Source organism: Protomyctophum parallelum (genome assembly GCF_964188405.1).
Source record: "Protomyctophum parallelum genome assembly, chromosome: 1".
NCBI classification, from domain to species: domain Eukaryota; kingdom Metazoa; phylum Chordata; class Actinopteri; order Myctophiformes; family Myctophidae; genus Protomyctophum; species Protomyctophum parallelum.
Genome location: NC_139697.1, coordinates 16871354 through 16943442, shown reverse-complemented (window position 1 = coordinate 16943442; position 72089 = coordinate 16871354).

Sequence of the window (72089 nt, the reverse complement as noted above, 5' to 3'; positions counted from 1 at the left end):
CATGTTCCACTAGAAATTGTTAAGTGGAATCTTACCTTTGAACAAAAAAATCCATTGTATTGCAACAAACCACAGCTATACATACTTGTGACCTTAAAATGACACAATATTAGTACAAATTGGAAATAATCTAGCATCATTTGTAGGACTCAATGCTTGTGAAGGCTATTTTGAATTAAATTGAGACAAGGCATTGCAATGGTAAATGACAACTTGGAGAATGTGGGTATCGATCCCACCGCCTCTCGCATGCTAAGCGAGCACTCTACCATCTGAGCTAATTCCCCTTAAGTGCAAGTGTATCAGAAGCTCAATCAACAGTAGACCAAATGTCAGAATAATGGTGTGACCCATCAGTTGCACCGTTTGTGGTCAAAAGGATGTGGACTACAAATCATAAAAAGGGACACACGAGGAGTCATACATAGGAAAAACCCTTCAATTGTCCTGTGCATGTTTGTAATCCAAATGTGGCTACTAATAAGATTGCTTGAGTATCCAAGCAGAGCCTGGATAGCTCAGTCGGTAGAGCATCAGACTTTTAATCTGAGGGTCCAGGGTTCAAGTCCCTGTTCAGGCTCTTCCATGCATGCTTGCAGTGAAAATGTTGGAGCCACAAGTTGACCTGATGTACTGCAAAAATGGGTCAACTGGCAGAAATAACATTAGTCCCTGCTTGAATACAATGCTTATCATTTAAGATTTGCTGCCTTTGAGTAAAGCTTCTTAATGCCTATATCTTTGCATAGTGACCCAGTGTTTGACTGACTCCACTGAAAAGAGAAACCAGACTTTTGCATAGAACATTCTGGTTTGGAGAATGCAGGCATCGGTGCCACCACCTCTCGCATGCAAAGCGAGCGCTCTAGAATCTGAGCTAATAAGCCTACATGTTCCACTAGAAAATGTTAAGTGGAATCTTACCTTTGAACAAAAAAATCCATTGTATTGCAACAAACCACAGCTATACATACTTGTGACCTTAAAATGACACAATATTAGTACAAATTGGAAATAATCTAGCATAATTTGTAGGACTCAATGCTTGTGAAGGCTATTTTGAATTAAATTGAGACAAGGCATTGCAATGGTAAATGACAACTTGGAGAATGTGGGTATCGATCCCACCGCCTCTCGCATTGCTAAGCGAGCACTCTGCCATCTGAGCTAATTCCCCTTAAGTGCAAGTGTATCAGAAGCTCAATCAACAGTAGACCAAACGTCAGAATAATGGTGTGACCCATCAGTTGCACCGTTTGTGGTCAAAAGGATGTGGACTACAAATCATAAAAAGGGACACATGAGGAGTCATACATAGGAAAAACCCTTCAATTGTCCTGTGCATGTTTGTAATCCAAATGTGGCTCCTAATAAGATTGCTTGGGTATCCAAGCAGAGCCTGGATAGCTCAGTCGGTAGAGCATCAGACTTTTAATCTGAGGGTCCAGGGTTCAAGTCCCTGTTCAGGCTCTTCCATGCATGCTTGCAGTGAAAATGTTGGAGCCACAAGTTGACCTGATGTACTGCAAAAATGGGTCAACTGGCAGAAATAACATTAGTCCCTGCTTGAATACAATGCTTATCATTTAAGATTTGCTGCCTTTGAGTAAAGCTTCTTAATGCCTATATCTTTGCATAGTGACCCAGTGTTTGACTGACTCCACTGAAAAGAGAAACCAGACTTTTGCATAGAACATTCTGGTTTGGAGAATGCAGGCATCGGTGCCACCACCTCTCGCATGCAAAGCGAGCGCTCTAGAATCTGAGCTAATAAGCCTACATGTTCCACTAGAAAATGTTAAGTGGAATCTTACCTTTGAACAAAAAAATCCATTGTATTGCAACAAACCACAGCTATACATACTTGTGACCTTAAAATGACACAATATTAGTACAAATTGGAAATAATCTAGCATCATTTGTAGGACTCAATGCTTGTGAAGGCTATTTTGAATTAAATTGAGACAAGGCATTGCAATAGTAAATGACAACTTGGAGAATGTGGGTATCGATCCCACCGCCTCTCGCATTGCTAAGCGAGCACTCTGCCATCTGAGCTAATTCCCCTTAAGTGCAAGTGTATCAGAAGTTCAATCAACAGTAGACCAAACGTCAGAATAATGGTGTGACCCATCAGTTGCACCGTTTGTGGTCAAAAGGATGTGGACTAGAAATCATAAAAAGGGACACATGAGGAGTCATACATAGGAAAAACCCTTCAATTGTCCTGTGCATGTTTGTAATCCAAATGTGGCTCCTAATAAGATTGCTTGGGTATCCAAGCAGAGCCTGGATAGCTCAGTCGGTAGAGCATCAGACTTTTAATCTGAGGGTCCAGGGTTCAAGTCCCTGTTCAGGCTCTTCCATGCATGCTTGCAGTGAAAATGTTGGAGCCACAAGTTGACCTGATGTACTGCAAAAATGGGTCAACTGGCAGAAATAACATTAGTCCCTGCTTGAATACAATGCTTATCATTTAAGATTTGCTGCCTTTGAGTAAAGCTTCTTAATGCCTATATCTTTGCATAGTGACCCAGTGTTTGACTGACTCCACTGAAAAGAGAAACCAGACTTTTGCATAGAACATTCTGGTTTGGAGAATGCAGGCATCGGTGCCACCACCTCTCGCATGCAAAGCGAGCGCTCTAGAATCTGAGCTAATAAGCCTACATGTTCCACTAGAAAATGTTAAGTGGAATCTTACCTTTGAACAAAAAAATCCATTGTATTGCAACAAACCACAGCTATACATACTTGTGACCTTAAAATGACACAATATTAGTACAAATTGGAAATAATCTAGCATCATTTGTAGGACTCAATGCTTGTGAAGGCTATTTTGAATTAAATTGAGACAAGGCATTGCAATGGTAAATGACAACTTGGAGAATGTGGGTATCGATCCCACCGCCTCTCGCATTGCTAAGCGAGCACTCTGCCATCTGAGCTAATTCCCCTTAAGTGCAAGTGTATCAGAAGTTCAATCAACAGTAGACCAAACGTCAGAATAATGGTGTGACCCATCAGTTGCACCGTTTGTGGTCAAAAGGATGTGGACTAGAAATCATAAAAAGGGACACATGAGGAGTCATACATAGGAAAAACCCTTCAATTGTCCTGTGCATGTTTGTAATCCAAATGTGGCTCCTAATAAGATTGCTTGGGTATCCAAGCAGAGCCTGGATAGCTCAGTCGGTAGAGCATCAGACTTTTAATCTGAGGGTCCAGGGTTCAAGTCCCTGTTCAGGCTCTTCCATGCATGCTTGCAGTGAAAATGTTGGAGCCACAAGTTGACCTGATGTACTGCAAAAATGGGTCAACTGGCAGAAATAACATTAGTCCCTGCTTGAATACAATGCTTATCATTTAAGATTTGCTGCCTTTGAGTAAAGCTTCTTAATGCCTATATCTTTGCATAGTGACCCAGTGTTTGACTGACTCCACTGAAAAGAGAAACCAGACTTTTGCATAGAACATTCTGGTTTGGAGAATGCAGGCATCGGTGCCACCACCTCTCGCATGCAAAGCGAGCGCTCTAGAATCTGAGCTAATAAGCCTACATGTTCCACTAGAAAATGTTAAGTGGAATCTTACCTTTGAACAAAAAAATCCATTGTATTGCAACAAACCACAGCTATACATACTTGTGACCTTAAAATGACACAATATTAGTACAAATTGGAAATAATCTAGCATCATTTGTAGGACTCAATGCTTGTGAAGGCTATTTTGAATTAAATTGAGACAAGGCATTGCAATAGTAAATGACAACTTGGAGAATGTGGGTATCGATCCCACCGCCTCTCGCATTGCTAAGCGAGCACTCTGCCATCTGAGCTAATTCCCCTTAAGTGCAAGTGTATCAGAAGTTCAATCAACAGTAGACCAAACGTCAGAATAATGGTGTGACCCATCAGTTGCACCGTTTGTGGTCAAAAGGATGTGGACTAGAAATCATAAAAAGGGACACATGAGGAGTCATACATAGGAAAAACCCTTCAATTGTCCTGTGCATGTTTGTAATCCAAATGTGGCTCCTAATAAGATTGCTTGGGTATCCAAGCAGAGCCTGGATAGCTCAGTCGGTAGAGCATCAGACTTTTAATCTGAGGGTCCAGGGTTCAAGTCCCTGTTCAGGCTCTTCCATGCATGCTTGCAGTGAAAATGTTGGAGCCACAAGTTGACCTGATGTACTGCAAAAATGGGTCAACTGGCAGAAATAACATTAGTCCCTGCTTGAATACAATGCTTATCATTTAAGATTTGCTGCCTTTGAGTAAAGCTTCTTAATGCCTATATCTTTGCATAGTGACCCAGTGTTTGACTGACTCCACTGAAAAGAGAAACCAGACTTTTGCATAGAACATTCTGGTTTGGAGAATGCAGGCATCGGTGCCACCACCTCTCGCATGCAAAGCGAGCGCTCTAGAATCTGAGCTAATAAGCCTACATGTTCCACTAGAAAATGTTAAGTGGAATCTTACCTTTGAACAAAAAAATCCATTGTATTGCAACAAACCACAGCTATACATACTTGTGACCTTAAAATGACACAATATTAGTACAAATTGGAAATAATCTAGCATCATTTGTAGGACTCAATGCTTGTGAAGGCTATTTTGAATTAAATTGAGACAAGGCATTGCAATGGTAAATGACAACTTGGAGAATGTGGGTATCGATCCCACCGCCTCTCGCATTGCTAAGCGAGCACTCTGCCATCTGAGCTAATTCCCCTTAAGTGCAAGTGTATCAGAAGTTCAATCAACAGTAGACCAAACGTCAGAATAATGGTGTGACCCATCAGTTGCACCGTTTGTGGTCAAAAGGATGTGGACTAGAAATCATAAAAAGGGACACATGAGGAGTCATACATAGGAAAAACCCTTCAATTGTCCTGTGCATGTTTGTAATCCAAATGTGGCTCCTAATAAGATTGCTTGGGTATCCAAGCAGAGCCTGGATAGCTCAGTCGGTAGAGCATCAGACTTTTAATCTGAGGGTCCAGGGTTCAAGTCCCTGTTCAGGCTCTTCCATGCATGCTTGCAGTGAAAATGTTGGAGCCACAAGTTGACCTGATGTACTGCAAAAATGGGTCAACTGGCAGAAATAACATTAGTCCCTGCTTGAATACAATGCTTATCATTTAAGATTTGCTGCCTTTGAGTAAAGCTTCTTAATGCCTATATCTTTGCATAGTGACCCAGTGTTTGACTGACTCCACTGAAAAGAGAAACCAGACTTTTGCATAGAACATTCTGGTTTGGAGAATGCAGGCATCGGTGCCACCACCTCTCGCATGCAAAGCGAGCGCTCTAGAATCTGAGCTAATAAGCCTACATGTTCCACTAGAAAATGTTAAGTGGAATCTTACCTTTGAACAAAAAAATCCATTGTATTGCAACAAACCACAGCTATACATACTTGTGACCTTAAAATGACACAATATTAGTACAAATTGGAAATAATCTAGCATAATTTGTAGGACTCAATGCTTGTGAAGGCTATTTTGAATTAAATTGAGACAAGGCATTGCAATGGTAAATGACAACTTGGAGAATGTGGGTATCGATCCCACCGCCTCTCGCATTGCTAAGCGAGCACTCTGCCATCTGAGCTAATTCCCCTTAAGTGCAAGTGTATCAGAAGCTCAATCAACAGTAGACCAAACGTCAGAATAATGGTGTGACCCATCAGTTGCACCGTTTGTGGTCAAAAGGATGTGGACTACAAATCATAAAAAGGGACACATGAGGAGTCATACATAGGAAAAACCCTTCAATTGTCCTGTGCATGTTTGTAATCCAAATGTGGCTCCTAATAAGATTGCTTGGGTATCCAAGCAGAGCCTGGATAGCTCAGTCGGTAGAGCATCAGACTTTTAATCTGAGGGTCCAGGGTTCAAGTCCCTGTTCAGGCTCTTCCATGCATGCTTGCAGTGAAAATGTTGGAGCCACAAGTTGACCTGATGTACTGCAAAAATGGGTCAACTGGCAGAAATAACATTAGTCCCTGCTTGAATACAATGCTTATCATTTAAGATTTGCTGCCTTTGAGTAAAGCTTCTTAATGCCTATATCTTTGCATAGTGACCCAGTGTTTGACTGACTCCACTGAAAAGAGAAACCAGACTTTTGCATAGAACATTCTGGTTTGGAGAATGCAGGCATCGGTGCCACCACCTCTCGCATGCAAAGCGAGCGCTCTAGAATCTGAGCTAATAAGCCTACATGTTCCACTAGAAAATGTTAAGTGGAATCTTACCTTTGAACAAAAAAATCCATTGTATTGCAACAAACCACAGCTATACATACTTGTGACCTTAAAATGACACAATATTAGTACAAATTGGAAATAATCTAGCATCATTTGTAGGACTCAATGCTTGTGAAGGCTATTTTGAATTAAATTGAGACAAGGCATTGCAATAGTAAATGACAACTTGGAGAATGTGGGTATCGATCCCACCGCCTCTCGCATTGCTAAGCGAGCACTCTGCCATCTGAGCTAATTCCCCTTAAGTGCAAGTGTATCAGAAGTTCAATCAACAGTAGACCAAACGTCAGAATAATGGTGTGACCCATCAGTTGCACCGTTTGTGGTCAAAAGGATGTGGACTAGAAATCATAAAAAGGGACACATGAGGAGTCATACATAGGAAAAACCCTTCAATTGTCCTGTGCATGTTTGTAATCCAAATGTGGCTCCTAATAAGATTGCTTGGGTATCCAAGCAGAGCCTGGATAGCTCAGTCGGTAGAGCATCAGACTTTTAATCTGAGGGTCCAGGGTTCAAGTCCCTGTTCAGGCTCTTCCATGCATGCTTGCAGTGAAAATGTTGGAGCCACAAGTTGACCTGATGTACTGCAAAAATGGGTCAACTGGCAGAAATAACATTAGTCCCTGCTTGAATACAATGCTTATCATTTAAGATTTGCTGCCTTTGAGTAAAGCTTCTTAATGCCTATATCTTTGCATAGTGACCCAGTGTTTGACTGACTCCACTGAAAAGAGAAACCAGACTTTTGCATAGAACATTCTGGTTTGGAGAATGCAGGCATCGGTGCCACCACCTCTCGCATGCAAAGCGAGCGCTCTAGAATCTGAGCTAATAAGCCTACATGTTCCACTAGAAAATGTTAAGTGGAATCTTACCTTTGAACAAAAAAATCCATTGTATTGCAACAAACCACAGCTATACATACTTGTGACCTTAAAATGACACAATATTAGTACAAATTGGAAATAATCTAGCATCATTTGTAGGACTCAATGCTTGTGAAGGCTATTTTGAATTAAATTGAGACAAGGCATTGCAATGGTAAATGACAACTTGGAGAATGTGGGTATCGATCCCACCGCCTCTCGCATTGCTAAGCGAGCACTCTGCCATCTGAGCTAATTCCCCTTAAGTGCAAGTGTATCAGAAGTTCAATCAACAGTAGACCAAACGTCAGAATAATGGTGTGACCCATCAGTTGCACCGTTTGTGGTCAAAAGGATGTGGACTAGAAATCATAAAAAGGGACACATGAGGAGTCATACATAGGAAAAACCCTTCAATTGTCCTGTGCATGTTTGTAATCCAAATGTGGCTCCTAATAAGATTGCTTGGGTATCCAAGCAGAGCCTGGATAGCTCAGTCGGTAGAGCATCAGACTTTTAATCTGAGGGTCCAGGGTTCAAGTCCCTGTTCAGGCTCTTCCATGCATGCTTGCAGTGAAAATGTTGGAGCCACAAGTTGACCTGATGTACTGCAAAAATGGGTCAACTGGCAGAAATAACATTAGTCCCTGCTTGAATACAATGCTTATCATTTAAGATTTGCTGCCTTTGAGTAAAGCTTCTTAATGCCTATATCTTTGCATAGTGACCCAGTGTTTGACTGACTCCACTGAAAAGAGAAACCAGACTTTTGCATAGAACATTCTGGTTTGGAGAATGCAGGCATCGGTGCCACCACCTCTCGCATGCAAAGCGAGCGCTCTAGAATCTGAGCTAATAAGCCTACATGTTCCACTAGAAAATGTTAAGTGGAATCTTACCTTTGAACAAAAAAATCCATTGTATTGCAACAAACCACAGCTATACATACTTGTGACCTTAAAATGACACAACATTAGTACAAATTGGAAATAATCTAGCATCATTTGTAGGACTCAATGCTTGTGAAGGCTATTTTGAATTAAATTGAGACAAGGCATTGCAATGGTAAATGACAACTTGGAGAATGTGGGTATCGATCCCACCGCCTCTCGCATTGCTAAGCGAGCACTCTGCCATCTGAGCTAATTCCCCTTAAGTGCAAGTGTATCAGAAGTTCAATCAACAGTAGACCAAACGTCAGAATAATGGTGTGACCCATCAGTTGCACCGTTTGTGGTCAAAAGGATGTGGACTAGAAATCATAAAAAGGGACACATGAGGAGTCATACATAGGAAAAACCCTTCAATTGTCCTGTGCATGTTTGTAATCCAAATGTGGCTCCTAATAAGATTGCTTGGGTATCCAAGCAGAGCCTGGATAGCTCAGTCGGTAGAGCATCAGACTTTTAATCTGAGGGTCCAGGGTTCAAGTCCCTGTTCAGGCTCTTCCATGCATGCTTGCAGTGAAAATGTTGGAGCCACAAGTTGACCTGATGTACTGCAAAAATGGGTCAACTGGCAGAAATAACATTAGTCCCTGCTTGAATACAATGCTTATCATTTAAGATTTGCTGCCTTTGAGTAAAGCTTCTTAATGCCTATATCTTTGCATAGTGACCCAGTGTTTGACTGACTCCACTGAAAAGAGAAACCAGACTTTTGCATAGAACATTCTGGTTTGGAGAATGCAGGCATCGGTGCCACCACCTCTCGCATGCAAAGCGAGCGCTCTAGAATCTGAGCTAATAAGCCTACATGTTCCACTAGAAAATGTTAAGTGGAATCTTACCTTTGAACAAAAAAATCCATTGTATTGCAACAAACCACAGCTATACATACTTGTGACCTTAAAATGACACAATATTAGTACAAATTGGAAATAATCTAGCATCATTTGTAGGACTCAATGCTTGTGAAGGCTAATTTGAATTAAATTGAGACAAGGCATTGCAATGGTAAATGACAACTTGGAGAATGTGGGTATCGATCCCACCGCCTCTCGCATTGCTAAGCAAGCACTCTGCCATCTGAGCTAATTCCCCTTAAGTGCAAGTGTATCAGAAGTTCAATCAACAGTAGACCAAACGTCAGAATAATTGTGTGACCCATCAGTTGCACCGTTTGTGGTCAAAAGGATGTGGACTAGAAATCATAAAAAGGGACACATGAGGAGTCATACATAGGAAAAACCCTTCAATTGTCCTGTGCATGTTTGTAATCCAAATGTGGCTCCTAATAAGATTGCTTGGGTATCCAAGCAGAGCCTGGATAGCTCAGTCGGTAGAGCATCAGACTTTTAATCTGAGGGTCCAGGGTTCAAGTCCCTGTTCAGGCTCTTCCATGCATGCTTGCAGTGAAAATGTTGGAGCCACAAGTTGACCTGATGTACTGCAAAAATGGGTCAACTGGCAGAAATAACATTAGTCCCTGCTTGAATACAATGCTTATCATTTAAGATTTGCTGCCTTTGAGTAAAGCTTCTTAATGCCTATATCTTTGCATAGTGACCCAGTGTTTGACTGACTCCACTGAAAAGAGAAACCAGACTTTTGCATAGAACATTCTGGTTTGGAGAATGCAGGCATCGGTGCCACCACCTCTCGCATGCAAAGCGAGCGCTCTAGAATCTGAGCTAATAAGCCTACATGTTCCACTAGAAAATGTTAAGTGGAATCTTACCTTTGAACAAAAAAATCCATTGTATTGCAACAAACCACAGCTATACATACTTGTGACCTTAAAATGACACAACATTAGTACAAATTGGAAATAATCTAGCATCATTTGTAGGACTCAATGCTTGTGAAGGCTATTTTGAATTAAATTGAGACAAGGCATTGCAATGGTAAATGACAACTTGGAGAATGTGGGTATCGATCCCACCGCCTCTCGCATTGCTAAGCGAGCACTCTGCCATCTGAGCTAATTCCCCTTAAGTGCAAGTGTATCAGAAGTTCAATCAACAGTAGACCAAACGTCAGAATAATGGTGTGACCCATCAGTTGCACCGTTTGTGGTCAAAAGGATGTGGACTAGAAATCATAAAAAGGGACACATGAGGAGTCATACATAGGAAAAACCCTTCAATTGTCCTGTGCATGTTTGTAATCCAAATGTGGCTCCTAATAAGATTGCTTGGGTATCCAAGCAGAGCCTGGATAGCTCAGTCGGTAGAGCATCAGACTTTTAATCTGAGGGTCCAGGGTTCAAGTCCCTGTTCAGGCTCTTCCATGCATGCTTGCAGTGAAAATGTTGGAGCCACAAGTTGACCTGATGTACTGCAAAAATGGGTCAACTGGCAGAAATAACATTAGTCCCTGCTTGAATACAATGCTTATCATTTAAGATTTGCTGCCTTTGAGTAAAGCTTCTTAATGCCTATATCTTTGCATAGTGACCCAGTGTTTGACTGACTCCACTGAAAAGAGAAACCAGACTTTTGCATAGAACATTCTGGTTTGGAGAATGCAGGCATCGGTGCCACCACCTCTCGCATGCAAAGCGAGCGCTCTAGAATCTGAGCTAATAAGCCTACATGTTCCACTAGAAAATGTTAAGTGGAATCTTACCTTTGAACAAAAAAATCCATTGTATTGCAACAAACCACAGCTATACATACTTGTGACCTTAAAATGACACAATATTAGTACAAATTGGAAATAATCTAGCATCATTTGTAGGACTCAATGCTTGTGAAGGCTAATTTGAATTAAATTGAGACAAGGCATTGCAATGGTAAATGACAACTTGGAGAATGTGGGTATCGATCCCACCGCCTCTCGCATTGCTAAGCAAGCACTCTGCCATCTGAGCTAATTCCCCTTAAGTGCAAGTGTATCAGAAGTTCAATCAACAGTAGACCAAACGTCAGAATAATTGTGTGACCCATCAGTTGCACCGTTTGTGGTCAAAAGGATGTGGACTAGAAATCATAAAAAGGGACACATGAGGAGTCATACATAGGAAAAACCCTTCAATTGTCCTGTGCATGTTTGTAATCCAAATGTGGCTCCTAATAAGATTGCTTGGGTATCCAAGCAGAGCCTGGATAGCTCAGTCGGTAGAGCATCAGACTTTTAATCTGAGGGTCCAGGGTTCAAGTCCCTGTTCAGGCTCTTCCATGCATGCTTGCAGTGAAAATGTTGGAGCCACAAGTTGACCTGATGTACTGCAAAAATGGGTCAACTGGCAGAAATAACATTAGTCCCTGCTTGAATACAATGCTTATCATTTAAGATTTGCTGCCTTTGAGTAAAGCTTCTTAATGCCTATATCTTTGCATAGTGACCCAGTGTTTGACTGACTCCACTGAAAAGAGAAACCAGACTTTTGCATAGAACATTCTGGTTTGGAGAATGCAGGCATCGGTGCCACCACCTCTCGCATGCAAAGCGAGCGCTCTAGAATCTGAGCTAATAAGCCTACATGTTCCACTAGAAAATGTTAAGTGGAATCTTACCTTTGAACAAAAAAATCCATTGTATTGCAACAAACCACAGCTATACATACTTGTGACCTTAAAATGACACAATATTAGTACAAATTGGAAATAATCTAGCATCATTTGTAGGACTCAATGCTTGTGAAGGCTAATTTGAATTAAATTGAGACAAGGCATTGCAATGGTAAATGACAACTTGGAGAATGTGGGTATCGATCCCACCGCCTCTCGCATTGCTAAGCAAGCACTCTGCCATCTGAGCTAATTCCCCTTAAGTGCAAGTGTAACAGAAGTTCAATCAACAGTAGACCAAACGTCAGAATAATTGTGTGACCCATCAGTTGCACCGTTTGTGGTCAAAAGGATGTGGACTACAAATCATAAAAAGGGACACATGAGGAGTCATACATAGGAAAAACCCTTCAATTGTCCTGTGCATGTTTGTAATCCAAATGTGGCTCCTAATAAGATTGCTTGGGTATCCAAGCAGAGCCTGGATAGCTCAGTCGGTAGAGCATCAGACTTTTAATCTGAGGGTCCAGGGTTCAAGTCCCTGTTCAGGCTCTTCCATGCATGCTTGCAGTGAAAATGTTGGAGCCACAAGTTGACCTGATGTACTGCAAAAATGGGTCAACTGGCAGAAATAACATTAGTCCCTGCTTGAATACAATGCTTATCATTTAAGATTTGCTGCCTTTGAGTAAAGCTTCTTAATGCCTATATCTTTGCATAGTGACCCAGTGTTTGACTGACTCCACTGAAAAGAGAAACCAGACTTTTGCATAGAACATTCTGGTTTGGAGAATGCAGGCATCGGTGCCACCACCTCTCGCATGCAAAGCGAGCGCTCTAGAATCTGAGCTAATAAGCCTACATGTTCCACTAGAAAATGTTAAGTGGAATCTTACCTTTGAACAAAAAAATCCATTGTATTGCAACAAACCACAGCTATACATACTTGTGACCTTAAAATGACACAATATTAGTACAAATTGGAAATAATCTAGCATCATTTGTAGGACTCAATGCTTGTGAAGGCTAATTTGAATTAAATTGAGACAAGGCATTGCAATGGTAAATGACAACTTGGAGAATGTGGGTATCGATCCCACCGCCTCTCGCATTGCTAAGCAAGCACTCTGCCATCTGAGCTAATTCCCCTTAAGTGCAAGTGTATCAGAAGTTCAATCAACAGTAGACCAAACGTCAGAATAATTGTGTGACCCATCAGTTGCACCGTTTGTGGTCAAAAGGATGTGGACTACAAATCATAAAAAGGGACACATGAGGAGTCATACATAGGAAAAACCCTTCAATTGTCCTGTGCATGTTTGTAATCCAAATGTGGCTCCTAATAAGATTGCTTGGGTATCCAAGCAGAGCCTGGATAGCTCAGTCGGTAGAGCATCAGACTTTTAATCTGAGGGTCCAGGGTTCAAGTCCCTGTTCAGGCTCTTCCATGCATGCTTGCAGTGAAAATGTTGGAGCCACAAGTTGACCTGATGTACTGCAAAAATGGGTCAACTGGCAGAAATAACATTAGTCCCTGCTTGAATACAATGCTTATCATTTAAGATTTGCTGCCTTTGAGTAAAGCTTCTTAATGCCTATATCTTTGCATAGTGACCCAGTGTTTGACTGACTCCACTGAAAAGAGAAACCAGACTTTTGCATAGAACATTCTGGTTTGGAGAATGCAGGCATCGGTGCCACCACCTCTCGCATGCAAAGCGAGCGCTCTAGAATCTGAGCTAATAAGCCTACATGTTCCACTAGAAAATGTTAAGTGGAATCTTACCTTTGAACAAAAAAATCCATTGTATTGCAACAAACCACAGCTATACATACTTGTGACCTTAAAATGACACAATATTAGTACAAATTGGAAATAATCTAGCATCATTTGTAGGACTCAATGCTTGTGAAGGCTATTTTGAATTAAATTGAGACAAGGCATTGCAATGGTAAATGACAACTTGGAGAATGTGGGTATCGATCCCACCGCCTCTCGCATTGCTAAGCGAGCACTCTGCCATCTGAGCTAATTACCCTTAAGTGCAAGTGTATCAGAAGCTCAATCAACAGTAGACCAAACGTCAGAATAATGGTGTGACCCATCAGTTGCACCGTTTGTGGTCAAAAGGATGTGGACTACAAATCATAAAAAGGGACACATGAGGAGTCATACATAGGAAAAACCCTTCAATTGTCCTGTGCATGTTTGTAATCCAAATGTGGCTCCTAATAAGATTGCTTGGGTATCCAAGCAGAGCCTGGATAGCTCAGTCGGTAGAGCATCAGACTTTTAATCTGAGGGTCCAGGGTTCAAGTCCCTGTTCAGGCTCTTCCATGCATGCTTGCAGTGAAAATGTTGGAGCCACAAGTTGACCTGATGTACTGCAAAAATGGGTCAACTGGCAGAAATAACATTAGTCCCTGCTTGAATACAATGCTTATCATTTAAGATTTGCTGCCTTTGAGTAAAGCTTCTTAATGCCTATATCTTTGCATAGTGACCCAGTGTTTGACTGACTCCACTGAAAAGAGAAACCAGACTTTTGCATAGAACATTCTGGTTTGGAGAATGCAGGCATCGGTGCCACCACCTCTCGCATGCAAAGCGAGCGCTCTAGAATCTGAGCTAATAAGCCTACATGTTCCACTAGAAAATGTTAAGTGGAATCTTACCTTTGAACAAAAAAATCCATTGTATTGCAACAAACCACAGCTATACATACTTGTGACCTTAAAATGACACAATATTAGTACAAATTGGAAATAATCTAGCATCATTTGTAGGACTCAATGCTTGTGAAGGCTATTTTGAATTAAATTGAGACAAGGCATTGCAATGGTAAATGACAACTTGGAGAATGTGGGTATCGATCCCACCGCCTCTCGCATTGCTAAGCAAGCACTCTGCCATCTGAGCTAATTCCCCTTAAGTGCAAGTGTATCAGAAGTTCAATCAACAGTAGACCAAACGTCAGAATAATGGTGTGACCCATCAGTTGCACCGTTTGTGGTCAAAAGGATGTGGACTACAAATCATAAAAAGGGACACATGAGGAGTCATACATAGGAAAAACCCTTCAATTGTCCTGTGCATGTTTGTAATCCAAATGTGGCTCCTAATAAGATTGCTTGGGTATCCAAGCAGAGCCTGGATAGCTCAGTCGGTAGAGCATCAGACTTTTAATCTGAGGGTCCAGGGTTCAAGTCCCTGTTCAGGCTCTTCCATGCATGCTTGCAGTGAAAATGTTGGAGCCACAAGTTGACCTGATGTACTGCAAAAATGGGTCAACTGGCAGAAATAACATTAGTCCCTGCTTGAATACAATGCTTATCATTTAAGATTTGCTGCCTTTGAGTAAAGCTTCTTAATGCCTATATCTTTGCATAGTGACCCAGTGTTTGACTGACTCCACTGAAAAGAGAAACCAGACTTTTGCATAGAACATTCTGGTTTGGAGAATGCAGGCATCGGTGCCACCACCTCTCGCATGCAAAGCGAGCGCTCTAGAATCTGAGCTAATAAGCCTACATGTTCCACTAGAAAATGTTAAGTGGAATCTTACCTTTGAACAAAAAAATCCATTGTATTGCAACAAACCACAGCTATACATACTTGTGACCTTAAAATGACACAATATTAGTACAAATTGGAAATAATCTAGCATCATTTGTAGGACTCAATGCTTGTGAAGGCTATTTTGAATTAAATTGAGACAAGGCATTGCAATGGTAAATGACAACTTGGAGAATGTGGGTATCGATCCCACCGCCTCTCGCATTGCTAAGCGAGCACTCTGCCATCTGAGCTAATTCCCCTTAAGTGCAAGTGTATCAGAAGCTCAATCAACAGTAGACCAAACGTCAGAATAATGGTGTGACCCATCAGTTGCACCGTTTGTGGTCAAAAGGATGTGGACTACAAATCATAAAAAGGGACACATGAGGAGTCATACATAGGAAAAACCCTTCAATTGTCCTGTGCATGTTTGTAATCCAAATGTGGCTCCTAATAAGATTGCTTGGGTATCCAAGCAGAGCCTGGATAGCTCAGTCGGTAGAGCATCAGACTTTTAATCTGAGGGTCCAGGGTTCAAGTCCCTGTTCAGGCTCTTCCATGCATGCTTGCAGTGAAAATGTTGGAGCCACAAGTTGACCTGATGTACTGCAAAAATGGGTCAACTGGCAGAAATAACATTAGTCCCTGCTTGAATACAATGCTTATCATTTAAGATTTGCTGCCTTTGAGTAAAGCTTCTTAATGCCTATATCTTTGCATAGTGACCCAGTGTTTGACTGACTCCACTGAAAAGAGAAACCAGACTTTTGCATAGAACATTCTGGTTTGGAGAATGCAGGCAACGGTGCCACCACCTCTCGCATGCAAAGCGAGCGCTCTAGAATCTGAGCTAATAAGCCTACATGTTCCACTAGAAAATGTTAAGTGGAATCTTACCTTTGAACAAAATAATCCATTGTATTGCAACAAACCACAGCTATACATACTTGTGACCTTAAAATGACACACTATTAGTACAAATTGGAAATAATCTAGCATCATTTGTAGGACTCAATGCTTGTGAAGGCTATTTTGAATTAAATTGAGACAAGGCATTGCAATGGTAAATGACAACTTGGAGAATGTGGGTATCGATCCCACCGCCTCTCGCATGCTAAGCGAGCACTCTACCATCTGAGCTAATTCCCCTTAAGTGCAAGTGTATCAGAAGCTCAATCAACAGTAGACCAAACGTCAGAATAATGGTGTGACCCATCAGTTGCACCGTTTGTGGTCAAAAGGATGTGGACTACAAATCATAAAAAAGGGACACATGAGGAGTCATACATAGGAAAAACCCTTCAATTGTCCTGTGCATGTTTGTAATCCAAATGTGGCTCCTAATAAGATTGCTTGGGTATCCAAGCAGAGCCTGGATAGCTCAGTCGGTAGAGCATCAGACTTTTAATCTGAGGGTCCAGGGTTCAAGTCCCTGTTCAGGCTCTTTCATGCATGCTTGCAGTGAAAATGTTGGAGCCACAAGTTGACCTGATGTACTGCAAAAATGGGTCAACTGGCAGAAATAACATTAGTCCCTGCTTGAATACATTGCTTATCATTTAAGATTTGCTGCCTTTGAGTAAAGCTTCTTAATGCCTATATCTTTGCATAGTGAACCAGTGTTTGACTGACTCCACTGAAAAGAGAAACCAGACTTTTGCATAGAACATTCTGGTTTGGAGAATGCAGGCATCGGTGCCACCACCTCTCGCATGCAAAGCGAGCGCTCTAGAATCTGAGCTAATAAGCCTACATGTTCCACTAGAAAATGTTAAGTGGAATCTTACCTTTGAACAAAAAAATCCATTGTATTGCAACAAACCACAGCTATACATACTTGTGACCTTAAAATGACACAATATTAGTACAAATTGGAAATAATCTAGCATCATTTGTAGGACTCAATGCTTGTGAAGGCTATTTTGAATTAAATTGAGACAAGGCATTGCAATGGTAAATGACAACTTGGAGAATGTGGGTATCGATCCCACCGCCTCTCGCATTGCTAAGCGAGCACTCTGCCATCTGAGCTAATTCCCCTTAAGTGCAAGTGTATCAGAAGCTCAATCAACAGTAGACCAAACGTCAGAATAATGGTGTGACCCATCAGTTGCACCGTTTGTGGTCAAAAGGATGTGGACTACAAATCATAAAAAGGGACACATGAGGAGTCATACATAGGAAAAACCCTTCAATTGTCCTGTGCATGTTTGTAATCCAAATGTGGCTCCTAATAAGATTGCTTGGGTATCCAAGCAGAGCCTGGATAGCTCAGTCGGTAGAGCATCAGACTTTTAATCTGAGGGTCCAGGGTTCAAGTCCCTGTTCAGGCTCTTCCATGCATGCTTGCAGTGAAAATGTTGGAGCCACAAGTTGACCTGATGTACTGCAAAAATGGGTCAACTGGCAGAAATAACATTAGTCCCTGCTTGAATACAATGCTTATCATTTAAGATTTGCTGCCTTTGAGTAAAGCTTCTTAATGCCTATATCTTTGCATAGTGACCCAGTGTTTGACTGACTCCACTGAAAAGAGAAACCAGACTTTTGCATAGAACATTCTGGTTTGGAGAATGCAGGCATCGGTGCCACCACCTCTCGCATGCAAAGCGAGCGCTCTAGAATCTGAGCTAATAAGCCTACATGTTCCACTAGAAAATGTTAAGTGGAATCTTACCTTTGAACAAAAAAATCCATTGTATTGCAACAAACCACAGCTATACATACTTGTGACCTTAAAATGACACAATATTAGTACAAATTGGAAATAATCTAGCATCATTTGTAGGACTCAATGCTTGTGAAGGCTATTTTGAATTAAATTGAGACAAGGCATTGCAATAGTAAATGACAACTTGGAGAATGTGGGTATCGATCCCACCGCCTCTCGCATTGCTAAGCGAGCACTCTGCCATCTGAGCTAATTCCCCTTAAGTGCAAGTGTATCAGAAGTTCAATCAACAGTAGACCAAACGTCAGAATAATGGTGTGACCCATCAGTTGCACCGTTTGTGGTCAAAAGGATGTGGACTAGAAATCATAAAAAGGGACACATGAGGAGTCATACATAGGAAAAACCCTTCAATTGTCCTGTGCATGTTTGTAATCCAAATGTGGCTCCTAATAAGATTGCTTGGGTATCCAAGCAGAGCCTGGATAGCTCAGTCGGTAGAGCATCAGACTTTTAATCTGAGGGTCCAGGGTTCAAGTCCCTGTTCAGGCTCTTCCATGCATGCTTGCAGTGAAAATGTTGGAGCCACAAGTTGACCTGATGTACTGCAAAAATGGGTCAACTGGCAGAAATAACATTAGTCCCTGCTTGAATACAATGCTTATCATTTAAGATTTGCTGCCTTTGAGTAAAGCTTCTTAATGCCTATATCTTTGCATAGTGACCCAGTGTTTGACTGACTCCACTGAAAAGAGAAACCAGACTTTTGCATAGAACATTCTGGTTTGGAGAATGCAGGCATCGGTGCCACCACCTCTCGCATGCAAAGCGAGCGCTCTAGAATCTGAGCTAATAAGCCTACATGTTCCACTAGAAAATGTTAAGTGGAATCTTACCTTTGAACAAAAAAATCCATTGTATTGCAACAAACCACAGCTATACATACTTGTGACCTTAAAATGACACAATATTAGTACAAATTGGAAATAATCTAGCATCATTTGTAGGACTCAATGCTTGTGAAGGCTATTTTGAATTAAATTGAGACAAGGCATTGCAATGGTAAATGACAACTTGGAGAATGTGGGTATCGATCCCACCGCCTCTCGCATTGCTAAGCGAGCACTCTGCCATCTGAGCTAATTCCCCTTAAGTGCAAGTGTATCAGAAGTTCAATCAACAGTAGACCAAACGTCAGAATAATGGTGTGACCCATCAGTTGCACCGTTTGTGGTCAAAAGGATGTGGACTAGAAATCATAAAAAGGGACACATGAGGAGTCATACATAGGAAAAACCCTTCAATTGTCCTGTGCATGTTTGTAATCCAAATGTGGCTCCTAATAAGATTGCTTGGGTATCCAAGCAGAGCCTGGATAGCTCAGTCGGTAGAGCATCAGACTTTTAATCTGAGGGTCCAGGGTTCAAGTCCCTGTTCAGGCTCTTCCATGCATGCTTGCAGTGAAAATGTTGGAGCCACAAGTTGACCTGATGTACTGCAAAAATGGGTCAACTGGCAGAAATAACATTAGTCCCTGCTTGAATACAATGCTTATCATTTAAGATTTGCTGCCTTTGAGTAAAGCTTCTTAATGCCTATATCTTTGCATAGTGACCCAGTGTTTGACTGACTCCACTGAAAAGAGAAACCAGACTTTTGCATAGAACATTCTGGTTTGGAGAATGCAGGCATCGGTGCCACCACCTCTCGCATGCAAAGCGAGCGCTCTAGAATCTGAGCTAATAAGCCTACATGTTCCACTAGAAAATGTTAAGTGGAATCTTACCTTTGAACAAAAAAATCCATTGTATTGCAACAAACCACAGCTATACATACTTGTGACCTTAAAATGACACAACATTAGTACAAATTGGAAATAATCTAGCATCATTTGTAGGACTCAATGCTTGTGAAGGCTATTTTGAATTAAATTGAGACAAGGCATTGCAATGGTAAATGACAACTTGGAGAATGTGGGTATCGATCCCACCGCCTCTCGCATTGCTAAGCGAGCACTCTGCCATCTGAGCTAATTCCCCTTAAGTGCAAGTGTATCAGAAGTTCAATCAACAGTAGACCAAACGTCAGAATAATGGTGTGACCCATCAGTTGCACCGTTTGTGGTCAAAAGGATGTGGACTAGAAATCATAAAAAGGGACACATGAGGAGTCATACATAGGAAAAACCCTTCAATTGTCCTGTGCATGTTTGTAATCCAAATGTGGCTCCTAATAAGATTGCTTGGGTATCCAAGCAGAGCCTGGATAGCTCAGTCGGTAGAGCATCAGACTTTTAATCTGAGGGTCCAGGGTTCAAGTCCCTGTTCAGGCTCTTCCATGCATGCTTGCAGTGAAAATGTTGGAGCCACAAGTTGACCTGATGTACTGCAAAAATGGGTCAACTGGCAGAAATAACATTAGTCCCTGCTTGAATACAATGCTTATCATTTAAGATTTGCTGCCTTTGAGTAAAGCTTCTTAATGCCTATATCTTTGCATAGTGACCCAGTGTTTGACTGACTCCACTGAAAAGAGAAACCAGACTTTTGCATAGAACATTCTGGTTTGGAGAATGCAGGCATCGGTGCCACCACCTCTCGCATGCAAAGCGAGCGCTCTAGAATCTGAGCTAATAAGCCTACATGTTCCACTAGAAAATGTTAAGTGGAATCTTACCTTTGAACAAAAAAATCCATTGTATTGCAACAAACCACAGCTATACATACTTGTGACCTTAAAATGACACAATATTAGTACAAATTGGAAATAATCTAGCATCATTTGTAGGACTCAATGCTTGTGAAGGCTAATTTGAATTAAATTGAGACAAGGCATTGCAATGGTAAATGACAACTTGGAGAATGTGGGTATCGATCCCACCGCCTCTCGCATTGCTAAGCAAGCACTCTGCCATCTGAGCTAATTCCCCTTAAGTGCAAGTGTATCAGAAGTTCAATCAACAGTAGACCAAACGTCAGAATAATTGTGTGACCCATCAGTTGCACCGTTTGTGGTCAAAAGGATGTGGACTAGAAATCATAAAAAGGGACACATGAGGAGTCATACATAGGAAAAACCCTTCAATTGTCCTGTGCATGTTTGTAATCCAAATGTGGCTCCTAATAAGATTGCTTGGGTATCCAAGCAGAGCCTGGATAGCTCAGTCGGTAGAGCATCAGACTTTTAATCTGAGGGTCCAGGGTTCAAGTCCCTGTTCAGGCTCTTCCATGCATGCTTGCAGTGAAAATGTTGGAGCCACAAGTTGACCTGATGTACTGCAAAAATGGGTCAACTGGCAGAAATAACATTAGTCCCTGCTTGAATACAATGCTTATCATTTAAGATTTGCTGCCTTTGAGTAAAGCTTCTTAATGCCTATATCTTTGCATAGTGACCCAGTGTTTGACTGACTCCACTGAAAAGAGAAACCAGACTTTTGCATAGAACATTCTGGTTTGGAGAATGCAGGCATCGGTGCCACCACCTCTCGCATGCAAAGCGAGCGCTCTAGAATCTGAGCTAATAAGCCTACATGTTCCACTAGAAAATGTTAAGTGGAATCTTACCTTTGAACAAAAAAATCCATTGTATTGCAACAAACCACAGCTATACATACTTGTGACCTTAAAATGACACAATATTAGTACAAATTGGAAATAATCTAGCATCATTTGTAGGACTCAATGCTTGTGAAGGCTAATTTGAATTAAATTGAGACAAGGCATTGCAATGGTAAATGACAACTTGGAGAATGTGGGTATCGATCCCACCGCCTCTCGCATTGCTAAGCAAGCACTCTGCCATCTGAGCTAATTCCCCTTAAGTGCAAGTGTAACAGAAGTTCAATCAACAGTAGACCAAACGTCAGAATAATTGTGTGACCCATCAGTTGCACCGTTTGTGGTCAAAAGGATGTGGACTACAAATCATAAAAAGGGACACATGAGGAGTCATACATAGGAAAAACCCTTCAATTGTCCTGTGCATGTTTGTAATCCAAATGTGGCTCCTAATAAGATTGCTTGGGTATCCAAGCAGAGCCTGGATAGCTCAGTCGGTAGAGCATCAGACTTTTAATCTGAGGGTCCAGGGTTCAAGTCCCTGTTCAGGCTCTTCCATGCATGCTTGCAGTGAAAATGTTGGAGCCACAAGTTGACCTGATGTACTGCAAAAATGGGTCAACTGGCAGAAATAACATTAGTCCCTGCTTGAATACAATGCTTATCATTTAAGATTTGCTGCCTTTGAGTAAAGCTTCTTAATGCCTATATCTTTGCATAGTGACCCAGTGTTTGACTGACTCCACTGAAAAGAGAAACCAGACTTTTGCATAGAACATTCTGGTTTGGAGAATGCAGGCATCGGTGCCACCACCTCTCGCATGCAAAGCGAGCGCTCTAGAATCTGAGCTAATAAGCCTACATGTTCCACTAGAAAATGTTAAGTGGAATCTTACCTTTGAACAAAAAAATCCATTGTATTGCAACAAACCACAGCTATACATACTTGTGACCTTAAAATGACACAATATTAGTACAAATTGGAAATAATCTAGCATCATTTGTAGGACTCAATGCTTGTGAAGGCTAATTTGAATTAAATTGAGACAAGGCATTGCAATGGTAAATGACAACTTGGAGAATGTGGGTATCGATCCCACCGCCTCTCGCATTGCTAAGCAAGCACTCTGCCATCTGAGCTAATTCCCCTTAAGTGCAAGTGTATCAGAAGTTCAATCAACAGTAGACCAAACGTCAGAATAATTGTGTGACCCATCAGTTGCACCGTTTGTGGTCAAAAGGATGTGGACTACAAATCATAAAAAGGGACACATGAGGAGTCATACATAGGAAAAACCCTTCAATTGTCCTGTGCATGTTTGTAATCCAAATGTGGCTCCTAATAAGATTGCTTGGGTATCCAAGCAGAGCCTGGATAGCTCAGTCGGTAGAGCATCAGACTTTTAATCTGAGGGTCCAGGGTTCAAGTCCCTGTTCAGGCTCTTCCATGCATGCTTGCAGTGAAAATGTTGGAGCCACAAGTTGACCTGATGTACTGCAAAAATGGGTCAACTGGCAGAAATAACATTAGTCCCTGCTTGAATACAATGCTTATCATTTAAGATTTGCTGCCTTTGAGTAAAGCTTCTTAATGCCTATATCTTTGCATAGTGACCCAGTGTTTGACTGACTCCACTGAAAAGAGAAACCAGACTTTTGCATAGAACATTCTGGTTTGGAGAATGCAGGCATCGGTGCCACCACCTCTCGCATGCAAAGCGAGCGCTCTAGAATCTGAGCTAATAAGCCTACATGTTCCACTAGAAAATGTTAAGTGGAATCTTACCTTTGAACAAAAAAATCCATTGTATTGCAACAAACCACAGCTATACATACTTGTGACCTTAAAATGACACAATATTAGTACAAATTGGAAATAATCTAGCATCATTTGTAGGACTCAATGCTTGTGAAGGCTATTTTGAATTAAATTGAGACAAGGCATTGCAATGGTAAATGACAACTTGGAGAATGTGGGTATCGATCCCACCGCCTCTCGCATTGCTAAGCGAGCACTCTGCCATCTGAGCTAATTACCCTTAAGTGCAAGTGTATCAGAAGCTCAATCAACAGTAGACCAAACGTCAGAATAATGGTGTGACCCATCAGTTGCACCGTTTGTGGTCAAAAGGATGTGGACTACAAATCATAAAAAGGGACACATGAGGAGTCATACATAGGAAAAACCCTTCAATTGTCCTGTGCATGTTTGTAATCCAAATGTGGCTCCTAATAAGATTGCTTGGGTATCCAAGCAGAGCCTGGATAGCTCAGTCGGTAGAGCATCAGACTTTTAATCTGAGGGTCCAGGGTTCAAGTCCCTGTTCAGGCTCTTCCATGCATGCTTGCAGTGAAAATGTTGGAGCCACAAGTTGACCTGATGTACTGCAAAAATGGGTCAACTGGCAGAAATAACATTAGTCCCTGCTTGAATACAATGCTTATCATTTAAGATTTGCTGCCTTTGAGTAAAGCTTCTTAATGCCTATATCTTTGCATAGTGACCCAGTGTTTGACTGACTCCACTGAAAAGAGAAACCAGACTTTTGCATAGAACATTCTGGTTTGGAGAATGCAGGCATCGGTGCCACCACCTCTCGCATGCAAAGCGAGCGCTCTAGAATCTGAGCTAATAAGCCTACATGTTCCACTAGAAAATGTTAAGTGGAATCTTACCTTTGAACAAAAAAATCCATTGTATTGCAACAAACCACAGCTATACATACTTGTGACCTTAAAATGACACAATATTAGTACAAATTGGAAATAATCTAGCATCATTTGTAGGACTCAATGCTTGTGAAGGCTATTTTGAATTAAATTGAGACAAGGCATTGCAATGGTAAATGACAACTTGGAGAATGTGGGTATCGATCCCACCGCCTCTCGCATTGCTAAGCAAGCACTCTGCCATCTGAGCTAATTCCCCTTAAGTGCAAGTGTATCAGAAGTTCAATCAACAGTAGACCAAACGTCAGAATAATGGTGTGACCCATCAGTTGCACCGTTTGTGGTCAAAAGGATGTGGACTACAAATCATAAAAAGGGACACATGAGGAGTCATACATAGGAAAAACCCTTCAATTGTCCTGTGCATGTTTGTAATCCAAATGTGGCTCCTAATAAGATTGCTTGGGTATCCAAGCAGAGCCTGGATAGCTCAGTCGGTAGAGCATCAGACTTTTAATCTGAGGGTCCAGGGTTCAAGTCCCTGTTCAGGCTCTTCCATGCATGCTTGCAGTGAAAATGTTGGAGCCACAAGTTGACCTGATGTACTGCAAAAATGGGTCAACTGGCAGAAATAACATTAGTCCCTGCTTGAATACAATGCTTATCATTTAAGATTTGCTGCCTTTGAGTAAAGCTTCTTAATGCCTATATCTTTGCATAGTGACCCAGTGTTTGACTGACTCCACTGAAAAGAGAAACCAGACTTTTGCATAGAACATTCTGGTTTGGAGAATGCAGGCATCGGTGCCACCACCTCTCGCATGCAAAGCGAGCGCTCTAGAATCTGAGCTAATAAGCCTACATGTTCCACTAGAAAATGTTAAGTGGAATCTTACCTTTGAACAAAAAAATCCATTGTATTGCAACAAACCACAGCTATACATACTTGTGACCTTAAAATGACACAATATTAGTACAAATTGGAAATAATCTAGCATCATTTGTAGGACTCAATGCTTGTGAAGGCTATTTTGAATTAAATTGAGACAAGGCATTGCAATGGTAAATGACAACTTGGAGAATGTGGGTATCGATCCCACCGCCTCTCGCATTGCTAAGCGAGCACTCTGCCATCTGAGCTAATTCCCCTTAAGTGCAAGTGTATCAGAAGCTCAATCAACAGTAGACCAAACGTCAGAATAATGGTGTGACCCATCAGTTGCACCGTTTGTGGTCAAAAGGATGTGGACTACAAATCATAAAAAGGGACACATGAGGAGTCATACATAGGAAAAACCCTTCAATTGTCCTGTGCATGTTTGTAATCCAAATGTGGCTCCTAATAAGATTGCTTGGGTATCCAAGCAGAGCCTGGATAGCTCAGTCGGTAGAGCATCAGACTTTTAATCTGAGGGTCCAGGGTTCAAGTCCCTGTTCAGGCTCTTCCATGCATGCTTGCAGTGAAAATGTTGGAGCCACAAGTTGACCTGATGTACTGCAAAAATGGGTCAACTGGCAGAAATAACATTAGTCCCTGCTTGAATACAATGCTTATCATTTAAGATTTGCTGCCTTTGAGTAAAGCTTCTTAATGCCTATATCTTTGCATAGTGACCCAGTGTTTGACTGACTCCACTGAAAAGAGAAACCAGACTTTTGCATAGAACATTCTGGTTTGGAGAATGCAGGCAACGGTGCCACCACCTCTCGCATGCAAAGCGAGCGCTCTAGAATCTGAGCTAATAAGCCTACATGTTCCACTAGAAAATGTTAAGTGGAATCTTACCTTTGAACAAAATAATCCATTGTATTGCAACAAACCACAGCTATACATACTTGTGACCTTAAAATGACACACTATTAGTACAAATTGGAAATAATCTAGCATCATTTGTAGGACTCAATGCTTGTGAAGGATATTTTGAATTAAATTGAGACAAGGCATTGCAATGGTAAATGACAACTTGGAGAATGTGGGTATCGATCCCACCGCCTCTCGCATGCTAAGCGAGCACTCTACCATCTGAGCTAATTCCCCTTAAGTGCAAGTGTATCAGAAGCTCAATCAACAGTAGACCAAACGTCAGAATAATGGTGTGACCCATCAGTTGCACCGTTTGTGGTCAAAAGGATGTGGACTACAAATCATAAAAAAGGGACACATGAGGAGTCATACATAGGAAAAACCCTTCAATTGTCCTGTGCATGTTTGTAATCCAAATGTGGCTCCTAATAAGATTGCTTGGGTATCCAAGCAGAGCCTGGATAGCTCAGTCGGTAGAGCATCAGACTTTTAATCTGAGGGTCCAGGGTTCAAGTCCCTGTTCAGGCTCTTTCATGCATGCTTGCAGTGAAAATGTTGGAGCCACAAGTTGACCTGATGTACTGCAAAAATGGGTCAACTGGCAGAAATAACATTAGTCCCTGCTTGAATACATTGCTTATCATTTAAGATTTGCTGCCTTTGAGTAAAGCTTCTTAATGCCTATATCTTTGCATAGTGAACCAGTGTTTGACTGACTCCACTGAAAAGAGAAACCAGACTTTTGCATAGAACATTCTGGTTTGGAGAATGCAGGCATCGGTGCCACCACCTCTCGCATGCAAAGCGAGCGCTCTAGAATCTGAGCTAATAAGCCTACATGTTCCACTAGAAAATGTTAAGTGGAATCTTACCTTTGAACAAAAAAATCCATTGTATTGCAACAAACCACAGCTATACATACTTGTGACCTTAAAATGACACAATATTAGTACAAATTGGAAATAATCTAGCATCATTTGTAGGACTCAATGCTTGTGAAGGCTATTTTGAATTAAATTGAGACAAGGCATTGCAATGGTAAATGACAACTTGGAGAATGTGGGTATCGATCCCACCGCCTCTCGCATGCTAAGCGAGCACTCTGCCATCTGAGCTAATTCCCCTTAAGTGCAAGTGTATCAGAAGCTCAATCAACAGTAGACCAAACGTCAGAATAATGGTGTGACCCATCAGTTGCACCGTTTGTGGTCAAAAGGATGTGGACTACAAATCATAAAAAGGGACACATGAGGAGTCATACATAGGAAAAACCCTTCAATTGTCCTGTGCATGTTTGTAATCCAAATGTGGCTCCTAATAAGATTGCTTGGGTATCCAAGCAGAGCCTGGATAGCTCAGTCGGTAGAGCATCAGACTTTTAATCTGAGGGTCCAGGGTTCAAGTCCCTGTTCAGGCTCTTCCATGCATGCTTGCAGTGAAAATGTTGGAGCCACAAGTTGACCTGATGTACTGCAAAAATGGGTCAACTGGCAGAAATAACATTAGTCCCTGCTTGAATACAATGCTTATCATTTAAGATTTGCTGCCTTTGAGTAAAGCTTCTTAATGCCTATATCTTTGCATAGTGACCCAGTGTTTGACTGACTCCACTGAAAAGAGAAACCAGACTTTTGCATAGAACATTCTGGTTTGGAGAATGCAGGCATCGGTGCCACCACCTCTCGCATGCAAAGCGAGCGCTCTAGAATCTGAGCTAATAAGCCTACATGTTCCACTAGAAAATGTTAAGTGGAATCTTACCTTTGAACAAAAAAATCCATTGTATTGCAACAAACCACAGCTATACATACTTGTGACCTTAAAATGACACAATATTAGTACAAATTTGAAATAATCTAGCATCATTTGTAGGACTCAATGCTTGTGAAGGCTATTTTGAATTAAATTGAGACAAGGCATTGCAATGGTAAATGACAACTTGGAGAATGTGGGTATCGATCCCACCGCCTCTCGCATGCTAAGCGAGCACTCTACCATCTGAGCTAATTCCCCTTAAGTGCAAGTGTATCAGAAGCTCAATCAACAGTAGACCAAACGTCAGAATAATGGTGTGACCCATCAGTTGCACCGTTTGTGGTCAAAAGGATGTGGACTAGAAATCATAAAAAAGGGACACATGAGGAGTCATACATAGGAAAAACCCTTCAATTGTCCTGTGCATGTTTGTAATCCAAATGTGGCTCCTAATAAGATTGCTTGGGTTTCCAAGCAGAGCCTGGATAGCTCAGTCGGTAGAGCATCAGACTTTTAATCTGAGGGTCCAGGGTTCAAGTCCCTGTTCAGGCTCTTTCATGCATGCTTGCAGTGAAAATGTTGGAGCCACAAGTTGACCTGATGTACTGCAAAAATGGGTCAACTGGCAGAAATAACATTAGTCCCTGCTTGAATACAATGCTTATCATTTAAGATTTGCTGCCTTTGAGTAAAGCTTCTTAATGCCTATATCTTTGCATAGTGACCCAGTGTTTGACTGACTCCACTGAAAAGAGAAACCAGACTTTTGCATAGAACATTCTGGTTTGGAGAATGCAGGCAACGGTGCCACCACCTCTCGCATGCAAAGCGAGCGCTCTAGAATCTGAGCTAATAAGCCTACATGTTCCACTAGAAAATGTTAAGTGGAATCTTACCTTTGAACAAAATAATCCATTGTATTGCAACAAACCACAGCTATACATACTTGTGACCTTAAAATGACACACTATTAGTACAAATTGGAAATAATCTAGCATCATTTGTAGGACTCAATGCTTGTGAAGGCTATTTTGAATTAAATTGAGACAAGGCATTGCAATGGTAAATGACAACTTGGAGAATGTGGGTATCGATCCCACCGCCTCTCGCATGCTAAGCGAGCACTCTACCATCTGAGCTAATTCCCCTTAAGTGCAAGTGTATCAGAAGCTCAATCAACAGTAGACCAAACGTCAGAATAATGGTGTGACCCATCAGTTGCACCGTTTGTGGTCAAAAGGATGTGGACTACAAATCATAAAAAAGGGACACATGAGGAGTCATACATAGGAAAAACCCTTCAATTGTCCTGTGCATGTTTGTAATCCAAATGTGGCTCCTAATAAGATTGCTTGGGTATCCAAGCAGAGCCTGGATAGCTCAGTCGGTAGAGCATCAGACTTTTAATCTGAGGGTCCAGGGTTCAAGTCCCTGTTCAGGCTCTTTCATGCATGCTTGCAGTGAAAATGTTGGAGCCACAAGTTGACCTGATGTACTGCAAAAATGGGTCAACTGGCAGAAATAACATTAGTCCCTGCTTGAATACATTGCTTATCATTTAAGATTTGCTGCCTTTGAGTAAAGCTTCTTAATGCCTATATCTTTGCATAGTGAACCAGTGTTTGACTGACTCCACTGAAAAGAGAAACCAGACTTTTGCATAGAACATTCTGGTTTGGAGAATGCAGGCATCGGTGCCACCACCTCTCGCATGCAAAGCGAGCGCTCTAGAATCTGAGCTAATAAGCCTACATGTTCCACTAGAAAATGTTAAGTGGAATCTTACCTTTGAACAAAAAAATCCATTGTATTGCAACAAACCACAGCTATACATACTTGTGACCTTAAAATGACACAATATTAGTACACATTGGAAATAATCTAGCATCATTTGTAGGACTCAATGCTTGTGAAGGCTATTTTGAATTAAATTGAGACAAGGCATTGCAATGGTAAATGACAACTTGGAGAATGTGGGTATCGATCCCACCGCCTCTCGCATGCTAAGCGAGCACTCTGCCATCTGAGCTAATTCCCCTTAAGTGCAAGTGTATCAGAAGCTCAATCAACAGTAGACCAAACGTCAGAATAATGGTGTGACCCATCAGTTGCACCGTTTGTGGTCAAAAGGATGTGGACTACAAATCATAAAAAGGGACACATGAGGAGTCATACATAGGAAAAACCCTTCAATTGTCCTGTGCATGTTTGTAATCCAAATGTGGCTCCTAATAAGATTGCTTGGGTATCCAAGCAGAGCCTGGATAGCTCAGTCGGTAGAGCATCAGACTTTTAATCTGAGTGTCCAGGGTTCAAGTCCCTGTTCAGGCTCTTTCATGCATGCTTGCAGTGAAAATGTTGGAGCCACAAGTTGACCTGATGTACTGCAAAAATCGGTCAACTGGCAGAAATAACATTAGTCCCTGCTTGAATACATTGCTTATCATTTAAGATTTGCTGCCTTTGAGTAAAGCTTCTTAATGCCTATATCTTTGCATAGTGACCCAGTGTTTGACTGACTCCACTGAAAAGAGAAACCAGACTTTTGCATAGAACATTCTGGTTTGGAGAATGCAGGCATCGGTGCCACCACCTCTCGCATGCAAAGCGAGCGCTCTAGAATCTGAGCTAATAAGCCTACATGTTCCACTAGAAAATGTTAAGTGGAATCTTACCTTTGAACAAAAAAATCCATTGTATTGCAACAAACCACAGCTATACATACTTGTGACCTTAAAATGACACAATATTAGTACAAATTGGAAATAATCTAGCATCATTTGTAGGACTCAATGCTTGTGAAGGCTATTTTGAATTAAATTGAGACAAGGCATTGCAATGGTAAATGACAACTTGGAGAATGTGGGTATCGATCCCACCGCCTCTCGCATGCTAAGCGAGCACTCTGCCATCTGAGCTAATTCCCCTTAAGTGCAAGTGTATCAGAAGCTCAATCAACAGTAGACCAAACGTCAGAATAATGGTGTGACCCATCAGTTGCACCGTTTGTGGTCAAAAGGTTGTGGACTACAAATCATAAAAAGGGACACATGAGGAGTCATACATAGGAAAAACCCTTCAATTGTCCTGTGCATGTTTGTAATCCAAATGTGGCTCCTAAAAAGATTGCTTGGGTATCCAAGCAGAGCCTGGATAGCTCAGTCGGTAGAGCATCAGACTTTTAATCTGAGTGTCCAGGGTTCAAGTCCCTGTTCAGGCTCTTTCATGCATGCTTGCAGTGAAAATGTTGGAGCCACAAGTTGACCTGATGTACTGCAAAAATCAGTCAACTGGCAGAAATAACATTAGTCCCTGCTTGAATACAATGCTTATCATTTAAGATTTGCTGCCTTTGAGTAAAGCTTCTTAATGCCTATATCTTTGCATAGTGACCCAGTGTTTGACTGACTCCACTGAAAAGAGAAACCAGACTTTTGCATAGAACATTCTGGTTTGGAGAATGCAGGCATCGGTGCCACCACCTCTCGCATGCAAAGTGAGCGCTCTAGAATCTGAGCTAATAAGCCTACATGTTCCAGTAGAAAATGTTAAGTGGAATCTTACCTTTGAACAAACAAATCCATTGTATTGCAACAAACCTCAGCTATACATACTTGTGACCTTAAAATGACACAATATTAGTACAAATTGGAAATAATCTAGCATCATTTGTATGACTCAATGCTTGTGAAGGCTATTTTGAATTAAATTGAGACAAGGCATTGCAATGGTAAATGACAACTTGGAGAATGTGGGTATCGATCCCACCGCCTCTCGCATTGCTAAGCGAGCACTCTGCCATCTGAGCTAATTCCCCTTAAGTGCAAGTGTATCAGAAGCTCAATCAACAGTAGACCAAACGTCAGAATAATGGTGTGACCCATCAGTTGCACCGTTTGTGGTCAAAAGGATGTGGACTACAAATCATAAAAAGGGACACATGAGGAGTCATACATAGGAAAAACCCTTCAATTGTCCTGTGCATGTTTGTAATCCAAATGTGGCTCCTAATAAGATTGCTTGGGTATCCAAGCAGAGCCTGGATAGCTCAGTCGGTAGAGCATCAGACTTTTAATCTGAGGGTCCAGGGTTCAAGTCCCTGTTCAGGCTCTTCCATGCATGCTTGCAGTGAAAATGTTGGAGCCACAAGTTGACCTGATGTACTGCAAAAATGGGTCAACTGGCAGAAATAACATTAGTCCCTGCTTGAATACAATGCTTATCATTTAAGATTTGCTGCCTTTGAGTAAAGCTTCTTAATGCCTATATCTTTGCATAGTGACCCAGTGTTTGACTGACTCCACTGAAAAGAGAAACCAGACTTTTGCATAGAACATTCTGGTTTGGAGAATGCAGGCATCGGTGCCACCACCTCTCGCATGCAAAGCGAGCGCTCTAGAATCTGAGCTAATAAGCCTACATGTTCCACTAGAAAATGTTAAGTGGAATCTTACCTTTGAACAAAAAAATCCATTGTATTGCAACAAACCACAGCTATACATACTTGTGACCTTAAAATGACACAATATTAGTACAAATTGGAAATAATCTAGCATCATTTGTAGGACTCAATGCTTGTGAAGGCTATTTTGAATTAAATTGAGACAAGGCATTGCAATGGTAAATGACAACTTGGAGAATGTGGGTATCGATCCCACCGCCTCTCGCATTGCTAAGCAAGCACTCTGCCATCTGAGCTAATTCCCCTTAAGTGCAAGTGTATCAGAAGTTCAATCAACAGTAGACCAAACGTCAGAATAATGGTGTGACCCATCAGTTGCACCGTTTGTGGTCAAAAGGATGTGGACTACAAATCATAAAAAGGGACACATGAGGAGTCATACATAGGAAAAACCCTTCAATTGTCCTGTGCATGTTTGTAATCCAAATGTGGCTCCTAATAAGATTGCTTGGGTATCCAAGCAGAGCCTGGATAGCTCAGTCGGTAGAGCATCAGACTTTTAATCTGAGGGTCCAGGGTTCAAGTCCCTGTTCAGGCTCTTCCATGCATGCTTGCAGTGAAAATGTTGGAGCCACAAGTTGACCTGATGTACTGCAAAAATGGGTCAACTGGCAGAAATAACATTAGTCCCTGCTTGAATACAATGCTTATCATTTAAGATTTGCTGCCTTTGAGTAAAGCTTCTTAATGCCTATATCTTTGCATAGTGACCCAGTGTTTGACTGACTCCACTGAAAAGAGAAACCAGACTTTTGCATAGAACATTCTGGTTTGGAGAATGCAGGCATCGGTGCCACCACCTCTCGCATGCAAAGCGAGCGCTCTAGAATCTGAGCTAATAAGCCTACATGTTCCACTAGAAAATGTTAAGTGGAATCTTACCTTTGAACAAAAAAATCCATTGTATTGCAACAAACCACAGCTATACATACTTGTGACCTTAAAATGACACAATATTAGTACAAATTGGAAATAATCTAGCATCATTTGTAGGACTCAATGCTTGTGAAGGCTATTTTGAATTAAATTGAGACAAGGCATTGCAATGGTAAATGACAACTTGGAGAATGTGGGTATCGATCCCACCGCCTCTCGCATTGCTAAGCGAGCACTCTGCCATCTGAGCTAATTCCCCTTAAGTGCAAGTGTATCAGAAGCTCAATCAACAGTAGACCAAACGTCAGAATAATGGTGTGACCCATCAGTTGCACCGTTTGTGGTCAAAAGGATGTGGACTACAAATCATAAAAAGGGACACATGAGGAGTCATACATAGGAAAAACCCTTCAATTGTCCTGTGCATGTTTGTAATCCAAATGTGGCTCCTAATAAGATTGCTTGGGTATCCAAGCAGAGCCTGGATAGCTCAGTCGGTAGAGCATCAGACTTTTAATCTGAGGGTCCAGGGTTCAAGTCCCTGTTCAGGCTCTTCCATGCATGCTTGCAGTGAAAATGTTGGAGCCACAAGTTGACCTGATGTACTGCAAAAATGGGTCAACTGGCAGAAATAACATTAGTCCCTGCTTGAATACAATGCTTATCATTTAAGATTTGCTGCCTTTGAGTAAAGCTTCTTAATGCCTATATCTTTGCATAGTGACCCAGTGTTTGACTGACTCCACTGAAAAGAGAAACCAGACTTTTGCATAGAACATTCTGGTTTGGAGAATGCAGGCAACGGTGCCACCACCTCTCGCATGCAAAGCGAGCGCTCTAGAATCTGAGCTAATAAGCCTACATGTTCCACTAGAAAATGTTAAGTGGAATCTTACCTTTGAACAAAATAATCCATTGTATTGCAACAAACCACAGCTATACATACTTGTGACCTTAAAATGACACACTATTAGTACAAATTGGAAATAATCTAGCATCATTTGTAGGACTCAATGCTTGTGAAGGATATTTTGAATTAAATTGAGACAAGGCATTGCAATGGTAAATGACAACTTGGAGAATGTGGGTATCGATCCCACCGCCTCTCGCATGCTAAGCGAGCACTCTACCATCTGAGCTAATTCCCCTTAAGTGCAAGTGTATCAGAAGCTCAATCAACAGTAGACCAAACGTCAGAATAATGGTGTGACCCATCAGTTGCACCGTTTGTGGTCAAAAGGATGTGGACTAGAAATCATAAAAAAGGGACACATGAGGAGTCATACATAGGAAAAACCCTTCAATTGTCCTGTGCATGTTTGTAATCCAAATGTGGCTCCTAATAAGATTGCTTGGGTTTCCAAGCAGAGCCTGGATAGCTCAGTCGGTAGAGCATCAGACTTTTAATCTGAGGGTCCAGGGTTCAAGTCCCTGTTCAGGCTCTTTCATGCATGCTTGCAGTGAAAATGTTGGAGCCACAAGTTGACCTGATGTACTGCAAAAATGGGTCAACTGGCAGAAATAACATTAGTCCCTGCTTGAATACAATGCTTATCATTTAAGATTTGCTGCCTTTGAGTAAAGCTTCTTAATGCCTATATCTTTGCATAGTGACCCAGTGTTTGACTGACTCCACTGAAAAGAGAAACCAGACTTTTGCATAGAACATTCTGGTTTGGAGAATGCAGGCAACGGTGCCACCACCTCTCGCATGCAAAGCGAGCGCTCTAGAATCTGAGCTAATAAGCCTACATGTTCCACTAGAAAATGTTAAGTGGAATCTTACCTTTGAACAAAATAATCCATTGTATTGCAACAAACCACAGCTATACATACTTGTGACCTTAAAATGACACACTATTAGTACAAATTGGAAATAATCTAGCATCATTTGTAGGACTCAATGCTTGTGAAGGCTATTTTGAATTAAATTGAGACAAGGCATTGCAATGGTAAATGACAACTTGGAGAATGTGGGTATCGATCCCACCGCCTCTCGCATGCTAAGCGAGCACTCTACCATCTGAGCTAATTCCCCTTAAGTGCAAGTGTATCAGAAGCTCAATCAACAGTAGACCAAACGTCAGAATAATGGTGTGACCCATCAGTTGCACCGTTTGTGGTCAAAAGGATGTGGACTACAAATCATAAAAAAGGGACACATGAGGAGTCATACATAGGAAAAACCCTTCAATTGTCCTGTGCATGTTTGTAATCCAAATGTGGCTCCTAATAAGATTGCTTGGGTATCCAAGCAGAGCCTGGATAGCTCAGTCGGTAGAGCATCAGACTTTTAATCTGAGGGTCCAGGGTTCAAGTCCCTGTTCAGGCTCTTTCATGCATGCTTGCAGTGAAAATGTTGGAGCCACAAGTTGACCTGATGTACTGCAAAAATGGGTCAACTGGCAGAAATAACATTAGTCCCTGCTTGAATACATTGCTTATCATTTAAGATTTGCTGCCTTTGAGTAAAGCTTCTTAATGCCTATATCTTTGCATAGTGAACCAGTGTTTGACTGACTCCACTGAAAAGAGAAACCAGACTTTTGCATAGAACATTCTGGTTTGGAGAATGCAGGCATCGGTGCCACCACCTCTCGCATGCAAAGCGAGCGCTCTAGAATCTGAGCTAATAAGCCTACATGTTCCACTAGAAAATGTTAAGTGGAATCTTACCTTTGAACAAAAAAATCCATTGTATTGCAACAAACCACAGCTATACATACTTGTGACCTTAAAATGACACAATATTAGTACAAATTGGAAATAATCTAGCATCATTTGTAGGACTCAATGCTTGTGAAGGCTATTTTGAATTAAATTGAGACAAGGCATTGCAATGGTAAATGACAACTTGGAGAATGTGGGTATCGATCCCACCGCCTCTCGCATGCTAAGCGAGCACTCTGCCATCTGAGCTAATTCCCCTTAAGTGCAAGTGTATCAGAAGCTCAATCAACAGTAGACCAAACGTCAGAATAATGGTGTGACCCATCAGTTGCACCGTTTGTGGTCAAAAGGATGTGGACTACAAATCATAAAAAGGGACACATGAGGAGTCATACATAGGAAAAACCCTTCAATTGTCCTGTGCATGTTTGTAATCCAAATGTGGCTCCTAATAAGATTGCTTGGGTATCCAAGCAGAGCCTGGATAGCTCAGTCGGTAGAGCATCAGACTTTTAATCTGAGTGTCCAGGGTTCAAGTCCCTGTTCAGGCTCTTTCATGCATGCTTGCAGTGAAAATGTTGGAGCCACAAGTTGACCTGATGTACTGCAAAAATCGGTCAACTGGCAGAAATAACATTAGTCCCTGCTTGAATACATTGCTTATCATTTAAGATTTGCTGCCTTTGAGTAAAGCTTCTTAATGCCTATATCTTTGCATAGTGACCCAGTGTTTGACTGACTCCACTGAAAAGAGAAACCAGACTTTTGCATAGAACATTCTGGTTTGGAGAATGCAGGCATCGGTGCCACCACCTCTCGCATGCAAAGCGAGCGCTCTAGAATCTGAGCTAATAAGCCTACATGTTCCACTAGAAAATGTTAAGTGGAATCTTACCTTTGAACAAAAAAATCCATTGTATTGCAACAAACCACAGCTATACATACTTGTGACCTTAAAATGACACAATATTAGTACAAATTGGAAATAATCTAGCATCATTTGTAGGACTCAATGCTTGTGAAGGCTATTTTGAATTAAATTGAGACAAGGCATTGCAATGGTAAATGACAACTTGGAGAATGTGGGTATCGATCCCACCGCCTCTCGCATGCTAAGCGAGCACTCTGCCATCTGAGCTAATTCCCCTTAAGTGCAAGTGTATCAGAAGCTCAATCAACAGTAGACCAAACGTCAGAATAATGGTGTGACCCATCAGTTGCACCGTTTGTGGTCAAAAGGTTGTGGACTACAAATCATAAAAAGGGACACATGAGGAGTCATACATAGGAAAAACCCTTCAATTGTCCTGTGCATGTTTGTAATCCAAATGTGGCTCCTAAAAAGATTGCTTGGGTATCCAAGCAGAGCCTGGATAGCTCAGTCGGTAGAGCATCAGACTTTTAATCTGAGTGTCCAGGGTTCAAGTCCCTGTTCAGGCTCTTTCATGCATGCTTGCAGTGAAAATGTTGGAGCCACAAGTTGACCTGATGTACTGCAAAAATCAGTCAACTGGCAGAAATAACATTAGTCCCTGCTTGAATACAATGCTTATCATTTAAGATTTGCTGCCTTTGAGTAAAGCTTCTTAATGCCTATATCTTTGCATAGTGACCCAGTGTTTGACTGACTCCACTGAAAAGAGAAACCAGACTTTTGCATAGAACATTCTGGTTTGGAGAATGCAGGCATCGGTGCCACCACCTCTCGCATGCAAAGTGAGCGCTCTAGAATCTGAGCTAATAAGCCTACATGTTCCAGTAGAAAATGTTAAGTGGAATCTTACCTTTGAACAAACAAATCCATTGTATTGCAACAAACCTCAGCTATACATACTTGTGACCTTAAAATGACACAATATTAGTACAAATTGGAAATAATCTAGCATCATTTGTATGACTCAATGCTTGTGAAGGCTATTTTGAATTAAATTGAGACAAGGCATTGCAATGGTAAATGACAACTTGGAGAATGTGGGTATCGATCCCACCGCCTCTCGCATTGCTAAGCGAGCACTCTGCCATCTGAGCTAATTCCCCTTAAGTGCAAGTGTATCAGAAGCTCAATCAACAGTAGACCAAACGTCAGAATAATGGTGTGACCCATCAGTTGCACCGTTTGTGGTCAAAAGGATGTGGACTACAAATCATAAAAAGGGACACATGAGGAGTCATACATAGGAAAAACCCTTCAATTGTCCTGTGCATGTTTGTAATCCAAATGTGGCTCCTAATAAGATTGCTTGGGTATCCAAGCAGAGCCTGGATAGCTCAGTCGGTAGAGCATCAGACTTTTAATCTGAGGGTCCAGGGTTCAAGTCCCTGTTCAGGCTCTTCCATGCATGCTTGCAGTGAAAATGTTGGAGCCACAAGTTGACCTGATGTACTGCAAAAATGGGTCAACTGGCAGAAATAACATTAGTCCCTGCTTGAATACAATGCTTATCATTTAAGATTTGCTGCCTTTGAGTAAAGCTTCTTAATGCCTATATCTTTGCATAGTGACCCAGTGTTTGACTGACTCCACTGAAAAGAGAAACCAGACTTTTGCATAGAACATTCTGGTTTGGAGAATGCAGGCATCGGTGCCACCACCTCTCGCATGCAAAGCGAGCGCTCTAGAATCTGAGCTAATAAGCCTACATGTTCCACTAGAAAATGTTAAGTGGAATCTTACCTTTGAACAAAAAAATCCATTGTATTGCAACAAACCACAGCTATACATACTTGTGACCTTAAAATGACACAATATTAGTACAAATTGGAAATAATCTAGCATCATTTGTAGGACTCAATGCTTGTGAAGGCTATTTTGAATTAAATTGAGACAAGGCATTGCAATGGTAAATGACAACTTGGAGAATGTGGGTATCGATCCCACCGCCTCTCGCATTGCTAAGCAAGCACTCTGCCATCTGAGCTAATTCCCCTTAAGTGCAAGTGTATCAGAAGTTCAATCAACAGTAGACCAAACGTCAGAATAATGGTGTGACCCATCAGTTGCACCGTTTGTGGTCAAAAGGATGTGGACTACAAATCATAAAAAGGGACACATGAGGAGTCATACATAGGAAAAACCCTTCAATTGTCCTGTGCATGTTTGTAATCCAAATGTGGCTCCTAATAAGATTGCTTGGGTATCCAAGCAGAGCCTGGATAGCTCAGTCGGTAGAGCATCAGACTTTTAATCTGAGGGTCCAGGGTTCAAGTCCCTGTTCAGGCTCTTCCATGCATGCTTGCAGTGAAAATGTTGGAGCCACAAGTTGACCTGATGTACTGCAAAAATGGGTCAACTGGCAGAAATAACATTAGTCCCTGCTTGAATACAATGCTTATCATTTAAGATTTGCTGCCTTTGAGTAAAGCTTCTTAATGCCTATATCTTTGCATAGTGACCCAGTGTTTGACTGACTCCACTGAAAAGAGAAACCAGACTTTTGCATAGAACATTCTGGTTTGGAGAATGCAGGCATCGGTGCCACCACCTCTCGCATGCAAAGCGAGCGCTCTAGAATCTGAGCTAATAAGCCTACATGTTCCACTAGAAAATGTTAAGTGGAATCTTACCTTTGAACAAAAAAATCCATTGTATTGCAACAAACCACAGCTATACATACTTGTGACCTTAAAATGACACAATATTAGTACAAATTGGAAATAATCTAGCATCATTTGTAGGACTCAATGCTTGTGAAGGCTATTTTGAATTAAATTGAGACAAGGCATTGCAATGGTAAATGACAACTTGGAGAATGTGGGTATCGATCCCACCGCCTCTCGCATTGCTAAGCGAGCACTCTGCCATCTGAGCTAATTCCCCTTAAGTGCAAGTGTATCAGAAGCTCAATCAACAGTAGACCAAACGTCAGAATAATGGTGTGACCCATCAGTTGCACCGTTTGTGGTCAAAAGGATGTGGACTACAAATCATAAAAAGGGACACATGAGGAGTCATACATAGGAAAAACCCTTCAATTGTCCTGTGCATGTTTGTAATCCAAATGTGGCTCCTAATAAGATTGCTTGGGTATCCAAGCAGAGCCTGGATAGCTCAGTCGGTAGAGCATCAGACTTTTAATCTGAGGGTCCAGGGTTCAAGTCCCTGTTCAGGCTCTTCCATGCATGCTTGCAGTGAAAATGTTGGAGCCACAAGTTGACCTGATGTACTGCAAAAATGGGTCAACTGGCAGAAATAACATTAGTCCCTGCTTGAATACAATGCTTATCATTTAAGATTTGCTGCCTTTGAGTAAAGCTTCTTAATGCCTATATCTTTGCATAGTGACCCAGTGTTTGACTGACTCCACTGAAAAGAGAAACCAGACTTTTGCATAGAACATTCTGGTTTGGAGAATGCAGGCAACGGTGCCACCACCTCTCGCATGCAAAGCGAGCGCTCTAGAATCTGAGCTAATAAGCCTACATGTTCCACTAGAAAATGTTAAGTGGAATCTTACCTTTGAACAAAATAATCCATTGTATTGCAACAAACCACAGCTATACATACTTGTGACCTTAAAATGACACACTATTAGTACAAATTGGAAATAATCTAGCATCATTTGTAGGACTCAATGCTTGTGAAGGATATTTTGAATTAAATTGAGACAAGGCATTGCAATGGTAAATGACAACTTGGAGAATGTGGGTATCGATCCCACCGCCTCTCGCATGCTAAGCGAGCACTCTACCATCTGAGCTAATTCCCCTTAAGTGCAAGTGTATCAGAAGCTCAATCAACAGTAGACCAAACGTCAGAATAATGGTGTGACCCATCAGTTGCACCGTTTGTGGTCAAAAGGATGTGGACTACAAATCATAAAAAAGGGACACATGAGGAGTCATACATAGGAAAAACCCTTCAATTGTCCTGTGCATGTTTGTAATCCAAATGTGGCTCCTAATAAGATTGCTTGGGTATCCAAGCAGAGCCTGGATAGCTCAGTCGGTAGAGCATCAGACTTTTAATCTGAGGGTCCAGGGTTCAAGTCCCTGTTCAGGCTCTTTCATGCATGCTTGCAGTGAAAATGTTGGAGCCACAAGTTGACCTGATGTACTGCAAAAATGGGTCAACTGGCAGAAATAACATTAGTCCCTGCTTGAATACATTGCTTATCATTTAAGATTTGCTGCCTTTGAGTAAAGCTTCTTAATGCCTATATCTTTGCATAGTGAACCAGTGTTTGACTGACTCCACTGAAAAGAGAAACCAGACTTTTGCATAGAACATTCTGGTTTGGAGAATGCAGGCATCGGTGCCACCACCTCTCGCATGCAAAGCGAGCGCTCTAGAATCTGAGCTAATAAGCCTACATGTTCCACTAGAAAATGTTAAGTGGAATCTTACCTTTGAACAAAAAAATCCATTGTATTGCAACAAACCACAGCTATACATACTTGTGACCTTAAAATGACACAATATTAGTACAAATTGGAAATAATCTAGCATCATTTGTAGGACTCAATGCTTGTGAAGGCTATTTTGAATTAAATTGAGACAAGGCATTGCAATGGTAAATGACAACTTGGAGAATGTGGGTATCGATCCCACCGCCTCTCGCATGCTAAGCGAGCACTCTGCCATCTGAGCTAATTCCCCTTAAGTGCAAGTGTATCAGAAGCTCAATCAACAGTAGACCAAACGTCAGAATAATGGTGTGACCCATCAGTTGCACCGTTTGTGGTCAAAAGGATGTGGACTACAAATCATAAAAAGGGACACATGAGGAGTCATACATAGGAAAAACCCTTCAATTGTCCTGTGCATGTTTGTAATCCAAATGTGGCTCCTAATAAGATTGCTTGGGTATCCAAGCAGAGCCTGGATAGCTCAGTCGGTAGAGCATCAGACTTTTAATCTGAGGGTCCAGGGTTCAAGTCCCTGTTCAGGCTCTTCCATGCATGCTTGCAGTGAAAATGTTGGAGCCACAAGTTGACCTGATGTACTGCAAAAATGGGTCAACTGGCAGAAATAACATTAGTCCCTGCTTGAATACAATGCTTATCATTTAAGATTTGCTGCCTTTGAGTAAAGCTTCTTAATGCCTATATCTTTGCATAGTGACCCAGTGTTTGACTGACTCCACTGAAAAGAGAAACCAGACTTTTGCATAGAACATTCTGGTTTGGAGAATGCAGGCATCGGTGCCACCACCTCTCGCATGCAAAGCGAGCGCTCTAGAATCTGAGCTAATAAGCCTACATGTTCCACTAGAAAATGTTAAGTGGAATCTTACCTTTGAACAAAAAAATCCATTGTATTGCAACAAACCACAGCTATACATACTTGTGACCTTAAAATGACACAATATTAGTACAAATTTGAAATAATCTAGCATCATTTGTAGGACTCAATGCTTGTGAAGGCTATTTTGAATTAAATTGAGACAAGGCATTGCAATGGTAAATGACAACTTGGAGAATGTGGGTATCGATCCCACCGCCTCTCGCATGCTAAGCGAGCACTCTACCATCTGAGCTAATTCCCCTTAAGTGCAAGTGTATCAGAAGCTCAATCAACAGTAGACCAAACGTCAGAATAATGGTGTGACCCATCAGTTGCACCGTTTGTGGTCAAAAGGATGTGGACTAGAAATCATAAAAAAGGGACACATGAGGAGTCATACATAGGAAAAACCCTTCAATTGTCCTGTGCATGTTTGTAATCCAAATGTGGCTCCTAATAAGATTGCTTGGGTTTCCAAGCAGAGCCTGGATAGCTCAGTCGGTAGAGCATCAGACTTTTAATCTGAGGGTCCAGGGTTCAAGTCCCTGTTCAGGCTCTTTCATGCATGCTTGCAGTGAAAATGTTGGAGCCACAAGTTGACCTGATGTACTGCAAAAATGGGTCAACTGGCAGAAATAACATTAGTCCCTGCTTGAATACAATGCTTATCATTTAAGATTTGCTGCCTTTGAGTAAAGCTTCTTAATGCCTATATCTTTGCATAGTGACCCAGTGTTTGACTGACTCCACTGAAAAGAGAAACCAGACTTTTGCATAGAACATTCTGGTTTGGAGAATGCAGGCAACGGTGCCACCACCTCTCGCATGCAAAGCGAGCGCTCTAGAATCTGAGCTAATAAGCCTACATGTTCCACTAGAAAATGTTAAGTGGAATCTTACCTTTGAACAAAATAATCCATTGTATTGCAACAAACCACAGCTATACATACTTGTGACCTTAAAATGACACACTATTAGTACAAATTGGAAATAATCTAGCATCATTTGTAGGACTCAATGCTTGTGAAGGCTATTTTGAATTAAATTGAGACAAGGCATTGCAATGGTAAATGACAACTTGGAGAATGTGGGTATCGATCCCACCGCCTCTCGCATGCTAAGCGAGCACTCTACCATCTGAGCTAATTCCCCTTAAGTGCAAGTGTATCAGAAGCTCAATCAACAGTAGACCAAACGTCAGAATAATGGTGTGACCCATCAGTTGCACCGTTTGTGGTCAAAAGGATGTGGACTACAAATCATAAAAAAGGGACACATGAGGAGTCATACATAGGAAAAACCCTTCAATTGTCCTGTGCATGTTTGTAATCCAAATGTGGCTCCTAATAAGATTGCTTGGGTATCCAAGCAGAGCCTGGATAGCTCAGTCGGTAGAGCATCAGACTTTTAATCTGAGGGTCCAGGGTTCAAGTCCCTGTTCAGGCTCTTTCATGCATGCTTGCAGTGAAAATGTTGGAGCCACAAGTTGACCTGATGTACTGCAAAAATGGGTCAACTGGCAGAAATAACATTAGTCCCTGCTTGAATACATTGCTTATCATTTAAGATTTGCTGCCTTTGAGTAAAGCTTCTTAATGCCTATATCTTTGCATAGTGAACCAGTGTTTGACTGACTCCACTGAAAAGAGAAACCAGACTTTTGCATAGAACATTCTGGTTTGGAGAATGCAGGCATCGGTGCCACCACCTCTCGCATGCAAAGCGAGCGCTCTAGAATCTGAGCTAATAAGCCTACATGTTCCACTAGAAAATGTTAAGTGGAATCTTACCTTTGAACAAAAAAATCCATTGTATTGCAACAAACCACAGCTATACATACTTGTGACCTTAAAATGACACAATATTAGTACAAATTGGAAATAATCTAGCATCATTTGTAGGACTCAATGCTTGTGAAGGCTATTTTGAATTAAATTGAGACAAGGCATTGCAATGGTAAATGACAACTTGGAGAATGTGGGTATCGATCCCACCGCCTCTCGCATGCTAAGCGAGCACTCTGCCATCTGAGCTAATTCCCCTTAAGTGCAAGTGTATCAGAAGCTCAATCAACAGTAGACCAAACGTCAGAATAATGGTGTGACCCATCAGTTGCACCGTTTGTGGTCAAAAGGATGTGGACTACAAATCATAAAAAGGGACACATGAGGAGTCATACATAGGAAAAACCCTTCAATTGTCCTGTGCATGTTTGTAATCCAAATGTGGCTCCTAATAAGATTGCTTGGGTATCCAAGCAGAGCCTGGATAGCTCAGTCGGTAGAGCATCAGACTTTTAATCTGAGTGTCCAGGGTTCAAGTCCCTGTTCAGGCTCTTTCATGCATGCTTGCAGTGAAAATGTTGGAGCCACAAGTTGACCTGATGTACTGCAAAAATCGGTCAACTGGCAGAAATAACATTAGTCCCTGCTTGAATACATTGCTTATCATTTAAGATTTGCTGCCTTTGAGTAAAGCTTCTTAATGCCTATATCTTTGCATAGTGACCCAGTGTTTGACTGACTCCACTGAAAAGAGAAACCAGACTTTTGCATAGAACATTCTGGTTTGGAGAATGCAGGCATCGGTGCCACCACCTCTCGCATGCAAAGCGAGCGCTCTAGAATCTGAGCTAATAAGCCTACATGTTCCACTAGAAAATGTTAAGTGGAATCTTACCTTTGAACAAAAAAATCCATTGTATTGCAACAAACCACAGCTATACATACTTGTGACCTTAAAATGACACAATATTAGTACAAATTGGAAATAATCTAGCATCATTTGTAGGACTCAATGCTTGTGAAGGCTATTTTGAATTAAATTGAGACAAGGCATTGCAATGGTAAATGACAACTTGGAGAATGTGGGTATCGATCCCACCGCCTCTCGCATGCTAAGCGAGCACTCTGCCATCTGAGCTAATTCCCCTTAAGTGCAAGTGTATCAGAAGCTCAATCAACAGTAGACCAAACGTCAGAATAATGGTGTGACCCATCAGTTGCACCGTTTGTGGTCAAAAGGTTGTGGACTACAAATCATAAAAAGGGACACATGAGGAGTCATACATAGGAAAAACCCTTCAATTGTCCTGTGCATGTTTGTAATCCAAATGTGGCTCCTAAAAAGATTGCTTGGGTATCCAAGCAGAGCCTGGATAGCTCAGTCGGTAGAGCATCAGACTTTTAATCTGAGTGTCCAGGGTTCAAGTCCCTGTTCAGGCTCTTTCATGCATGCTTGCAGTGAAAATGTTGGAGCCACAAGTTGACCTGATGTACTGCAAAAATCAGTCAACTGGCAGAAATAACATTAGTCCCTGCTTGAATACAATGCTTATCATTTAAGATTTGCTGCCTTTGAGTAAAGCTTCTTAATGCCTATATCTTTGCATAGTGACCCAGTGTTTGACTGACTCCACTGAAAAGAGAAACCAGACTTTTGCATAGAACATTCTGGTTTGGAGAATGCAGGCATCGGTGCCACCACCTCTCGCATGCAAAGTGAGCGCTCTAGAATCTGAGCTAATAAGCCTACATGTTCCAGTAGAAAATGTTAAGTGGAATCTTACCTTTGAACAAACAAATCCATTGTATTGCAACAAACCTCAGCTATACATACTTGTGACCTTAAAATGACACAATATTAGTACAAATTGGAAATAATCTAGCATCATTTGTATGACTCAATGCTTGTGAAGGCTATTTTGAATTAAATTGAGACAAGGCATTGCAATGGTAAATGACAACTTGGAGAATGTGGGTATCGATCCCACCGCCTCTCGCATTGCTAAGCGAGCACTCTGCCATCTGAGCTAATTCCCCTTAAGTGCAAGTGTATCAGAAGCTCAATCAACAGTAGACCAAACGTCAGAATAATGGTGTGACCCATCAGTTGCACCGTTTGTGGTCAAAAGGATGTGGACTACAAATCATAAAAAGGGACACATGAGGAGTCATACATAGGAAAAACCCTTCAATTGTCCTGTGCATGTTTGTAATCCAAATGTGGCTCCTAATAAGATTGCTTGGGTATCCAAGCAGAGCCTGGATAGCTCAGTCGGTAGAGCATCAGACTTTTAATCTGAGGGTCCAGGGTTCAAGTCCCTGTTCAGGCTCTTCCATGCATGCTTGCAGTGAAAATGTTGGAGCCACAAGTTGACCTGATGTACTGCAAAAATGGGTCAACTGGCAGAAATAACATTAGTCCCTGCTTGAATACAATGCTTATCATTTAAGATTTGCTGCCTTTGAGTAAAGCTTCTTAATGCCTATATCTTTGCATAGTGACCCAGTGTTTGACTGACTCCACTGAAAAGAGAAACCAGACTTTTGCATAGAACATTCTGGTTTGGAGAATGCAGGCATCGGTGCCACCACCTCTCGCATGCAAAGCGAGCGCTCTAGAATCTGAGCTAATAAGCCTACATGTTCCACTAGAAAATGTTAAGTGGAATCTTACCTTTGAACAAAAAAATCCATTGTATTGCAACAAACCACAGCTATACATACTTGTGACCTTAAAATGACACAATATTAGTACAAATTGGAAATAATCTAGCATCATTTGTAGGACTCAATGCTTGTGAAGGCTATTTTGAATTAAATTGAGACAAGGCATTGCAATGGTAAATGACAACTTGGAGAATGTGGGTATCGATCCCACCGCCTCTCGCATGCTAAGCGAGCACTCTACCATCTGAGCTAATTCCCCTTAAGTGCAAGTGTATCAGAAGCTCAATCAACAGTAGACCAAACGTCAGAATAATGGTGTGACCCATCAGTTGCACCGTTTGTGGTCAAAAGGATGTGGACTACAAATCATAAAAAAGGGACACATGAGGAGTCATACATAGGAAAAACCCTTCAATTGTCCTGTGCATGTTTGTAATCCAAATGTGGCTCCTAATAAGATTGCTTGGGTATCCAAGCAGAGCCTGGATAGCTCAGTCGGTAGAGCATCAGACTTTTAATCTGAGGGTCCAGGGTTCAAGTCCCTGTTCAGGCTCTTTCATGCATGCTTGCAGTGAAAATGTTGGAGCCACAAGTTGACCTGATGTACTGCAAAAATGGGTCAACTGGCAGAAATAACATTAGTCCCTGCTTGAATACATTGCTTATCATTTAAGATTTGCTGCCTTTGAGTAAAGCTTCTTAATGCCTATATCTTTGCATAGTGACCCAGTGTTTGACTGACTCCACTGAAAAGAGAAACCAGACTTTTGCATAGAACATTCTGGTTTGGAGAATGCAGGCATCGGTGCCACCACCTCTCGCATGCAAAGCGAGCGCTCTAGAATCTGAGCTAATAAGCCTACATGTTCCACTAGAAAATGTTAAGTGGAATCTTACCTTTGAACAAAAAAATCCATTGTATTGCAACAAACCACAGCTATACATACTTGTGACCTTAAAATGACACAATATTAGTACAAATTTGAAATAATCTAGCATCATTTGTAGGACTCAATGCTTGTGAAGGCTATTTTGAATTAAATTGAGACAAGGCATTGCAATGGTAAATGACAACTTGGAGAATGTGGGTATCGATCCCACCGCCTCTCGCATGCTAAGCGAGCACTCTACCATCTGAGCTAATTCCCCTTAAGTGCAAGTGTATCAGAAGCTCAATCAACAGTAGACCAAACGTCAGAATAATGGTGTGACCCATCAGTTGCACCGTTTGTGGTCAAAAGGATGTGGACTAGAAATCATAAAAAAGGGACACATGAGGAGTCATACATAGGAAAAACCCTTCAATTGTCCTGTGCATGTTTGTAATCCAAATGTGGCTCCTAATAAGATTGCTTGGGTTTCCAAGCAGAGCCTGGATAGCTCAGTCGGTAGAGCATCAGACTTTTAATCTGAGGGTCCAGGGTTCAAGTCCCTGTTCAGGCTCTTTCATGCATGCTTGCAGTGAAAATGTTGGAGCCACAAGTTGACCTGATGTACTGCAAAAATGGGTCAACTGGCAGAAATAACATTAGTCCCTGCTTGAATACAATGCTTATCATTTAAGATTTGCTGCCTTTGAGTAAAGCTTCTTAATGCCTATATCTTTGCATAGTGACCCAGTGTTTGACTGACTCCACTGAAAAGAGAAACCAGACTTTTGCATAGAACATTCTGGTTTGGAGAATGCAGGCAACGGTGCCACCACCTCTCGCATGCAAAGCGAGCGCTCTAGAATCTGAGCTAATAAGCCTACATGTTCCACTAGAAAATGTTAAGTGGAATCTTACCTTTGAACAAAATAATCCATTGTATTGCAACAAACCACAGCTATACATACTTGTGACCTTAAAATGACACACTATTAGTACAAATTGGAAATAATCTAGCATCATTTGTAGGACTCAATGCTTGTGAAGGCTATTTTGAATTAAATTGAGACAAGGCATTGCAATGGTAAATGACAACTTGGAGAATGTGGGTATCGATCCCACCGCCTCTCGCATGCTAAGCGAGCACTCTACCATCTGAGCTAATTCCCCTTAAGTGCAAGTGTATCAGATGCTCAATCAACAGTAGACCAAACGTCAGAATAATGGTGTGACCCATCAGTTGCACCGTTTGTGGTCAAAAGGATGTGGACTACAAATCATAAAAAAGGGACACATGAGGAGTCATACATAGGAAAAACCCTTCAATTGTCCTGTGCATGTTTGTAATCCAAATGTGGCTCCTAATAAGATTGCTTGGGTATCCAAGCAGAGCCTGGATAGCTCAGTCGGTAGAGCATCAGACTTTTAATCTGAGGGTCCAGGGTTCAAGTCCCTGTTAAGGCTCTTTCATGCATGCTTGCAGTGAAAATGTTGGAGCCACAAGTTGACCTGATGTACTGCAAAAATGGGTCAACTGGCAGAAATAACATTAGTCCCTGCTTGAATACATTGCTTATCATTTAAGATTTGCTGCCTTTGAGTAAAGCTTCTTAATGCCTATATCTTTGCATAGTGAACCAGTGTTTGACTGACTCCACTGAAAAGAGAAACCAGACTTTTGCATAGAACATTCTGGTTTGGAGAATGCAGGCATCGGTGCCACCACCTCTCGCATGCAAAGCGAGCGCTCTAGAATCTGAGCTAATAAGCCTACATGTTCCACTAGAAAATGTTAAGTGGAATCTTACCTTTGAACAAAAAAATCCATTGTATTGCAACAAACCACAGCTATACATACTTGTGACCTTAAAATGACACAATATTAGTACAAATTGGAAATAATCTAGCATCATTTGTAGGACTCAATGCTTGTGAAGGCTATTTTGAATTAAATTGAGACATGGCATTGCAATGGTAAATGACAACTTGGAGAATGTGGGTATCGATCCCACCGCCTCTCGCATGCTAAGCGAGCACTCTGCCATCTGAGCTAATTCCCCTTAAGTGCAAGTGTATCAGAAGCTCAATCAACAGTAGACCAAACGTCAGAATAATGGTGTGACCCATCAGTTGCACCGTTTGTGGTCAAAAGGATGTGGACTACAAATCATAAAAAGGGACACATGAGGAGTCATACATAGGAAAAACCCTTCAATTGTCCTGTGCATGTTTGTAATCCAAATGTGGCTCCTAATAAGATTGCTTGGGTATCCAAGCAGAGCCTGGATAGCTCAGTCGGTAGAGCATCAGACTTTTAATCTGAGGGTCCAGGGTTCAAGTCCCTGTTCAGGCTCTTCCATGCATGCTTGCAGTGAAAATGTTGGAGCCACAAGTTGACCTGATGTACTGCAAAAATGGGTCAACTGGCAGAAATAACATTAGTCCCTGCTTGAATACAATGCTTATCATTTAAGATTTGCTGCCTTTGAGTAAAGCTTCTTAATGCCTATATCTTTGCATAGTGACCCAGTGTTTGACTGACTCCACTGAAAAGAGAAACCAGACTTTTGCATAGAACATTCTGGTTTGGAGAATGCAGGCATCGGTGCCACCACCTCTCGCATGCAAAGCGAGCGCTCTAGAATCTGAGCTAATAAGCCTACATGTTCCACTAGAAAATGTTAAGTGGAATCTTACCTTTGAACAAAAAAATCCATTGTATTGCAACAAACCACAGCTATACATACTTGTGACCTTAAAATGACACAATATTAGTACACATTTGAAATAATCTAGCATCATTTGTAGGACTCAATGCTTGTGAAGGCTATTTTGAATTAAATTGAGACAAGGCATTGCAATGGTAAATGACAACTTGGAGAATGTGGGTATCGATCCCACCGCCTCTCGCATGCTAAGCGAGCACTCTACCATCTGAGCTAATTCCCCTTAAGTGCAAGTGTATCAGAAGCTCAATCAACAGTAGACCAAACGTCAGAATAATGGTGTGACCCATCAGTTGCACCGTTTGTGGTCAAAAGGATGTGGACTAGAAATCATAAAAAAGGGACACATGAGGAGTCATACATAGGAAAAACCCTTCAATTGTCCTGTGCATGTTTGTAATCCAAATGTGGCTCCTAATAAGATTGCTTGGGTTTCCAAGCAGAGCCTGGATAGCTCAGTCGGTAGAGCATCAGACTTTTAATCTGAGGGTCCAGGGTTCAAGTCCCTGTTCAGGCTCTTTCATGCATGCTTGCAGTGAAAATGTTGGAGCCACAAGTTGACCTGATGTACTGCAAAAATGGGTCAACTGGCAGAAATAACATTAGTCCCTGCTTGAATACAATGCTTATCATTTAAGATTTGCTGCCTTTGAGTAAAGCTTCTTAATGCCTATATCTTTGCATAGTGACCCAGTGTTTGACTGACTCCACTGAAAAGAGAAACCAGACTTTTGCATAGAACATTCTGGTTTGGAGAATGCAGGCAACGGTGCCACCACCTCTCGCATGCAAAGCGAGCGCTCTAGAATCTGAGCTAATAAGCCTACATGTTCCACTAGAAAATGTTAAGTGGAATCTTACCTTTGAACAAAATAATCCATTGTATTGCAACAAACCACAGCTATACATACTTGTGACCTTAAAATGACACACTATTAGTACAAATTGGAAATAATCTAGCATCATTTGTAGGACTCAATGCTTGTGAAGGCTATTTTGAATTAAATTGAGACAAGGCATTGCAATGGTAAATGACAACTTGGAGAATGTGGGTATCGATCCCACCGCCTCTCGCATGCTAAGCGAGCACTCTACCATCTGAGCTAATTCCCCTTAAGTGCAAGTGTATCAGAAGCTCAATCAACAGTAGACCAAACGTCAGAATAATGGTGTGACCCATCAGTTGCACCGTTTGTGGTCAAAAGGATGTGGACTACAAATCATAAAAAAGGGACACATGAGGAGTCATACATAGGAAAAACCCTTCAATTGTCCTGTGCATGTTTGTAATCCAAATGTGGCTCCTAATAAGATTGCTTGGGTATCCAAGCAGAGCCTGGATAGCTCAGTCGGTATAGAGCATCAGACTTTTAATCTGAGGGTCCAGGGTTCAAGTCCCTGTTAAGGCTCTTTCATGCATGCTTGCAGTGAAAATGTTGGAGCCACAAGTTGACCTGATGTACTGCAAAAATGGGTCAACTGGCAGAAATAACATTAGTCCCTGCTTGAATACATTGCTTATCATTTAAGATTTGCTGCCTTTGAGTAAAGCTTCTTAATGCCTATATCTTTGCATAGTGAACCAGTGTTTGACTGACTCCACTGAAAAGAGAAACCAGACTTTTGCATAGAACATTCTGGTTTGGAGAATGCAGGCATCGGTGCCACCACCTCTCGCATGCAAAGCGAGCGCTCTAGAATCTGAGCTAATAAGCCTACATGTTCCACTAGAAAATGTTAAGTGGAATCTTACCTTTGAACAAAAAAATCCATTGTATTGCAACAAACCACAGCTATACATACTTGTGACCTTAAAATGACACAATATTAGTACAAATTGGAAATAATCTAGCATCATTTGTAGGACTCAATGCTTGTGAAGGCTATTTTGAATTAAATTGAGACATGGCATTGCAATGGTAAATGACAACTTGGAGAATGTGGGTATCGATCCCACCGCCTCTCGCATGCTAAGCGAGCACTCTGCCATCTGAGCTAATTCCCCTTAAGTGCAAGTGTATCAGAAGCTCAATCAACAGTAGACCAAACGTCAGAATAATGGTGTGACCCATCAGTTGCACCGTTTGTGGTCAAAAGGATGTGGACTACAAATCATAAAAAGGGACACATGAGGAGTCATACATAGGAAAAACCCTTCAATTGTCCTGTGCATGTTTGTAATCCAAATGTGGCTCCTAATAAGATTGCTTGGGTATCCAAGCAGAGCCTGGATAGCTCAGTCAGTAGAGCATCAGACTTTTAATCTGAGGTTCCAGGGTTCAAGTCCCTGTTAAGGCTCTTTCATGCATGCTTGCAGTGAAAATGTTGGAGCCACAAGTTGACCTGATGTACTGCAAAAATGGGTCAACTGGCAGAAATAACATTAGTCCCTGCTTGAATACATTGCTTATCATTTAAGATTTGCTGCCTTTGAGTAAAGCTTCTTAATGCCTATATCTTTGCATAGTGAACCAGTGTTTGACTGACTCCACTGAAAAGAGAAACCAGACTTTTGCATAGAACATTCTGGTTTGGAGAATGCAGGCATCGGTGCCACCACCTCTCGCATGCAAAGCGAGCGCTCTAGAATCTGAGCTAATAAGCCTACATGTTCCACTAGAAAATGTTAAGTGGAATCTTACCTTTGAACAAAAAAATCCATTGTATTGCAACAAACCACAGCTATACATACTTGTGACCTTAAAATGACACAATATTAGTACAAATTGGAAATAATCTAGCATCATTTGTAGGACTCAATGCTTGTGAAGGCTATTTTGAATTAAATTGAGACATGGCATTGCAATGGTAAATGACAACTTGGAGAATGTGGGTATCGATCCCACCGCCTCTCGCATGCTAAGCGAGCACTCTGCCATCTGAGCTAATTCCCCTTAAGTGCAAGTGTATCAGAAGCTCAATCAACAGTAGACCAAACGTCAGAATAATGGTGTGACCCATCAGTTGCACCGTTTGTGGTCAAAAGGATGTGGACTACAAATCATAAAAAGGGACACATGAGGAGTCATACATAGGAAAAACCCTTCAATTGTCCTGTGCATGTTTGTAATCCAAATGTGGCTCCTAATAAGATTGCTTGGGTATCCAAGCAGAGCCTGGATAGCTCAGTCAGTAGAGCATCAGACTTTTAATCTGAGGGTCCAGGGTTCAAGTCCCTGTTAAGGCTCTTTCATGCATGCTTGCAGTGAAAATGTTGGAGCCACAAGTTGACCTGATGTACTGCAAAAATGGGTCAACTGGCAGAAATAACATTAGTCCCTGCTTGAATACATTGCTTATCATTTAAGATTTGCTGCCTTTGAGTAAAGCTTCTTAATGCCTATATCTTTGCATAGTGAACCAGTGTTTGACTGACTCCACTGAAAAGAGAAACCAGACTTTTGCATAGAACATTCTGGTTTGGAGAATGCAGGCATCGGTGCCACCACCTCTCGCATGCAAAGCGAGCGCTCTAGAATCTGAGCTAATAAGCCTACATGTTCCACTAGAAAATGTTAAGTGGAATCTTACCTTTGAACAAAAAAATCCATTGTATTGCAACAAACCACAGCTATACATACTTGTGACCTTAAAATGACACAATATTAGTACAAATTGGAAATAATCTAGCATCATTTGTAGGACTCAATGCTTGTGAAGGCTATTTTGAATTAAATTGAGACATGGCATTGCAATGGTAAATGACAACTTGGAGAATGTGGGTATCGATCCCACCGCCTCTCGCATGCTAAGCGAGCACTCTGCCATCTGAGCTAATTCCCCTTAAGTGCAAGTGTATCAGAAGCTCAATCAACAGTAGACCAAACGTCAGAATAATGGTGTGACCCATCAGTTGCACCGTTTGTGGTCAAAAGGATGTGGACTACAAATCATAAAAAGGGACACATGAGGAGTCATACATAGGAAAAACCCTTCAATTGTCCTGTGCATGTTTGTAATCCAAATGTGGCTCCTAATAAGATTGCTTGGGTATCCAAGCAGAGCCTGGATAGCTCAGTCAGTAGAGCATCAGACTTTTAATCTGAGGGTCCAGGGTTCAAGTCCCTGTTAAGGCTCTTTCATGCATGCTTGCAGTGAAAATGTTGGAGCCACAAGTTGACCTGATGTACTGCAAAAATGGGTCAACTGGCAGAAATAACATTAGTCCCTGCTTGAATACATTGCTTATCATTTAAGATTTGCTGCCTTTGAGTAAAGCTTCTTAATGCCTATATCTTTGCATAGTGAACCAGTGTTTGACTGACTCCACTGAAAAGAGAAACCAGACTTTTGCATAGAACATTCTGGTTTGGAGAATGCAGGCATCGGTGCCACCACCTCTCGCATGCAAAGCGAGCGCTCTAGAATCTGAGCTAATAAGCCTACATGTTCCACTAGAAAATGTTAAGTGGAATCTTACCTTTGAACAAAAAAATCCATTGTATTGCAACAAACCACAGCTATACATACTTGTGACCTTAAAATGACACAATATTAGTACAAATTGGAAATAATCTAGCATCATTTGTAGGACTCAATGCTTGTGAAGGCTATTTTGAATTAAATTGAGACATGGCATTGCAATGGTAAATGACAACTTGGAGAATGTGGGTATCGATCCCACCGCCTCTCGCATGCTAAGCGAGCACTCTGCCATCTGAGCTAATTCCCCTTAAGTGCAAGTGTATCAGAAGCTCAATCAACAGTAGACCAAACGTCAGAATAATGGTGTGACCCATCAGTTGCACCGTTTGTGGTCAAAAGGATGTGGACTACAAATCATAAAAAGGGACACATGAGGAGTCATACATAGGAAAAACCCTTCAATTGTCCTGTGCATGTTTGTAATCCAAATGTGGCTCCTAATAAGATTGCTTGGGTATCCAAGCAGAGCCTGGATAGCTCAGTCGGTAGAGCATCAGACTTTTAATCTGAGGGTCCAGGGTTCAAGTCCCTGTTCAGGCTCTTCCATGCATGCTTGCAGTGAAAATGTTGGAGCCACAAGTTGACCTGATGTACTGCAAAAATGGGTCAACTGGCAGAAATAACATTAGTCCCTGCTTGAATACAATGCTTATCATTTAAGATTTGCTGCCTTTGAGTAAAGCTTCTTAATGCCTATATCTTTGCATAGTGACCCAGTGTTTGACTGACTCCACTGAAAAGAGAAACCAGACTTTTGCATAGAACATTCTGGTTTGGAGAATGCAGGCATCGGTGCCACCACCTCTCGCATGCAAAGCGAGCGCTCTAGAATCTGAGCTAATAAGCCTACATGTTCCACTAGAAAATGTTAAGTGGAATCTTACCTTTGAACAAAAAAATCCATTGTATTGCAACAAACCACAGCTATACATACTTGTGACCTTAAAATGACACAATATTAGTACACATTTGAAATAATCTAGCATCATTTGTAGGACTCAATGCTTGTGAAGGCTATTTTGAATTAAATTGAGACAAGGCATTGCAATGGTAAATGACAACTTGGAGAATGTGGGTATCGATCCCACCGCCTCTCGCATGCTAAGCGAGCACTCTACCATCTGAGCTAATTCCCCTTAAGTGCAAGTGTATCAGAAGCTCAATCAACAGTAGACCAAACGTCAGAATAATGGTGTGACCCATCAGTTGCACCGTTTGTGGTCAAAAGGATGTGGACTAGAAATCATAAAAAAGGGACACATGAGGAGTCATACATAGGAAAAACCCTTCAATTGTCCTGTGCATGTTTGTAATCCAAATGTGGCTCCTAATAAGATTGCTTGGGTTTCCAAGCAGAGCCTGGATAGCTCAGTCGGTAGAGCATCAGACTTTTAATCTGAGGGTCCAGGGTTCAAGTCCCTGTTCAGGCTCTTTCATGCATGCTTGCAGTGAAAATGTTGGAGCCACAAGTTGACCTGATGTACTGCAAAAATGGGTCAACTGGCAGAAATAACATTAGTCCCTGCTTGAATACAATGCTTATCATTTAAGATTTGCTGCCTTTGAGTAAAGCTTCTTAATGCCTATATCTTTGCATAGTGACCCAGTGTTTGACTGACTCCACTGAAAAGAGAAACCAGACTTTTGCATAGAACATTCTGGTTTGGAGAATGCAGGCAACGGTGCCACCACCTCTCGCATGCAAAGCGAGCGCTCTAGAATCTGAGCTAATAAGCCTACATGTTCCACTAGAAAATGTTAAGTGGAATCTTACCTTTGAACAAAATAATCCATTGTATTGCAACAAACCACAGCTATACATACTTGTGACCTTAAAATGACACACTATTAGTACAAATTGGAAATAATCTAGCATCATTTGTAGGACTCAATGCTTGTGAAGGCTATTTTGAATTAAATTGAGACAAGGCATTGCAATGGTAAATGACAACTTGGAGAATGTGGGTATCGATCCCACCGCCTCTCGCATGCTAAGCGAGCACTCTACCATCTGAGCTAATTCCCCTTAAGTGCAAGTGTATCAGAAGCTCAATCAACAGTAGACCAAACGTCAGAATAATGGTGTGACCCATCAGTTGCACCGTTTGTGGTCAAAAGGATGTGGACTACAAATCATAAAAAAGGGACACATGAGGAGTCATACATAGGAAAAACCCTTCAATTGTCCTGTGCATGTTTGTAATCCAAATGTGGCTCCTAATAAGATTGCTTGGGTATCCAAGCAGAGCCTGGATAGCTCAGTCGGTATAGAGCATCAGACTTTTAATCTGAGGGTCCAGGGTTCAAGTCCCTGTTAAGGCTCTTTCATGCATGCTTGCAGTGAAAATGTTGGAGCCACAAGTTGACCTGATGTACTGCAAAAATGGGTCAACTGGCAGAAATAACATTAGTCCCTGCTTGAATACATTGCTTATCATTTAAGATTTGCTGCCTTTGAGTAAAGCTTCTTAATGCCTATATCTTTGCATAGTGAACCAGTGTTTGACTGACTCCACTGAAAAGAGAAACCAGACTTTTGCATAGAACATTCTGGTTTGGAGAATGCAGGCATCGGTGCCACCACCTCTCGCATGCAAAGCGAGCGCTCTAGAATCTGAGCTAATAAGCCTACATGTTCCACTAGAAAATGTTAAGTGGAATCTTACCTTTGAACAAAAAAATCCATTGTATTGCAACAAACCACAGCTATACATACTTGTGACCTTAAAATGACACAATATTAGTACAAATTGGAAATAATCTAGCATCATTTGTAGGACTCAATGCTTGTGAAGGCTATTTTGAATTAAATTGAGACATGGCATTGCAATGGTAAATGACAACTTGGAGAATGTGGGTATCGATCCCACCGCCTCTCGCATGCTAAGCGAGCACTCTGCCATCTGAGCTAATTCCCCTTAAGTGCAAGTGTATCAGAAGCTCAATCAACAGTAGACCAAACGTCAGAATAATGGTGTGACCCATCAGTTGCACCGTTTGTGGTCAAAAGGATGTGGACTACAAATCATAAAAAGGGACACATGAGGAGTCATACATAGGAAAAACCCTTCAATTGTCCTGTGCATGTTTGTAATCCAAATGTGGCTCCTAATAAGATTGCTTGGGTATCCAAGCAGAGCCTGGATAGCTCAGTCGGTAGAGCATCAGACTTTTAATCTGAGTGTCCAGGGTTCAAGTCCCTGTTCAGGCTCTTTCATGCATGCTTGCAGTGAAAATGTTGGAGCCACAAGTTGACCTGATGTACTGCAAAAATCGGTCAACTGGCAGAAATAACATTAGTCCCTGCTTGAATACATTGCTTATCATTTAAGATTTGCTGCCTTTGAGTAAAGCTTCTTAATGCCTATATCTTTGCATAGTGACCCAGTGTTTGACTGACTCCACTGAAAAGAGAAACCAGACTTTTGCATAGAACATTCTGGTTTGGAGAATGCAGGCATCGGTGCCACCACCTCTCGCATGCAAAGCGAGCGCTCTAGAATCTGAGCTAATAAGCCTACATGTTCCACTAGAAAATGTTAAGTGGAATCTTACCTTTGAACAAAAAAATCCATTGTATTGCAACAAACCACAGCTATACATACTTGTGACCTTAAAATGACACAATATTAGTACAAATTGGAAATAATCTAGCATCATTTGTAGGACTCAATGCTTGTGAAGGCTATTTTGAATTAAATTGAGACAAGGCATTGCAATGGTAAATGACAACTTGGAGAATGTGGGTATCGATCCCACCGCCTCTCGCATGCTAAGCGAGCACTCTGCCATCTGAGCTAATTCCCCTTAAGTGCAAGTGTATCAGAAGCTCAATCAACAGTAGACCAAACGTCAGAATAATGGTGTGACCCATCAGTTGCACCGTTTGTGGTCAAAAGGATGTGGACTACAAATCATAAAAAGGGACACATGAGGAGTCATACATAGGAAAAACCCTTCAATTGTCCTGTGCATGTTTGTAATCCAAATGTGGCTCCTAATAAGATTGCTTGGGTATCCAAGCAGAGCCTGGATAGCTCAGTCGGTAGAGCATCAGACTTTTAATCTGAGGGTCCAGGGTTCAAGTCCCTGTTCAGGCTCTTCCATGCATGCTTGCAGTGAAAATGTTGGAGCCACAAGTTGACCTGATGTACTGCAAAAATGGGTCAACTGGCAGAAATAACATTAGTCCCTGCTTGAATACAATGCTTATCATTTAAGATTTGCTGCCTTTGAGTAAAGCTTCTTAATGCCTATATCTTTGCATAGTGACCCAGTGTTTGACTGACTCCACTGAAAAGAGAAACCAGACTTTTGCATAGAACATTCTGGTTTGGAGAATGCAGGCATCGGTGCCACCACCTCTCGCATGCAAAGCGAGCGCTCTAGAATCTGAGCTAATAAGCCTACATGTTCCACTAGAAAATGTTAAGTGGAATCTTACCTTTGAACAAAAAAATCCATTGTATTGCAACAAACCACAGCTATACATACTTGTGACCTTAAAATGACACAATATTAGTACAAATTGGAAATAATCTAGCATCATTTGTAGGACTCAATGCTTGTGAAGGCTATTTTGAATTAAATTGAGACAAGGCATTGCAATGGTAAATGACAACTTGGAGAATGTGGGTATCGATCCCACCGCCTCTCGCATGCTAAGCGAGCACTCTACCATCTGAGCTAATTCCCCTTAAGTGCAAGTGTATCAGAAGCTCAATCAACAGTAGACCAAACGTCAGAATAATGGTGTGACCCATCAGTTGCACCGTTTGTGGTCAAAAGGATGTGGACTACAAATCATAAAAAAGGGACACATGAGGAGTCATACATAGGAAAAACCCTTCAATTGTCCTGTGCATGTTTGTAATCCAAATGTGGCTCCTAATAAGATTGCTTGGGTATCCAAGCAGAGCCTGGATAGCTCAGTCGGTAGAGCATCAGACTTTTAATCTGAGGGTCCAGGGTTCAAGTCCCTGTTCAGGCTCTTTCATGCATGCTTGCAGTGAAAATGTTGGAGCCACAAGTTGACCTGATGTACTGCAAAAATGGGTCAACTGGCAGAAATAACATTAGTCCCTGCTTGAATATGTAACAGGTTTTTAGGAGAGTTGTTACTACTTCGGACTCCAGTTCACACCAGTACGGAGCAAATGACACGACACAATAGGATAAGGTATAAAAGTACAAAAGCCTTTTTATTATAATCTAAGCATATGAATTCATTCAACAATACAATTAATATAATGCAAGGGTACCCTTTTTTAAAAACAAAACAATAAATCAACTCAACACATTAATCACTTCATCACATTAAAATAGCAAGCAGCAATGGTTAAAACTAGAGGGGAGAGAGTCAGGGGTTAGAAATACCACAGTCCAGTCCAGTAGTGGATGCGATCCGGGTTTTGCGCCTCGCCACAGCCGTGACGAGACAGCTAATTTAAGTTAGTCCGATCCACACTGTACAGTCCGGGACTTCCGCGTCGCCGCTATCCGGGCGTCCTGACGCTCCGCTGTTAAGCAAAGAGAATGGTGCAATAAGTGACAGCCCTCTCACAACCGGCACTTTCAACTGTGATACAACACGCACGCTGGCATTATTACTTTCCTTTCAAAAGGAGTAGGACGAGCATGTCAATAATCAATCTCGGACTGCTGCTCCACCGCCGTCACCACATCCGGCTGGCTCCAGCACCTCAACACAGAAACGGGAACTCGAATCAACTTTACTGTCACACTAGTAAAGAGCCACGCACTCAATAGAACGGAGGCATATAGTTACTTTCCTTAATTCAGATGATAGAGAGCGTTGACATTGCAGAATGATCAATCTCAGCGACGTGGAGGAGGCGATGAGGACATCGGACCCACGGTGTAGTATAGGAGGAGGAGAGAAGTCCGGTCCGCGAGCACAGCGTGGAGAGACGAGGAGATAACTATATCTGGCCTACAACATGTAGGGAGAAGAGGACATGAGAGAGAGGTCGGGCGTGATCCGACGATGGCGGCAGCAAGCACCGTCTGAGCAGAGAGAGCCCTGAGGTGGGATCTAGATGGACCTTTTATTTGGGCGTGGAGTTTTCACTGGCGAATGAATGTCTTGACTCAGTCTGTGTCTGATAGGCTGCACAGTGTGCACACGCCTTGGTTAGAGCACCTGACAGGTAAACAATACTGTGGCATAATGTTCATTGTCCATCGCTATCATAGCGCACGGCACTCATCAAATAACACAGAAATGAAACACAGCATGCATAATCAAAATGAAACACAAAATATAAATAAAGCAATAAAACACAATATAAAGTTAACCATTTATCATGCTGCTCTACGTGGCACTGTGCATTCTGTGACATTAAACCAAATGACATTTTCCACTCTATGACACACCTCCCCCCTTTGTCCGTTGTCGTCCCGACAACGTCTAGTCACCGTACCTGTTTGGAGGCCTACCCCTATTGGGTCGCCGTGACCGTCGCAAAGGTACTTCGTGTTCCTGCTCTTGTCCATCATCTTGAGCTATAGGCGGGGTTGCTGGGTCACCTTCTCTTGGGCCTGTAGATGCTGTGGGCACAAAGGTCAGAGGTAACAATATTGGCCTAAAGTGTTCATTTGGGTAAGAGGGCATTGTTTCAGTCTCTGGGGCTTGTTGTACCACTTCAGGGGGGTTGAAAGGGCATGGTCGAAGGTGATTCCGGTGGATTGTCCTAACGGGTCCTTCCTTCCCTTCTGGCCTGATCTGGAAGACTGGCACGCCGGGGCGTGATTGGTCGAGAACAACATAGGGTTGAGGCTGCCAGTGGGGTGCCAGCTTGCCTTGCTCTCTGCGGCGGAAGTTGCGTAAGAGCACTCTTTCTCCAGGCAACAAGGGTAGGTGTTTTGCTCTCTCATCATACCTATCCTTGTCTCTCATTCTGTTTTCTCTGGTCTTAACTGCAACCTGTTTGTAGACTCTCTGCAGCGTTTGGTTGTGTTGATGAACCCAGCCTTCTAGGTCATGTCTTTGGGTCAGCGCCGGTGCTCCTACGACCGTTTCCACAGGCAGGCGGGCATGTCGACCAAACATGACATAGTGCGGGGTCAGTCCGGTGGTCTCGTGGGTGGTGTTGTTGTACATCTGGAGCAGAGTCGGCAAGTGATCTGGCCAGTGTGCTTGGTCAACCTGACTCAGTGTTCCTAGGAGAGACAGAATAGTCTTGTTAAACCTTTCACAAGCCCCGTTCCCCTGAGGCCTGTAAGGTGTAGTTCGGATCTTGGAGCATCCGTAGAGGCTGCACAGCTGTGCTACCAGGTTTGACTCGAACGCTGCCCCCTGATCAGACAGGATCCGTTCCGGGCACCCCCACGCCTGGATGAGGTGGCGCCAGAGAACCCGGGTAGTAGTGGCTGCTGTCTGGTCTTTCGTGGGGATGGCCCACCCATACTTGGAGAATAAGTCAGTCATAACCAACAGGTAAGGGTAGGTGTCGCCATGCCGGCCAAGAGATAAGTAATCAATTGAGACAGTTTCCATGGGGTAAGATGTGAGAATTGGCACCAAAGGCGCCCTTACCTCTGGGCCACGTTTCTGTTGGACGCAACTTGCGCACTGGGACCCCCATTCCTGCAGGTCAGTAATCATCCCTGGCCAGTAGAAGGTCTTCCTCAGTAGGGCTTCAATTTTGGCCACTCCCATGTGGCCAGAGGAGTTGTGGTACTTCTCCCACAGCTCCTTGGTCTTGCTTGAGGGTACCACAATTTGAGCCAAGTTCAAACCGGTGTTGCGCTCCTGCGCTCTCCTCTTCAACACACCTTCCTGGATGTGTAGGCGGCTCCATTCTCGCAAGAGGCGTCTTACCACAGGCAGGCTGTCCTTCCTTTCCTCCGCTCCTGGGAGGTGTTCTCCTGCAACCCACTCCTTCACTTGGGCCAGGGTTTGGTCTCCATCCTGCCAGTTCTTCCACTGGTCTTCCATTTCCGGGGCTTCCTCCAATTCCACTGCAGCCGCTGCGGCTTGGACGAATCCAGTCTCCTGCGGTAACCTGGACAAGATATCAGCGTTACGGTTGGCAGTACCTGGGCGGTATTTCAGTTCAAAGTCAAAATTTGCCAGCTGGGCTGCCCAGCGCTGTTCAACAGCCCCTAAGCGTGCTGTGTCCAAATGGACAAGGGGGTTGTTGTCAGTAAAGGCCAGGAACTTATTGCCCCATAAGTAGTCCTTAAACTTTTCTGTAACGGCCCACTTGAGGGCCAAAAACTCTAGTTTGAAGGAACTGTAGTTTTGGTCATTTCTTTCTGTCGGGATCAGACTTCTGCTGGCGTAGGCAACTACCCTCTCTTTGCCATCCTGTACTTGTGATAGTACGGCCCCCAAACCCCCTAGGCTAGCATCAGTATAAAGGGTAAAGGGCTTTGAGAAGTCGGCATAGGCCAAAATTGGAGCACTCACCAGAGCGGTCTTCAGGGCATCGAACGCCGTCTGGCAGTCCGGAGTCCAGTCGATGCTTCTCCCCTTCTGCAAACTGGCTGTGCCTACTAGGAGGGCGTTAAGGGGTGCAGCTACTTTGGAGAAGCCCTTAATGTACCTCCTGTAGTACCCCACGAACCCCAGGAATGAGCGTACCTGGCTGACAGTTGAAGGGACGGCCCAGTCCTTTACGACAGCAGTCTTTCCAGGGTCAGTGGAGATCCCCTCACTGGAGATGACATGGCCAAGGTAGGTTACCTTCCTCTGGAACAGGTGGCATTTCTTGGGTTGCAGCTTCAGGCCATGGGCTACCAGCTTTTCAAAGACCTGCTCCAGGTGTTCAATGTGGGTATCGAAATCCGGAGAATAGACTATCACGTCATCCAAGTAGATTAGGAGAGACTCATTGACGTGCCCCCCCAGGCACCGCTGCATCAGACGTTGGAACGTCGCTGGGGCGTTGCATAGGCCGAAAGGCATCCTCTGGAACTCGTAGAGGCCCATGGGGGTGGTGAATGCAGTCTTCTCTCTGTCCTTCGGGTCCACGTCCACCTGCCAGAACCCACTGGCGAGGTCGAGAGTGGAGTACCAGGCCGCTTGTTTTAGACAGGTGAGGGATTCTTCTATCCTTGGTAGAGGGTAGGCGTCTTTGTGTGTGAGGGCGTTGAGCTTCCTGTAGTCCACGCAAAAGCGCCATGACCCATCCTTCTTCTTCACAAGGACAATCGGTGCCGCCCAAGGGCTGGAGCTTTCCTTGATGACCTCTGTGTCCAACATGTTTTGGAGGAGCCCTCTCAGCTCTGGGTAGAGGCTTGGTGGGATCGGCCTGTATCGCTCCCTGCTAGGTGGTGCTGAGCCTGTGGGGATTGAATGGAGGACTGCATCAGTCTGTCCGAAGTCCCCGTCTCCTGCTGCAAAGGCAGCCTTCCATCACTGCAGCAGGGAATCCATCGTCTGTTGCTGCTCTGCGGACAGCCCATCGCCTTTCAGTAGGTGGACTGGGTGCTGGTCTTCTGTGGTGACCTGGTTCACCTGGACATCAACTTCAACTACCCCTGGGTCTGAAGCCTTCAACACCAGGTCCTTCTCACCCCGCACCTGGCTTGCATCGACCTGGAAGATGTTAGCAAGGGGGCGTCGTTGAGGTATTAAGATGGGGTATGGGTTCACGTTGCGTATCCTTATGGGGAGGCGCCCTTTCACCACCCAAGCAACAGACCGGGCCACCTGCCATTCATCATCTCTCTCTGGGCCCTCCACAAGAGCGCAGAAGTCAGACCTGGACCTTGTCCCGTACAGGTGTGTCCATAACACCATCTCGCTGTTGGGAGGGACGTAGACTGGATCTTGGCGGGTCAACCGGGCCACTCCAACCTGTCCATCTGATGGTTCAGCCTGCGACACCCTCTGGCAGACGGCGAAGGCCCGTTCCCACTCACCTTTGGCCTGCCGGGACATGGTAGCACCAAATGCCGTCAGCCCTGGGTGGACTCCCTGGAACAGTTCTTTCCAGAAGTGTGAGATCACATTCATTCCCAGAATGCCCTTCTCAGCATTCAGGCACTCGTCTTTGACAATGATGACCCCCTTACCGGACACAGTGACCCCTCCCACTGTGAAATCCAAGAGGGCGTACCCAGTATAGGGGATCCGTAGGCCATTGGCAGCTTTTAGGGTCAGCCAGTACAGATCCTGTGGGTCCCGTGTCTGTTCCCCACCGAGCCATTTTTTAAAGAAGGATTCACTGAACAATGTTACTTGTGAACCTGTATCGAGCAAGCAGGGTAACTTAACCCCTGCAACGGCTATTTCCACCCCTGGACACGTACCAATAATAGCGTTCTCCTCTGCTCGGTTCCCCTGGTTCCCCTCCCCAACCACTTGACTCCCAGTGGCTGGGGCTATTAGTTTAAATGCCTCCTCTCCTGTGGGCAGCGCCTCTGGATGTGGCCTGCCTGTCCACAGCCTCTACAAATGGGCTGGCCCTGTTGGTCCCATTCGAATGCCTGGTGTCGTCCGGGAGAGGGTGTATAACGACCCTCCTGAACTCTCCCTCGTGTAGTAGAGCGTCTGTACTCTTCCGGGGCATTCTGTGGGGAAAGTTGCCGTTTAATTTCATCTTTCAGAGTTTCAGTTAGAACAGATATTTGGTCTTTCATTTCTTTCCTAAGTTCAGCTCTTACAGTCTCTCTCCACTCGTTTAAACTAGGAGCTGCTGGGGTCTGTTGTGGTGGAGGCACCGAGACACGCGCTGCGCATGCAGACTCCATCCTCTGTTCGGCTTCCAATGCTCGAGCTTCACTACACACTTCACTGAAGGATAATGTAGGGTTTCTACGAACCTGGCGTTGGAGTTCTTGTTGTACTGTGCTAGGTCTCAAACCCAGGACAAGCTGGTCTCGGATGGTCATCTCATCTTGAGCCGAGCCATTTGGTTCATGCTCTCGCCATATGGAGAATAGCTCCCGGAGCCGGAGAATGTAGGCAGCAGCAGTGTCTCCTTCCTGTTGGTGACATTTAAAGAATTGCGCACGGAGCTGGGCTACTGGAGTTACCTGTCCATACAGCTTCTGTACCTCTTGTAGGATGGCTGCGCTAGTTGCACGCCTAGCTGGGTCTAATAGACGTATCTCTCGCTTTGCGTCGCCTTCAAGTGCTCCAAAAATAAAGTCTATTTTCTGTTCTTCATTCAACCCTTGTGCCCGCAGCATAGCCCGGACCTGCCCATTCCATTCTGAAAACCTAATTTTACTTGAATCACCATTACATTTTGGGATCCATGGGACCCCCATAAACCATGGCATCATCATTGCATTTATCAATGGTTGGCTTGCATTAACATTTTCTGACCTGGCCCCATCTTCTCGTGGTACACTAGGGCCTGCCCTTTCAGGTTGCATTTCATTTTCGTCTGCCATTTTGCTCTGTACGGTGTGAATAAGGAGTCCTGCCGACTACGCCACTTATGTAACAGGTTTTTAGGAGAGTTGTTACTACTCTAAAGTTCGGACTCCAGTTCACACCAGTACGGAGCAAATGACACGACACAATAGGATAAGGTATAAAAGTACAAAAGCCTTTTTATTATAATCTAAGCATATGAATTCATTCAACAATACAATTAATATAATGCAAGGGTACCCTTTTTTTTAAAACAAAACAATAAATCAACTCAACACATTAATCACTTCATCACATTAAAATAGCAAGCAGCAATGGTTAAAACTAGAGGGGAGAGAGTCAGGGGTTAGAAATACCACAGTCCAGTCCAGTAGTGGATGCGATCCGGGTTTTGCGCCTCGCCACAGCCGTGACGAGACAGCTAATTTAAGTTAGTCCGATCCACACTGTACAGTCCGGGACTTCCGCGTCGCCGCTATCCGGGCGTCCTGACGCTCCGCTGTTAAGCAAAGAGAATGGTGCAATAAGTGACAGCCCTCTCACAACCGGCACTTTCAACTGTGATACAACACGCACGCTGGCATTATTACTTTCCTTTCAAAAGGAGTAGGACGAGCATGTCAATAATCAATCTCGGACTGCTGCTCCACCGCCGTCACCACATCCGGCTGGCTCCAGCACCTCAACACAGAAACGGGAACTCGAATCAACTTTACTGTCACACTAGTAAAGAGCCACGCACTCAATAGAACGGAGGCATATAGTTACTTTCCTTAATTCAGATGATAGAGAGCGTTGACATTGCAGAATGATCAATCTCAGCGACGTGGAGGAGGCGATGAGGACATCGGACCCACGGTGTAGTATAGGAGGAGGAGAGAAGTCCGGTCCGCGAGCACAGCGTGGAGAGACGAGGAGATAACTATATCTGGCCTACAACATGTAGGGAGAAGAGGACATGAGAGAGAGGTCGGGCGTGATCCGACGATGGCGGCAGCAAGCACCGTCTGAGCAGAGAGAGCCCTGAGGTGGGATCTAGATGGACCTTTTATTTGGGCGTGGAGTTTTCACTGGCGAATGAATGTCTTGACTCAGTCTGTGTCTGATAGGCTGCACAGTGTGCACACGCCTTGGTTAGAGCACCTGACAGGTAAACAATACTGTGGCATAATGTTCATTGTCCATCGCTATCATAGCGCACGGCACTCATCAAATAACACAGAAATGAAACACAGCATGCATAATCAAAATGAAACACAAAATATAAATAAAGCAATAAAACACAATATAAAGTTAACCATTTATCATGCTGCTCTACGTGGCACTGTGCATTCTGTGACATTAAACCAAATGACATTTTCCACTCTATGACAAATACATTGCTTATCATTTAAGATTTGCTGCCTTTGAGTAAAGCTTCTTAATGCCTATATCTTTGCATAGTGACCCAGTGTTTGACTGACTCCACTGAAAAGAGAAACCAGACTTTTGCATAGAACATTCTGGTTTGGAGAATGCAGGCATCGGTGCCACCACCTCTCGCATGCAAAGCGAGCGCTCTAGAATCTGAGCTAATAAGCCTACATGTTCCACTAGAAAATGTTAAGTGGAATCTTACCTTTGAACAAAAAAATCCATTGTATTGCAACAAACCACAGCTATACATACTTGTGACCTTAAAATGACACAATATTAGTACAAATTGGAAATAATCTAGCATCATTTGTAGGACTCAATGCTTGTGAAGGCTATTTTGAATTAAATTGAGACAAGGCATTGCAATGGTAAATGACAACTTGGAGAATGTGGGTATCGATCCCACCGCCTCTCGCATGCTAAGCGAGCACTCTGCCATCTGAGCTAATTCCCCTTAAGTGCAAGTGTATCAGAAGCTCAATCAACAGTAGACCAAACGTCAGAATAATGGTGTGACCCATCAGTTGCACCGTTTGTGGTCAAAAGGATGTGGACTACAAATCATAAAAAGGGACACATGAGGAGTCATACATAGGAAAAACCCTTCAATTGTCCTGTGCATGTTTGTAATCCAAATGTGGCTCCTAAAAAGATTGCTTGGGTATCCAAGCAGAGCCTGGATAGCTCAGTCGGTAGAGCATCAGACTTTTAATCTGAGTGTCCAGGGTTCAAGTCCCTGTTCAGGCTCTTTCATGCATGCTTGCAGTGAAAATGTTGGAGCCACAAGTTGACCTGATGTACTGCAAAAATCGGTCAACTGGCAGAAATAACATTAGTCCCTGCTTGAATACAATGCTTATCATTTAAGATTTGCTGCCTTTGAGTAAAGCTTCTTAATGCCTATATCTTTGCATAGTGACCCAGTGTTTGACTGACTCCACTGAAAAGAGAAACCAGACTTTTGCATAGAACATTCTGGTTTGGAGAATGCAGGCATCGGTGCCACCACCTCTCGCATGCAAAGTGAGCGCTCTAGAATCTGAGCTAATAAGCCTACATGTTCCAGTAGAAAATGTTAAGTGGAATCTTACCTTTGAACAAACAAATCCATTGTATTGCAACAAACCTCAGCTATACATACTTGTGACCTTAAAATGACACAATATTAGTACAAATCGGAAATAATCTAGCATCATTTGTAGGACTCAATGCTTGTGAAGGCTATTTTGAATTAAATTGAGACAAGGCATTGCAATGGTAAATGACAACTTGGAGAATGTGGGTATCGATCCCACCGCCTCTCGCATGCTAAGCGAGCACTCTACCATCTGAGCTAATTTCCCTTAAGTGCAAGTGTATCAGAAGCTCAATCAACAGTAGACCAAACGTCAGAATAATGGTGTGACCCATCAGTTGCACCGTTTGTGGTCAAAAGGATGTGGACTAGAAATCATAAAAAAGGGACACATGAGGAATCATACATAGGAAAAACCCTTCAATTGTCCTGCGCATGTTTGTAATCCAAATGTGGCTCCTAATAAAATGGCTTGGGTTTCCAAGCAGAGCCTGGATAGCTCAGTCGGTAGAGCATCAGACTTTTAATCTGAGGGTCCAGGGTTCAAGTCCCTGTTCAGGCTCTTCCATGCATGCTAGCAGTGAAAATGTTGGAGTCACAAGTTGACCTGATGTACTGCAAACATGGGTCAACTGGCAGAAATAACATTAGTCCCTGCTTGAATACAATGCTTATCATTTAAGATTTGCTGCCTTTGAGTAAAGCTTCTTAATGCCTATATCTTTGCATAGTGACCCAGTGTTTGACTGACTCCACTGAAAAGAGAAACCAGACTTTTGCATAGAACGTTGGTTTGGAGAATGCAGGCATCGGTGCCACCACCTCTCGCATGCAAAGCGAGCGCTCTAGAATCTGAGCTAATAAGCCTACATGTTGCAGTAGAAAATGTTAAGTGGAATCTTACCTTTGAACAAAAAAATCCATTGTATTGCAACAAACCTCAGCTATACATACTTGTGACCTTAAAATGACACAATATTAGTACAAATTGGAAATAATCTAGCATCATTTGTAGGACTCAATGCTTGTGAAGGCTATTTTGAATTAAATTGAGACAAGGCATTGCAATGGTAAATGACAACTTGGAGAATGTGGGTATCGATCCCACCGCCTCTCGCATGCTAAGCGAGCACTCTACCATCTGAGCTAATTTCCCTTAAGTGCAAGTGTATCAGAAGCTCAATCAACAGTAGACCAAACGTCAGAATAATGGTGTGACCCATCAGTTGCACCGTTTGTGGTCAAAAGGATGTGGACTAGAAATCATAAAAAAGGGACACATGAGGAATCATACATAGGAAAAACCCTTCAATTGTCCTGCGCATGTTTGTAATCCAAATGTGGCTCCTAATAAAATGGCTTGGGTTTCCAAGCAGAGCCTGGATAGCTCAGTCGGTAGAGCATCAGACTTTTAATCTGAGGGTCCAGGGTTCAAGTCCCTGTTCAGGCTCTTCCATGCATGCTAGCAGTGAAAATGTTGGAGTCACAAGTTGACCTGATGTACTGCAAAAATGGGTCAACTGGCAGAAATAACATTAGTCCCTGCTTGAATACAATGCTTATCATTTAAGATTTGCTGCCTTTGAGTAAAGCTTCTTAATGCCTATATCTTTGCATCGTGACCCAGTGTTTGACTGACTCCACTGAAAAGAGAAACCAGACTTTTGCATAGAACATTCTGGTTTGGAGAATGCAGGCATCGGTGCCACCACCTCTCGCATGCAAAGCGAGGGCTCTAGAATCTGAGCTAATAAGCCTACATGTTCCACTAGAAAATGTTAAGTGGAATCTTACCTTTGAACAAAAAAATCCATTGTATTGCAACAAACCACAGCTATACATACTTGTGAACTTAAAATGACACAATATTAGTACAAATTGGAAATAATCTAGCATCATTTGTAGGACTCAATGCTTGTGAAGGCTATTTTGAATTAAATTGAGACAAGGCATTGCAATGGTAAATGACAACTTGGAGAATGTGGGTATCGATCCCACCGCCTCTCGCATGCTAAGCGAGCACTCTACCATCTGAGCTAATTCCCCTTAAGTGCAAGTGTATCAGAAGCTCAATCAACAGTAGACCAAACGTCAGAATAATGGTGTGACCCATCAGTTGCACCGTTTGTGGTCAAAAGGATGTGGACTAGAAATCATAAAAAAGGGACACATGAGGAATCATACATAGGAAAAACCCTTCAATTGTCCTGCGCATGTTTGTAATCCAAATGTGGCTCCTAATAAGATGGCTTGGGTTTCCAAGCAGAGCCTGGATAGCTCAGTCGGTAGAGCATCAGACTTTTAATCTGAGGGTCCAGGGTTCAAGTCCCTGTTCAGGCTCTTCCATGCATGCTAGCAGTGAAAATGTTGGAGTCACAAGTTGACCTGATGTACTGCAAAAATGGGTCAACTGGCAGAAATAACATTAGTCCCTGCTTGAATACAATGCTTATCATTTAAGATTTGCTGCCTTTGAGTAAAGCTTCTTAATGCCTATATCTTTGCATCGTGACCCAGTGTTTGACTGACTCCACTGAAAAGAGAAACCAGACTTTTGCATAGAACGTTGGTTTGGAGAATGCAGGCATCGGTGCCACCACCTCTCGCATGCAAAGCGAGCGCTCTAGAATCTGAGCTAATAAGCCTACATGTTCCACTAGAAAATGTTAAGTGGAATCTTACCTTTGAACAAAAAAATCCATTGTATTGCAACAAACCACAGCTATACATACTTGTGACCTTAAAATGACACAATATTAGTACAAATTGGAAATAATCTAGCATCATTTGTAGGACTCAATGCTTGTGAAGGCTATTTTGAATTAAATTGAGACAAGGCATTGCAATGGTAAATGACAACTTGGAGAATGTGGGTATCGATCCCACCGCCTCTCGCATGCTAAGCGAGCACTCTACCATCTGAGCTAATTCCCCTTAAGTGCAAGTGTATCAGAAGCTCAATCAACAGTAGACCAAACGTCAGAATAATGGTGTGACCCATCAGACCCATCAGACTTTTAATCTGAGGGTCCAGGGTTCAAGTCCCTGTTCAGGCTCTTCCATGCATGCTAGCAGTGAAAATGTTGGAGCCACAAGTTGACCTGATGTACTGCAAAAATGGGTCAACTGGCAGAAATAACATTAGTCCCTGCTTGAATACAATGCTTATCATTTAGGATTTGCTGCCTTTGAGTAAAGCTTCTTAATGCCTATATCTTTGCATAGTGACCCAGTGTTTGACTGACTCCACTGAAAAGAGAAACCAGACTTTTGCATAGAACATTCTGGTTTGGAGAATGCAGGCATCGGTGCCACCACCTCTCGCATGCAAAGTGAGCGCTCTAGAATCTGAGCTAATAAGCCTACATGTTCCAGTAGAAAATGTTAAGTGGAATCTTACCTTTGAACAAAAAAATCCATTGTATTGCAACAAACCACAGCTATACATACTTGTAACCTTAAAATGACACAATATTAGTACAAATTGGAAATAATCTAGCATCATTTGTAGGACTCAATGCTTGTGAAGGCTATTTTGAATTAAATTGAGACAAGGCATTGCAATGGTAAATGACAACTTGGAGAATGTGGGTATCGATCCCACCGCCTCTCGCATGCTAAGCGAGCACTCTACCATCTGAGCTAATTCCCCTTAAGTGCAAGTGTATCAGAAGCTCAATCAACAGTAGACCAAACGTCAGAATAATGGTGTGACCCATCAGTTGCACCGTTTGTGGTCAAAAGGATGTGGACTAGAAATCATAAAAAAGGGACACATGAGGAGTCATACATAGGAAAAACCCTTCAATTGTCCTGTGCATGTTTGTAATCCAAATGTGGCTCCTAATAGGATTGCTTGGGTTTCCAAGCAGAGCCTGGATAGCTCAGTCGGTAGAGCATCAGACTTTTAATCTGAGGGTCCAGGG